Consider the following 72,089-nt stretch of genomic DNA (forward strand, 5'->3'; position numbering starts at 1 on the left):
AAGCGATTCAGGTTTATAGCACCATCTTTTGAGCAGGTGTAGAAGGACAAGCCGACCTGGTCACTACCAGTGGCAGTACAGACAACTCACACAGACCATAGCAAACAAAGGAGCAGTTGTTAATGGTGCACGATTATCCCCCTAAGGCTCAGCACAAAGGGAGCAGGCAAATTCACCAGTCTCCCAGTCTCTCACAGAAAAGGGTCCATCTGTACACTTGGAAAGCTGCTGCCTGAGGCTCAGGCTTGTTCTCTAGCATAACATCTAGAGGCTGCCTGCAACCCTCCCTGGAGACCTGGGAAATGTGGAGGAACCAGGAGGGCATTATGCTAAGTGAAGTGAATCAGATAGAGAAGGACAAATACTGAATGGTAGCATTTCTATGCAGTATCTAAAAAAATGGAACTGAAAGAAATAGCGACTAAAAAAGTGGTTGCCAAGAGCTGGGGGTAGGGTTGGAGGAAATAATGAGAGATTGGTAAAAGGTACAAACTCAGTTATAAGGTGAATAAGGACTGAGGATCTAACGTATAATATGGTAATGATAGTTGATACTACTGTTATTGTACAACTTAAATTTACTGAGAGTAGAATTTAAATGTTCTCACCCAAAAGAGGGGTAAATATATGATGTAGTGGGTGTGGTGATTAACTTGATGCAGGCAGTACTTTCCCAAAGTATACATATATATAATTATCACATTACCTCAATCAAGCTGAAAAAGAAAATAAATAGATTTTATCTGGATCCAGAACCAGCGATCTAAATAAACTCAGTAAATAGCCTTCTACAGAGAAAACTTCTACCGTAGTTAACATGATTAAATCACAAGGAAACCTACTGACCCTTTTCTCTTAAAACTGACCTTTTCTAAGGTGAACTGCTCAATTTAGGAAGGGGAGAAATTGCTTTGAAACTGCATATTTTTTCCTTCTTCCAGTTTTATTGAGATATAATTGACACACTGCACTGTAAAAGTTTAAGGTATATTGTATAATGATATGATTTATATACATCACAAAGTATTATAGTAAGTTTCAGTTCAGTTCAGTTCAGTTGCTCAGTCGTGTCCAACTCTTTGTGACCCCTTGAATCGCAGCACACCAGGCCTCCCTGTCCATCACTAACTCCCGCAGTTTACTCAAACTCATGTCCATCAAGTTGGTGATGCCATCCAACCATCTCATCCTCTGTCATCCCCTTCTCCTCTAGTGAACACCCATCATCTCATATAAATACCAAATTAAAGAAATAGAGAAAAACTTTCCTTGTGATGAGAACTCTGGATTTACTCTCTTAATAGCTTTCATATATAATATACAGCAGTGTCACATTTATCATGTTGTATGTTACATCCCTTCCATCATTCTTTTTTAAAAGTTAATTTATTGTGCTGGGCTAGGTCGTAGTTGTGGCATTCAGGATCTTCGAGCATTAGTTGTGGCAAGCAGACCCTCAGTTGTGGCCTTCCATCCTTCTTAAATGCCACTCTGTATAACTTAATTAAAGGTGGGGAGAGTGGACTCACAGGCTGAAGATATGAGTGAATGTCACATTTGGAAACTTTCAAATGGTTTGGAATGGTGGTGATGAGAAAGTAAGGGACAAGGGATGAGGCCAAACTGGAAAGGGGCTGCCATAAAGAGCTTGCTGGCCTCACTGAGGAAAATGCATTTCTGAGGGTTAGGAAGATAAATTTGTGTGGTTCAGCAGCTGTGTCTGAAATCAGATATACAATTTAGAAAGACCACTTTCACTATGGTACGGAGAATGGGGCACTGCTGGGCAAGCCAGCATCTTGTAAGGAGACTAGGAGAGAATAGAAAGTTATTCCAATAATTCAGAAAGAATTTGGTGGATGTTGACCAAGTTCGTGGTAGGAATGACACAAAGAAGTGAAGAGAATCAAGGAGATCTTTGAGAGGCAGAACTCATAGGAGCTGGAGTCTAGTGTGATTTTGGGATGAGAGAGATAGGGTTAAGGATGACTCCCTGTCTTGGGCAGTGATGTAGATGGAGGAGTCTTCTTGGAGAGGAGACTGCAGAAGAGAGATCAAGTCTTGGGAGGGAAAGACAAAGATATTAGGTTTCATTTTGGAGATGCTGGGTTGAAGTGCCTGTGGGACATGTAAGTGGAGATGTGTGATAGCACTTTAATGCATGTACCTGGAGGTCTGAAGGGAGAATGTGCTGGAGCTCCAGACATGGGAGTTATTGGTATATATGAATGTTAGTTGGAGTCAATGGAGCAGATGAAGTAATATTGGATGCATCTGTAGAATGAAGTGAGAAGCAAGTTGATCCCTGAAGAACATCAGCTTCAAAAATGTTGTCAGAAAAAAGGAACCCATGAAGGAATATGAGCAGGTGCAGCTTGAGATAGGAGAACTAGCTGAGTACAGGATCACAGAAACCAAGGACATTTCAGAAAGGAAGATGTGGTAACTGTTGATAATCACATCTGAGAGGTCAGGTAAGATAAGGGCTAAAAGAAGCGCACTGTATTTAGCAATGATTAAAATAGCAATGAGCTGGCCCTCAAGTTTCTTACAACTTACATGGGATTGGCAGGGAATTGGCATAGCAGATGCATGGGAAGGCACAATAGAAGCATGAGAACATGTAAATTATGCTATAAGCATATATAAACATAAGAACTTAAAAGGTCTGAATCACGTTCCATATAATTAATATAGAAAGGCTTAAAAATAGAATTTAAATGAAGTTTTACAAGAGAGAGAAATTTGGCTTGATAAGGAACTTCCCATAGGAGAAACAGAAAATTGATTGCATTTCTATGAACTTTTGTTGGAGTGCTCGGAATTCTCTTCTTGTGTTTCCTGTGTTCCAGGTAACTTTCCAAACTGTGGCTATTTTACAGTAGCAATATATCATATTTGTGACACTTGGATTCATTGACACATAGTATGTAAAAGTTTTCTCCCTGTGGTCACTGTTGGTTTCATTTCATATATTGTTTCCAAGCTTAAGTTTTTTCCTTTTTTTCCCCACAGGAAAGAGTAAAGAAAAAAGATTTACTGAGCTAGAGGGCTAAGTCTCAGCATGGCAAGTGAAGAAGTTGAGCCTTAGAGGCTCAGGAACTTGCTACAATGAAGCTGAATTCCTTCTAACAGATGTTATTCTGCTGCCTCTTCCCTTTGTCTTTCTTCATATTTTGCAAAGCTGTCACTAAAATAATGGTAAGATTCCCTTTCTTTCCTCCTAATAGGTTTCTGATAATATTTCTTCATTCAAATGCTGTCTTATATGCCTAGATTAAAAATCTTTGCAGGTACATACTGCTCTGAAAGAAAATGAAATGCAGACCTCTTTGCATGATGACACTCCAAGCAATTAGGATAATTATAATTGTTACCTCCACCATCATCACTGTTACCATCTCACTGGCAGTTTACTCAGACACCAATAAAAAATTTAAAAAGACCTTACAAAGTGGTTCAAAAATCAAAAGTGATTTAAGGTGCATTCAGTTAATGTGCTATAATCTCAGTGGTCCAAGAAGGCATGTTTATTTCTCAGATATCATCCCCTCGCCCACATGTATATTTACTGATGTTTACATTTCTATGAACTTTCATGTTTAAGATTTTATTAACAGGAAATAAAGACTTTCATTTCACAAGACAGATGAGACTTAAGGACATGTCTTTTGGAAAAGGGAAACTGGATGAATAGAATGGATTTTGAGATGTAAATTACTATTTTAATTAGATCTGAATCATAGAGAATAGAGAACAGAAGTCACTTCATGGCTGAAGTGTCAGAAGTTAGAGGATGCCCTGAAGGGGAAGCGGGGAACAGGCTGAGATGGCCAAAATTTGCAGCATCATGTTTTAGCTTACAAGCATCCTTTAGAAGGTTAACATGCCTTTAGCTCATTCACTTTATTTTGTAAAAAAAAAAAAAAAAAATTGCAAAATGTTTCTTTTAAATTTTAAATAGATACTGCTTTCTTTAGAAGCGTGTCTCTGCCTTCTACCTCTAGATTTATTATGCAGCTCCGTGCTTGTTGACATGTGCTTTGGAATGTTTATCTTTATCGATGATTTTAAATTATAAATGCCTTGAGGCCAGGATCTAACTACCTTGCTTACCATAGCAGAATACTATTGGTACATATCTGCTAAACACATAGCAAATATCACTTGGTTTAGCATGTGAAAATTAGGAGCATTTGTCTTCTGATTACCTCCCATAGATGCTTCAAAGTTTGGGAGTGTATTGCTACTGTTCTAGGCTCTTGCAAAAAAGGACATCATCTAAACTTAAGAAAAGAGATACAAGAGAGTGAAGAGGTCAAGGAAGAGCCCAGATAGTTGAAACAAGTGTTGCTGTGATCCAAATTGATTTTAAGTAGGTGGTATAAATTAAAAAAAAAAAATTTTTTTAATCTCTTGAATTGACAAAGGTATGGACTTTGTCTATTTAAAAAATTTTAATTTCTTGAATCCTTGATGTTTGCACTTTTGTATATTGCCTTCTGAGTAGCGAACAGTGAACACTTTTATTTATCCTTTTGACATTCCCTTTCTCAGCAATTAATTCAAAATTTTCATTTGAAATGCCTCTGAATGGAAGTTACCCGAATGTTGCAAGGAATGCTTTTTGATCAGAACACATCAGAAAGTGTTTTTATATTTTTTAAAACCTAGAAATACCTTAATAGAACATTTTTAGGTTTCTGAAAAAGTACTTGGATTATCTCCATGTGTCTTTGTCAGATGAACTCAACTACCAGGGTTGATCAGCCATAGAAAGTGAGAGATTTATTTGAAAGAGCAAGAAAGCAAGATGCTGCCTTGTTAGGGACTTTTTTATGCTCTTAACTGGTCCAAGCACATTTTTTGGTAAAGATCCCAAAAAGGACTGCCAAAGAAATTTCACATAGAATACATAGAATATAATGAAGACCACACGGTGGCCCTGTTTCAAAACATACTGGCAGTCTCCCTTTTCTGCTTTTTGTTCCTCACCATCTTCTCATGCCTCCCATTTTCTTTTCCTGTGTCTTCACTCAAGTTGGTACAAGAGATTGGTATTGAATGTGGTCAGAAGGAACCACATTCTCATTCTCTTGATGGAGAATGAGATGAGTGAGCAGTTTAAGGCTGTGTGAGAGGTGAGGGAAGGTCTTCAAACCCTCAAGGATTTCAACGCAATCCAATGTTGTTTGGTACATCCTAGAAGAGAAAGGAGTCTCTACCAATATTCTAGTGGTCAATTCATTGTCAATAAGACCAGCTTAAGTCAGTAGAATATTGAATTATGGTTTGAAAATTTCTCCTTATGGATTTAGATTAAATATAATGCCTGATTATTTTCTTTCTGTTTTTAGCCTTATTTTTAAATCAGAAATCACCTTATTGAACATTTCATGAACTCAGATTATAACTTAACCTATAAAACATCTAAGTTAAGAATCAGAGATCATATTTTAATAAAATCCCAATTAATCTCACAGAATTTAAAGTATCCTGCAGCAAGTACAAGCTTTGGGACAGAGGAGGGTAAAATAAAATGGTGATTTGAACATGGGCACAGAGCTCACAGGAATACAAACTGACCTGATACCAGAAGTATAATGAGCTGAGGCTAATAAGGTGTTTTCAATCAAGAATAAGGCCAAAACTAAGAGAGATGAGAGAGAAGATAAAACACAGAAGGTCATTTGGGTCATCTAAAGAATAAAATTCTTTTTGATGAAAACATTCTATTAAGACACTGCAAAATAAATTCATGAATTGAACAGCTGTGCTTTACTTCTAAAAGATTCCATGGAGAATTTATTAGTGTGCATCACATCTAAAAGACTGAAGTTTAATTATACAAAATTATTAAAAAGAGAAAACTTGTGTTTCTCGTTCTTTCAATGATAGAGCAAAATAAGTGCTTAACTGGATACCTTCAGGGTTTTTCACAAATTGAATTGGAAACATCTTTTCTTTTATAGTCTTGGGCTCTGCTCATATCAATCTCTACATTTGAGGAGAGAAAATGCATGCTGGCAAGATACAATAGTGTATAAGGATAGTGTACAATCCATCACCACTGCATTCCATAGTTAATACAGTATGATTCCATGTTGGTAAACCCTTAGGCCAGAAAGCCACAGTGGATATGAAAGGTCGATGAAATTTATTTCCTGTTCTCCCATCTCAAAAAAAAGAAAGAGTCTAAAATATTAAGACCATGACATTAGAGTTCCACAGTTCAGTCCAAGTCAAAGTCAATGAATGAGATGGCTCCATGTTTCTGAAAGCTGACAAGAAGAGAAGTCCCCCAGTAAATCAAGATTAGTGGATCTGTCCAGGGTCCTGACCCCATTCAGCAACATGTCTGACCCTCTGTCTCCTCTGTCTCTATGTTTTCAACACTAATCATCCTGACCTTCAGCATTCTTTTCAGAAATGCTGACAACTCTTGCCTATTACTCCAGGTCACATCAGTACCTTCTTGTGCAACCCAACTGTAGAAAATCTTAGTTGATGTGGCTTTCTCACCCCTTCAACCTGTGGACATCGAGGACAGGGAGCCTGGCTGTTGTTCAGTCACTCAGCCGTGTCCGACTCTTTGCGACCCCATGGACTGCAGCACATAAGGCTTCCCTGACCTTTGTCATCTCTCGGAGCTTTCTCAAACTCATGTCCATTGAGTTAGTGATACCATCCAACCATCTCATCCTCTTTTGTCCCCTTCTCTTCCTGTCTGTCTAGTCAAGGCTATGGTTTTCCCAGTAGTCATGTATGGATGTGAGAGTTGGACAGTGAAGAAAGCTGAGTGCCGAAGAAATGATGCTTTTGAACTGTGGTGTTGGAGAAGACTCTTGAGAGTCCCTTGGACTGCGATAAGATCCAACCAGTCCATCCTAAAGGAGATCAGTCCTGGGTGTTCATTGGAAGGACTGATGTTGAAGCTGAAACTCCAATACTTTGGCCACCTCATGCAAAGTGTTGACTCATTGGAAAAGACCCTAATGCTGGGAAGGATTGGTGGCAGGAGGAGAAGGGGATGACAGAATGAGACGGCTGGATGGCATCACCAACTCGATGGACATGGGTTTGGGTAGACTCTGGGAGTTGGTGATGGACAGGGAGGAAGGCGTGCTGCGATTCATGGGGTTGCAAAGAGTTGGACATGACTGAGCAACTGAACTGAACTGAACTGAACTTCCTGCCTTTGATCTTTCCAGCATCAGGGTCTTTTCTAATAAGTTGGCTCTTTGCATCAGGTGGCCAAAGTACTGGAGCTTCAGCTTTAACATCATTCCTTCTAATGAATATTCATGATTTATTTCCTTTAGGATTGACTTGTTTGATCTCCTTGCAGTCCAAGGACTCTCAAGAATCTTCTCCAAACCACAAAACATGGTCCGCTGGAGAAGGGAATGGCAAACCACTTCAGCATTCTTGCCTTGAGAACTCCATGAACAGTTTGAAAAGGGAGCCTAGAACTCTCTGGATTAAGTACATGCTTTGATGACCCTGGAAAGACTAAGCCCACTGATTTTTTCCTAAGGACAAAGTAATTTATTTACATTTCAAATTTATTTCCTAAGTTGAACTTCTGGATTTTAAAAACATCCATGATTTGATATTCTTTTGCCTCAGTGCCTACCAGCATAATTAGTTTTTAAAAGATAAAGTATGACAACATACACATGGTCATGGAATCAAGGTTTAGATTAAATAGCCAATAGAGCCATGGTCACCATTCATCACACACATGTTCCTGCACTAGAACAAACACTGCTAACAGGGAAAAACAGCCAGATATTATTACATAACACAGTCTAGTTACCAGGAGGTATTACTGCCACATTTTCTGTCTAAAGAGAGAATAGGAGAGACCAAAGAAAGTGTTCTGAAAATTTATTAGGTAAGAATATTCAACTGTCTACAGTGATCTAATATCTATCATTTATAAATCTATCTTAAGTCTTTCTCTTGAAGCCATAAATGTTTGAAACCCCTCATGTTCATGTAATTGATATGATGGTCTGTGGTTGGATGCTATTTTCCTCCACTCTGGAGATCTAGATCATTATTGAAAATAATATAAATCCACATGGCTAATTTTCCAAAAGCTTCTTTTAAAATCCAGTAAATTTATTCTTAAATAATGCAACTTCTGACCTGTTTAGTATTCAAAACCAAAAACTGAAATTCTGCCACACTCTTTGCAGTCTATTGATTTGAGAACTACAGCTGCTGAAATTAAACTTTATTGTTAGCACAGAGCTTTCAGCTGAGGAAGCAATTTCAAATTGGTTTCTTTTCTAGCCCAGCCTAATATTAAGTAAATATGTGCCTATAAGTATCTCTAGCAGATTATTACCTAAAGTGGTACATGCAACTTTGCAGGTGCAGTTCTGAGAAACTAAAATCTACTTTGATGGTGAGTCTTACTACCCAATGGATAAACATTAATATTGAAACTGAATACACAGTTACCCTCAGAGCTCTAAGAGTGATTGCATGTTAGACATTTCTTCATTTAACATACTTTTAAATTTAGTACCTTAAGATATGTGAACACAGCAAGGAAATGGCCACTGTCCTTGAGGAGTGCCCCATCTAGAAAGAAGACAGAAACAGAAATATATATAATGTAGCATGTCAATAAAGAGAGATTTGTACTTTATATGATAGGAAAGTCTTCTCACTTATTTAGGGGGTAGTTTTAGGGAATGGGGAAGACTCCTGAGAGGAAATCAAGTAAAGATTGATAAGAAAGATGTCTTTGCTTTATTTCTCTAAAATAGCAAGATCAATTTCCTGTTTCAAGAAATAGCTCTTATTCTCTAAAAATAATAAAATAATGTTTCCCCTGCTGGCATAAACACTAACTGAAGTAGCAGAAATAATAACCCATCATTTTATAGACATTCTGAAAGACAACAGGGAAAATGATGAATAGAAGAATAAGATGAAGAGCTGTGAATTTTAAATAAGGTCAGTAAAGATACCACCTATTTTGATCTCAAATCTATAGGCAGCAAAATTTTGGGAACTAGAGGAAAGAAACACAATGCTTTTTGCCAATGCCCTATTTTTTAAAAGAATACCCTGCTTTTTCAAAGTTATGCTTTGAAATATGATGAACAAAAATCTCTCAAAAACTTGTCTTGGAAATCAATAAAACTTGACTTAGTTTGATATTGTACCAATTTAAAATTACATCTGAATTCTATCAGACTTCCCTTCTTAGTAGAGAAAGCCATGGTTACTAGTCTAAGCAAAGATAAATCTTTACCTCAAAAATTCTCATGCCAATTTACCTGCTGTGATGCATTTTTTATGTCTTAAAAAGATGAGGCTGAGAGTATTGAGTGAAACTATTTGCAAAACCCACTTTTATCAATTGACTGTAAAAAACAAGGAAAGATGGTACAAGCTATACCCTGTGTCTTTATAACACAAAGATGAGTGACAATTTGTCACCTTTCTACATGATGTGAACAAAAGAAAAAATTAATCTGGATAATTCAATCCAAGTGTATTTGGGTACAACACTCGGGAATGAAGAATAAGAATGGAAAACCAGTATATGTGGCCCACAAATCAAAGAGACAAAGCTATAAATGGCAATGAAGCCCAGGGACAACTTTATCTCCCAGTAAGAGTACATGCCATACACACATTCTCATTTATATGCAGTGTAACCATCACTACCACCACCATACCAACTAACGTTTACTCAGCATTTATGTATTTTGTGCCAGGCACTATTCTGAATGACACATCTTTATTAGTGTATTACATCTCTGCAATAACAACATGAAAGTTGTATTTCCACATCCACAGAATCTAAGATATCACTGACAGTGAGATGCCACTGTTTTATATGCGTACTGTTAAGAGAATGAAAACAAACTATGATTTGCTTTCCATTTAAGCCACATTTAGATTTTTAAATACAAAATAATGTGCACTTGGGAATCAATGAAATTCAATACTCTACTCTTTATTTTACAAAAAAAAGCAAACGAAAGCCAGGAAGGTTAAGATGAGTTTCCCAAGGTCATATTCAAGCAAAGAAAGAAAGTGGAGGAGCCAGAGTATTAGCCTGGAAATTAGGGGCCTCGACCATGAGCACTGTCTATTTCTGTGATCCTGAATGATCAACACCTCTTTGTGCCTCAGCCTCTTTTGAAGCAGGATTTTTAGTCTTGAACTAGATTATTTCTAATATCCCATTCAACTCTCACATCTTGGATCTTTATCTTTACAAAACAATCAGTGGTTTGGAATTTAATGAGAGACAGAAAAAAAAAAGGATCATGCACAGCATAATTTCACGACCATGGAAATGAGAATGGATCCTTGGAAAGAAATCAGACTTTGGGGCAATGAAGCATAGTAGAAGCTGCAGTGGCTTTTGATCCAGAAAAGAACTGACTTCCAGCCCAAAGACCAGTTCTCCTTTAGCTATGTGACACAGAGATGCTTAATCTTTTTGAGCTGAAGTTTCTTCATCTAAAATATAAGAATATACCTACTTCAAAGGGCTATTGTAAAGATGAACTATTACAGCAAAAGTGAATTGCTTGACAAGGGACATTTGCTCCAAAAAGGTCAGCTCCCCATACTCTCAGAGAAGCAGTCTAAAATAACAGTATAGTCTAGGCACAGGATATTTTGTGGCTATGTGTATTCTCTTCTTATAAATGTCATATGACAATGGTACCGGAAAGCTGAAAAGTATGGGGGAAATCGTGTAGTATATTAATGGGAGATAGACATTTTGGAAAGTAACAGTTGTAGACATTTGTTATTCCCTGCTCCACCCACAGTGTCCACTTCTCCTTCTGGTGATAGTACATGGTCACCACGCTTTTCCATTCTCAATCCATGTGTTTGAATGTAGTTGGCTGAAACTTCAGGGAGGGGCCGAAAATGACTCAGGCTTGGAAAATGAAATATCTCATCAGATCTGAAGAGACACGACATGGAAAGTTTTGCCACAACTCTTGAGAGGAAGTACGTGCTCTTTTCCCTGGACTTGGAACTTGAATTTGATGATGGCCATCTTACCAGCATGGGAGTGTAAGAAATAACACAGTGCAGTTGAGAACAAAGTTGAGAGGTAGAGACACACAGTGTCTTGATGGCATCACTAGTGGCCACACTGAGCCCGTGTATGACTCCTGCCTTAGTTCAGGCTGTTATATAAAAAGTACAATAGAATGAGTAACTTTTAAACAACAGAAATTTGTTTCTTACAGTACAGGAGGCTGGAAGTTTGAGATCAGAATGACAGCATGGGTAAGGTTCTGTTATCCTCTCTGTATAACAGACTTCTCATTGTACCCTTAAATAGCAGGAAGAGGGTGAGGGAACTCTCTGGGGTCTCTTTTTTGAGGCACTAATTCCATCATGGGGGCTCCACTTTCATGACATAATTACCTTCCAAAGGCCCTACCTCCTAATGCCATCACACTGGCGGTTAGATTTCAACATATGAATTTTGGGAGGGACTCATTCAGTCCATTGTAACCCCTGTGAACTAATAAGTTCATTTCTAGCTTAAGCCTTTTGGGGTTAGGTTGTCTGTCACTTATTGCTAGAAGGAATTTGTCTACTGGAAAGAAGAACTGCTACTACTAATTTCCTTACCTAATTCTCTCACTAGGACTGGATAGAATCAGGACTACCGGTATCATTTTGCAAGATTCACTTGCAAGCATTGATAACAGGAAGTCGGGTGGGATTCTAAAGAAGAACCATGGCATCTCCCTGGTTCCAGTGTGTGGACAACCTGTACTAGATGGCTTCTAGCATCATCACTCCTTTATCTTCTTTGATACAATCATGTCATAATCAAAGGCCATATTCTAGAGATTACTTTCAGGTTTTTTTTTTTCTCCTAAACCTTTTAGTTAAACAGGCAAAACTCAACTTCTGTAAAATGGATTGGAGTGAGTTCCATTTTCTCTTACTCGATACGAGCACTGAGAAGAGGGCTGGTACAGATGACAAGCAGCCTGCAAGCGAAAGAGGAGAGGCCGTGGGGCCTGCACCAGCTCAGAACAGGTGAGAAAGGGAACACTCAGTGTGGGGGAAGTGGGTCATATGAAACACTGTTCCCAGACTTGGACTTACTCCTTTTATTTTTTAAAATTGAAGTATAGTTGATTTACAGTGTTGTGTTAGTTGTAGGCATACAGTAAAGTAATTCAGTTCTAAATATAAATATATATATATATGTATATTCAGGTTCTTTTCCATTATAGTTTATTACAAGATACTGAATACGGCCCCCTGTGTTATATGGTAAATCCTGTTGCTTATCTGTTTTATGTAGAGTAGTGTGTATCTATTGATCCCATACTCCTAATTTGTCCCTCCCTCCCCCTTTCCCCTTTGGTAAATTGGTTTTCTCTGCCTGCCACTGTTTCTGTTTTGTATATAGATTCGTTTGTATTATTTTTTAGATTCCACATATAAATGATCATATAATATTTTTCTTTCTCTCACTTACTTCACCGACTATGATAGCCTCTAAGTCTGTCCATGTTGCTGCAAATGGCAATATTTGACTCTTTTTTTTTTTTATGGCAAAGTAATATTACACTGTCTATATTTGCTACGTCTTCTTAACCTAATTGTCTGTCAATGGGCACTTGGGTTGCTTCCATATCTTGGCTGTTGTAAACAGTGGTGCTATGAACATTGCAATGCAAGTATCTTTTCGAATTAGAGTTTTCATTTTTTCTGGACATATGCCCACCCAGGAGTGGGATTGCTGGATCATACGGTAACTCTATTTTCAGTTGTTTAAAGGAACCACCATACTGTTTTCCGTAGTAGCTGCACCAATGTACATTCCCTTCCCAGAGTTACTCCTTTTAAGTCAGAACTTTCATTAAGTGCTGCTCTAAATCCTATATGTGATTTAGATAAAATCCAAAGGTATATCTAATCCACATTCCTTGGCCAGCTTTTAAGACACTATGCTCTGACCCCAGACTAGTTGTTCAGTCTCGCTTCTTCCTCCATTTCCATACTAACCAACTGGTCTTAGCCAGACCCATCCACTCCCATCTCTTGAATCCATTCAGTGGTCTCCCATTGCTATGACTTTTATCTTTCCACCCAAAGAAACTTCTTGTTTCTTTTTAGCTCTCCTAACTTTCACAAGGATCAAATCGATTTTCTCTTGTCTCATGGAGCTTTCCCTGACTTCCTCAGCCAAAAGAGATTTTTCTTTCCTCTCAACACTTAGAAGATTCATCTTCTCTCATTTGACCTGCACTTATATGCTGTGAGGCACCATGGGTTGTCATGGAATATGTATCTATTTCATTTCCATTGCTTACTTTCTGAGTTCAATCAAGTCAATTGTGATTGTATTTTGTTTCATATTAAGCTCAGTAGTGCCTGGCACAGTGATTTGTATACAGGAAATGTTCAAAAAATAAGTTACAGGGGTGTAATGTACAGGAACTACTTCATAATATTTTATAATAACTTTGTATGGAGTATTGTCTGGTAAAAAATCAAATTACCATATTGTACTCCTGAAACTAGTGCAATATTGTAAGTCAACCATATTTCAATTTTTAAAAAATATTAAAAATAAGCATTTTAGAAAATAAAAAACAAGTGTAATAATAGGGTGTGATCTGAGTTGCTGCGTCAAAGGAAGCCAAAAGAGTGACTCAAACTAGGTAGAAACTTACTTCTCTCTCATATAACGGACGAGAAACCATCCAAGGTATGTGAATAGTTATGATCCAGGAGGGTGTTCAAGGATTTGTCTCCTTTTGTTTGATTGTTCCACTATTTATCAGGGTGCTCCCCTTGTCCTTATGGACAATGCTATCTTATTAGCACCATATCTGTACTTAAGTCTATAGGAGTGGGAAAGAGAGAAGTGGGAATTCCCAATAAGAATGTGATTTGGAAGTTGCAATTACAGCTGCTATCCATTTTCCGATGGCCTAAACATAGTCATATAACAATACTTTGCTGCAAGTGAGGTTAGGAATACAGTCCTTTGCTAATTTAGGCCATTACTCCATCTGAAATTCATGATGTTCTCTTTATTAAAAAAAAAAGAGAGAGGGAGAGAATGATGCATACTAGGGAGCATCTAATAGTCTCTTCCAAAATACTCAGGTAAATTAATAACACATGGACTAGAAATTTTGAAGAAGTAAGAAGATATAAAATCATCAGGAGGAAAGTAAGGAATCTTATGGATGGCGTGAAGCTTCAACTCAGCATTAGGACTGTAATACAAATTAGAACTATTGCTAGGCTACTTGTAAATCAGAGAAATGCCAAGTGGTGATCTGAACAGGTAGTGTCTTGTTTTTCCAGCTTGTGGGAAAAACAAAACCAACCAATACTGTTATTTAAATAACTGTGTAATCCCTGCCTGTATATTTAGAGAAGATGCCTTAATGTTTAACATTAAAAATAATAATAATTAATGATAATAATAAATTGTAGAGGGCTGAGGTTGAGTAAGATGCTTCCCTGTACATGTTTTTGCTCACAATCTCTTTCAATAAGGGAGTTGGTGATTGAGCGTTGGATTTGAAAGAGGCAGAAATGTGGCTGTTTGGGAGGGAATGATGAAAGGATAAATGTTAAACGGGAGGGAATGAAGGGAAAGACAGGGTCAGCTGAAATGAAATACATATGACAGCAGACATGGTGTCTGTGTAGGCACTTCATACTCAAGACCCACAAACTGCACTTAACACAACCTCAAGTGCAGCAGAATTAACCGATATATACACAGGAAATTGTTCAGTCCAAGTTCCCCATCCTCTTAAGGATGCTGAAGCATCTCTTTTGCAGATAGAAAGTGATCAATCCTGAGAGAGAATAACAGTTCACTATGTACACGGGAAAGCTCAGCATTAGGGAAACCAAGCCTAGAATTTTAGGCACATGCACTACAGAGGGTGGGAAGAGCTCAGGACCTCGTTATGTGACTGAGGTCACAAACTTAGCACTTTGGAGATCCTCGGCTGTAAGATGTAAGATTACTCTGAAAGAGACCACTACCAGCTTAGCTAATATACATTCTCCTCCCTCTTCTTATTAGTAGGAACTCTGTATTATTGGGGAGCAGAATATGATCAGCTAAAAGTATATTTCCCATCCTTCCTTGCAGACAGGGGTGAGATCATGGTTTAAAAATCACTGCATTGGACTTTTTGGAAATCTCTTTAAAGAGAACAGGGAACTTGAAATCTTTAAAGAGAGTTAGGGGGTGTTCCTTCCTAGCTTTCCAGCTTCCTTTCTTCTTCCTCCCACAGGGAACATAAGAAGTGATGGTCGGAGCTATAGTGGCCATCCTTGCAACCATGAAGCAATCATGAGACTAGAAGCCATTCACTAAGTCTGATGAACAGGGAGATGAAAGAAGCCAAGCCTGGGCCTCTGGAGTTGGACTGGGACTGACTATCTTTAGAGGTTTTTAATGTGAGAGAAAAATAACTCCCTCTCTTATTTCAGTCACTGTTTCCTGTCTCTTTTACCAGTGGTAGTGGGTTTGTTGCTAAGTTGTGTCCAACTCTTGTGACCCCATGGACTGTAGCCCGCCAGGCTCCTCTGTCCATGGGATTCTCCAGGCAAGAGTATTGGAATGCTTTTTCCTTCTCCAGGGGATCTTCCCAACCCAGGAATTGAACCGAGGTCTCCTGCATTGCAGGCAGATTCTTTACCGACTAAGCTAGGAGGGAAGCCCCCTTTTACTGGTAACCAAATGCAATTCCTACTTCACAAAACTGATATATAAATTAAATGATACCATATATGTAAAGAATCCATATATGTGCTATTGTTTTTTTCTTTATATCATACATAGAAGACTTAGTTTTGGAATAAATAATGTTTGGTACATGAACTTCAATTAAAACAGTCATTTAAGGGTGGTTTTTTTGGTCTACATGTCAGGTTGATGAATATTTTAAAATATTATTGCTTCACATATGCATAATAATTGCAAACTCTCCACTTCTACGTATCAACTGGTCAACTGCCCTTCTGGTTTTTTTTTTTTTTTTTTGCATTTGTGGATAGGTTTGTAGGGTCACAGTGCTTAATTATATTTATTGGCCTCTCTGTACTAATCAGGCTGTGGACTCACTCTTTCTCTACCCTGTCCATTTTCCTCTGTTGCTTCTCACACACAGAAAGTCCCTGCCCAACTGTCTACTCAATGCCCATTCATTCTTCAAGCTCATCTGGTTTCCAGCTTATGGTCGCCATGCTCCATCAATGCTGCTCACAGATCCTTCCACACCCGAACTCCTCTATCAGTTAACTATAGCAGACTATTCACACTGAATAAGGTCCTTCTTACCTTGCCTTTTAGTTGTTTAAAATGTGGAATCCTTATCTTCTGCAGTAAACTGTTACTCCCTTGAGAGAAGAGACCACATTCCTTAAGGAATGTCCAAAGGAGATTAATGCACAGGAGACACACAAGTATATCATTTTCGTTGCTTCAGACTCCACACAACTTGGATTGATCCTCCCATCCCCCAGTCTCACATAGCCTCCAGCACAGAACTTGGCACAGAGATGATGCTTGATAAATACATGCTTAATGAAAGTGAAAACTTTTTGCTGTGTTTAGGTCATGATGCCAGAGTGAAAAACATTAAAATTATGTTTAATCAAGAACTTTCATCTAAAAATTCAAAGTGCCTGCCCAATGAACTGGATGTACTAGGGCAAGTAAGTGCAATTGAAAAGAACGCTTAGTTAGCCAGAGACGGACGGAAAAATACCAGGCTGGTCAAGAACCATTTCCAAGTTCTCTGGAACTTGGAAAAAAAATTATTTAATCCAATCAAAAAAGTACTTCAATTGAATGCCAGTGAGTTTCTTCCTACCTGGGAGAGGCGAAGGCTGTTTCTCATTTTAGAGTAACCTACATGGGCATATTTAAAATTTTCTCTTAGAATGTCTAGCACAGAACAATTATCATTTCCACCTATCTCTTGTTTGGAGGAGGTATTTTTATGCTAAGTTAGAGATTAAGCATAACATTTAATTTTCACTTTTTCATTTCATCTACAGCTTTGAAACAAAAATTACTTTTATTAAAAGTATGAATTGAAAAGTCAAAACAAAATGTGGTGGTAGAGTTTGAAATTCAAGTGTATGAAAAAAAGAGTCAAAAGGTGAGGATTTCATTTCCATGTCTGAGAATTAAAGCAAGTTGCCTGTAAACAAAAATGTGACTAGTAAAAATTCAACGAATATTTTTAAGAGGCTTTAGCAACCGTTGGGCTTCCCTGGTAGCTCAGCTGGTAAAGAATCCACCTGCAATACAGAGACCCCGGTTCGATTCCTGGGTCAGGAAGATCCCGTGGAAAGGGATAGGCTATCCACTCCAGTATTCTTGGGCTTCCCTGGTAGCTCAGACGGTAAAGAATCCACCTACAGTATGGAAGATGTGGGCTCAACCCCTGGGTTGGGAAGATCCCCGGGAGGAGGGCATGGCAACCTACTCTTGCCTGGAGAATCCCCATGGACAGAGGAGCATGGTGGGCTACAGTCTATAGGGTCGCAAAGAGTCAGACATGACTGAACGACTAAGCATGGCACAGCAACTCTTAGCTAATACAGTAGAACATGCAGACAAATTTATTTATATTATACAGTGAGTATGTAGTAATTAGGGGATTAGAAAATGTGGATGGAGAAAAAGACCAAAAAAAAAGACAAAATATTTAAAAATCATCCAAGAGCCTACCAGCATAGAAGGGAAGAACAACGGTAGAAATCTAGGGGCAGACCCATTAAGAATATGTGTCCCGTTAACAAGGTGATGAGATAGATTCTTCCTGTTCTCACACAATTGAGAATGAAGTCATTTGAGGATGAGCAGCAATCGGTACTTTACACTCCAGCCTCTGGGGGCAGCCTTCCTCCTGCATCCTTGCTGGGAAGTACCACTAGCCCACCTAATACCACCCACACATTTTACAGATGATGAAGAGGAAAGTCAGCAGGATCCTTCATCCTCTGCCTCCTGGAGATGAGGAGGCTGTTTTCTCCTCCTGAAGGCCAGTGAGGGGAACTCCGAAAGAATCACCCCTAAATACTAGAGGTACTTGTAAGGTGGGCACCAGCACCTCACTCTTTGGCTGGATGCTAGCTCAGCGTCAGGCCCTTGTGTGCGCATCCTTGTGTGTGGGAGCAGAAGATGGTGAGGGGGTTCTTGGGAAGGCATCTGGGGCTCAGAACCTAAGAATATGGTAGTGTGATTTTAGCAGATTTTTCCATCCATGAGGAAAGAGGTTTGCTTGCCATATGTCCCTTGAGGTTTGGAGATGCACTTGGTTTGGAGAACTCTGGAAGTAGGATACTCTCTTTGGAAGGCCCTATTAGTAGTGCTTGAGTGTAAAGTACTTAGAAAGAAGAGTGGTCCAACACCTTATTTTCCTAGGTGACTTAGAGGGCAGAGAGACCCTGGTAATGATCCTCTGTGTGTGTGTGTGTGTGTGTGTGTGTGTGTGCGTTAGTCACTCAGTCGTGTCCAAGTCTTTGCAACCCCATCAACTGTACCCTGCCAGGTTCCTCTGTCCATGGAATTCTCCAGGCAAGAATACTGGGGTGGTTTGCCATTTCCTTCTCCAGGTAATGATCCTAACTGCACATAAAGAAGTATGGGAATTATAAGACAATAACCTTGAGGCTGCCCAGATGTATATTTGGAAGGTCAAGTAGTGAGGTATTCAATGTTGAGAAGGTATTAGGAATACATATAGCAGGTGGGCAAAGAGGAGACACTCCTGGTCTCTGGAGGAAGCTGTTGAGCAGTGGAAAGTGTCCAGGTGGAGCCAATCTTCACCCCAAGAAAATCATACTCCCAGCCTGTGAGAACCTCACCACAATGGCTGAGATGGCCAATATCAGATCAAACCAGACTGAGCCAGAGCAAAAATAGGGGCCGGTTAACACATATGTGTGGAGAAGGCAATGGAACCCCACTCCAGTACTCTTGTCTGGAAACTCCCATGGACGGAGGAGCCTGGTAGGCTGCAGTCCATGGGGTCGCTAATAGTCGGACACGACTGAGTGACTTCACTTTCACTTTTCGCTCTCACGCATTGGAGAAGGAAATGGCAGCCCACTCCAGTGTTCTTGCCTGGAGAATCCCAGGGACGGGGGAGCCTGGTGGGCTGCCGTCTATGGGGTCACACAGAGTCGGACATGACTGAAGTGATTTAGCAGCAACAGTAACACATATGTGAGGAGGGTTCTTTCGTCCGGATCACCAACACTGGAAGAATTAGTGTCTGGAAAAGGAAGGAGAGGGAGATGTCTTAGACTCTAACCATGTTCCCAACGCTTCCACTCCCTACCCAAAGCAAGCAGGGAGAAGGGGAGAGGCCACGCTTTGACTCAAGAATTAAGCACTACTTCTTAAACTCAGAAATAAGATTTTTCTAGAAACTAAAGGTGACTGGCAAGGTATAGAATCTAGCCTAGACTTCACAAGCAACCACACACTCATTTATGTCCTATTGAATTGCAAATTCTCAATAAGCCTGGTGTGTGTGTGTATGCACAAGTGCTGTGATAATATGTAGCACTCGGCTGAACTCTCCTGTTGAAAACAACTGAAAAATGATAGATAAGGTTTTAAAAAATAAACCTTTTAAAAATAAACCTCTTTAATAAACCTGAAGAGCATGAAAAAACATGAATTATTACTAAATTAAAACTTAAGTATAAGAAACAACTCAGAATGGTAAGTCAAGGACAAAGTCCCTTTCTGTCTTGAGGATGTTTGCCAAAGCAGAAGAAAATGAGCTGTAGCTTGCACGGCCTGGATGGCACAGGGAAGCAGGTGAGGGCCAAGAACTTATCCATAGCTTGTAAAACTTGAATCCCAGATAGCGACACACTCAGTGTTGAGATAAATCATAAGAGACTACCAAACAACTGTGTCTACCCCATTTAAAGAAATGAAAAATAAATTTGAAAATATCTGTAAGAAATAGATAATTGTGAAAAGTGATCTAGCTTTTTTTTTTTTACTGTTTTTAAAAATTTATTTAATTAATGTACTTATTTTTGGCTGTGCACAGATCTTTGTGCTGTGCACAGACTTTCTCCAGTTGGGGTGCACGGATGTCTCAATTGTGGTGGCTTCTCTTGTTTAGAGCACAGTTAAGAATCTGCTTACCAGTGCCGGGGACATGGGTTTTTATCCCTGATCCGGGAAGATTCCACATGCTGCGAGACAGCTAAGCCTGTGTGCCACAACCACTGAAGCCCGTGTACCCTAGAATCCTGTGTTCTGCAAAAAAAGTGGGTATTTTTAACAGCAAATCAGACACAGAGGAGAGAATTGGTGAACCGAAAGATAGGTCAGAAGGAGTTATCCAAAAGAGACTACTTTTGCTCTGAACAGACAGAGCAAAAGATGAAAAATATTGAAGAGAGATTAAGAGTCATGAAAAATAAATGGAGAAGTTTTAATGTATATTTAGTTGGAGTTCGAGAGGAGAGAGTGAGACAGGGACGTATCTGGATAGATTATGGGCAGAAATCTTTCTAGAGGTGGAAGTCACCATCAATCCCTTCCAGAAGTCCAGTGATTCCTGAGTAGGATAAATAAGAAGAAATTCACAACTGAATACACTAGAGTAAAATTGCAGAAAACCAAACAAAGTAAATCTTAAAACAGATCAAAAGAATTCTAAGTGGAATTACCCTCATACCAGCAAAACAGCATCAGTTATACTGACAGACTTCTCAAGAAATACTGGAACCTGGAAAAGAGGAAAATTATCTACGGAATGTGTTGGGGGAAAGAATGTCAACAGATTTTACACACAGCAAAATGCTCTTTTAAGAATAAAGGGGAAAAAAAAGAAATTTTCAGTATCAAATTTCAACAAACACTAAAAGAGTGTGTGACCATTTGACCCTCTCTGAAGAAAATTCTCAAGGAATACTTCAGGCAGGCAGGAAATAATTCCAGAGAAAAGTTTTGAGGGGCAAGAATTGAAGAACAAAGAACGTGGTAAATAGGATGTAAAACTAAGTGTCCCTTAAATGTTATAAGCAATAGTAATAATGTGCTTAATGATGGCATTAAAGTACATTAAAAAAAATCAGATGGGGTTAAATAGAGTTTAAGTATTTAAGTCAATAACAAGAGTAATTTATTGGCTTTACATATTTATAAGTTAAAGTATGCATGTTGCAAATCTAAAGTATCAACTAAATGAATAGAAATAAGGTAAACAATATCACAACTTATGGGGGGGAAAAGCAAGTCCAAATAAGGCAATACAGAAAGAAAAATAAATACACAGAACAAATTTTTTAAATAACAAAATATATAAAAAAAACTAAACTAGATAAAATTGTTAGTAAATGCTCAAAATAAAGGACAAAGATGGTCCTGAAAAAATACCTTGTATTTTGGTCATATATATAGGGATATGTTTGAAATACAATGACAAAGAAAGGTTAAAAATAAAATAATTTAAAATATATACCATATATAAACTACATATATACATACAAACTATAGTATATGCCATATAAAACTATAATTCCTTCCCTCCCACAAAATCTGGTATTACAACATTACAAAGAATGGATCTCAAAACAAGAAAGCATTACCAGAGAATCAGACAACAATATACCAGAAATACTGTTTTTTCAAATTTGTATGAAATATATAATATTGTGGTAAAATTCATGAATCAAAAATGCATATACCTATAAGAGAAAATTAATGAGATTCATGATTATATAGTAGGAGCTTTAAGACACACTTCTTTTAGTTAACTGTTCAACACAGAGGCAAGAGTTTATTATAAAAACAGAAAAAAGATCAGTGTAATTAATGCATTTGACTTAGTGGGCATGTATCGAAAGCAGCAGCAACATCTGCTGAATATTATTCTTTTGAAGGGCACAGGGAAGTTTATGAAATTAATTACTGACCCATCAGAATTTAAATAATTGAAATCTTTTGACCACACTGCAATTTAGCTAGAAATGAAAGTGAAAAAGAGAACAAGAAAATCCCCATATGTTTGGACATTTTTAAAATATGTTTCTAAAACAACCATATTATGTAAAGAAAATCATAATGGCAATTAGAAAATAGTTAACTAAATCATAATAAAAACACCATATATCAAAAATTGTGGGACACAGCTAAGCAAGAAGAAAATTTATATTCTTATATGCAAATATTGGGCTTCCCTGGTGGCTCAGATGGTAAAGAATCTGTCTGCAATGCAGGAGACCAGGGCTGGATCCCTGGGTCAGGAAGATCCCCTGGAGAAGGAAATGGCTACCCACTCCAGTATTCTTGCCTGGAGAATTTCATGGACAGAGGAGTCTGGCGGCCTACAGTCCTTGGGGTTACAAAGAGTCAGACACAACTGAGTGACTAACACTTTCAAATCACTTTTCAACTATGCAGATATTAGAAAACAGGCTGATAGTGAGCTAAGCACACATCTATAGAGATTTTGCCGCTGCTGCTGCTAAGCCGCTTCAGTCATGTCCGACTCTGTGTGACCCCGTAGACGGCAGCCCACCAGGCTCCCCCGTCCCTGGGATTCTCCAGGCAAGAACACTGGAGTGGGTTGCCATTTCCTTCTCCAATGCATGAAAGTGAAAAGTGAAAGTGAAGTCACTCAGTCATGTCCGACTCTTGACAACCTCATGGACTGCAGCCTACCAGGCTCCTCCGTCCGTGGGATTTTCCAGGCAAGAGTACTGGAGCGGGTTGCCATTGCCTTCTCCAAAAGAGGTTTTAAAAAAGACCAAAATAAACCCAAAGGAAAGAGAAAACAGAAGTAGAATAAAGAGCAGAAATTTATGATAATGAAAGTAAACATACAGGAGAAAGAATCAACAGAGCCAAAGTTGATTTTCTGAAAAAATATTATTACATTACAAATTGTGGTGAAAATGATCAAGAATTTAAGATAGTAGATCTTAAGTGAGTCACAGAGATGCTCACTATCACTGCTTTTATCTCATGTGGTAATGAAGCTCTTCACCATCAAGGCCCCAAACTTGAAGTATAAAACCTAAGGCCATATCATCTTACCAGAGAATCAACTTAGAACTGGAATGGTACTGGCAATCATCTCATCTATTATTTAGGGAACTAATAAAGTGACTTGTTTATGGTCAGTTTACATTGGATATTAAGTAACTTTAGTAAAGAACTCATATATCTGTTAATTTATCCATTTGTTTATATGTCCACCCCATTCATTTATCCTCCCATCTCTTCTATTCATTATTTACCTGTTTCCAAATGCAATTTGAATCCATTTCCTGAAAGGACTCAATATTATTAGGATTTCAACCCTCCCTTAATTGATTTATAGATTCAATGTAATTCTAGTAAAACCTCAATAGATGTCTGTTGGGGGGCTTTAGTAATATAAGCTATTATTATATTTATATGAAAATACAAAGAGCTAAAAGTATCATGACCTCTTGAAAAAGAAAAATTAAGTAGGAGGACCTACTCTAGCAGATAGCAATACTTCATGTAAAAGGGTGGGAAAGATACTTAGACCAATAGGACAAATAGAGTCCAAAAAAAGCTGTAAGTATAAAAATAGTTGCAAATATATAAAAGATGATAATGATTATATATAGGATGGATAAACAACAAGGTCCTGTTGTACAGCACCAGGAACTATAATATCCTATGATAAAATATATCATATGAAAAATAATATATTATGTATAACTAAGTCACTTTGCTGTACAGCGGAAATTATCACATTGTAAATAAACTATAATGAGAATATTTAAAATAGCTGCAAGTATATATGTATGCTTGATATACAGTAAGAAGCACTGCCAATCACTGGGAATATTGCAATACTCAATCATGATGCTAAACCATTGCTAAGAAAATTAATCCTTTACTTCACATCATATGCAAAAGTAAAGACCGACAGTTGAAGGAGAAACCCAATAATGCTCTAAAATGTCAACATGTTGCGGCTGCTCAGTTGCCTCATTTGTGTCCAACTCTGTGACCCCGTGGACTGTAGCCCATCAGGCTCCTCTGCCCGTGGGGTTCTTGAGGCAAGAATATTGGAGTGGGTTGCCATGCCCTCCTCCAGGGGATCTTCCCGACCCAGGGACTGAACCCATGTCTCCTGTGTCTCCTGCATTGCAGGAGGATTCTTTACCCACTGAGCCACCAGGAAAACCCCAAAACGTTAACATAGAATATCTTCATAGATTTGAAAGAGGGAAGGAATCATCTAACTAGACACAATTATTAGTAATCCTAAAGGAAAATAATTAAATGCAACTACTGTTGACCCCTGAACAGCTAAGGGTTTAGGGATACCAACTCCCCATGCAGTAAAAAATCCACATATAATTTTACAGTCAGCTCTCTATGCCTAGATTTCCTCCATCTAAGGAGGACGCATTCAAGCAAATAGAGATCATGTCGTACTGTGGTACATTTTTTTCCTTTTTTGGCCATGCCACATGGCATGTGGGATCTTACATGCAGGGATAGAACCTGCATCCCCTGCAGTGGAAGTACAGAGGCTTAACCACTGGACTGCCAGGGAAGTCCCATAGTACATATTTATTGAAAAACATCTCTGTGTAAGTGGACCCATGCAGTTCAAACCCATGTTGTCCAAGAGTTAACTGCACATTAAAATTAAGAACTGCTATTAACCAAAACCACCATAGAAACAGTGAAAAGATGAGCACACAGTAGGAAAAAAATTACAACACATATAACTGATAAAAGTATATATAAAAATGCAGCATTCATATAAATAATTTATTCAAAAGTTTATTTTTTTTTATTAATCACTTGGTATTATCTTTAATTAAGTACAAAGATTTTTCCAATCACATCACATAGAGATCATTTTATCCACTGCTCTGTTTGGCTGCCAATCTCTTATCTCTCTCCTCAGCAATGGTAAGGCGAATACCCTTTCCACGGGGAAGAGAGATCCATGGTTTGTTGCCTTTGCCAATAACGAAAATGTTTGAGAGCCGTGTGGCAAAGCTGTTGCCGTTCGCATCTTTCACATGAACTACATCAAAAGAACCTGGATGTCTCTCCCGGTTTGTAATCACACCAATTCTTCCCAGGTTAGCACCTCCAGTCACCATGCACATGTTACCAGTGTCAAATTTGAGGAAATCAGTAATCTTGCCAGTCTCCAAGTCAATCTGAATGGTGTCATTCACCTTGATGAGGGGATCAGGGTAACGGATGGTACGAGCATCATGGGTTACCAGATAAGGGATTCCTTTTGTCCCCACAAATATCTTTCTTACTTTGCACAATTTATACTTGGCCTCCTCAGGTGTAATACGATGAACAGCAAAGCGACCCTTGGTGTCATAGATCAAACGAAAATTCTCTCCAGTCTTATCAATGCTGATGACATCCATAAAACCAGCAGGGTAGGTTATATCTGTGTAGACTTTGCCATCGATCTTAATGAAACGCTGCATGCAGATCTTCTTTACTTCATCTCCAGTTAGGGCATACTTAAGTCTATTCCTTAGGAAAATGGCTAGGGGGAGACATTCCCTTAGCTTGTGGGGGCCGGTAGATGGACGAGGGGCAAACACACCAGTCAGTTTATCCAGCATCCAATGTTTTGGAGCTGCTACGCGTTTCAGGTGCTTCTTGGGACCCCGAGCCATGGCTGCGCTAGGCACGAAAAGAGCTCAAAAGTTTAAATTAAGTATCTACCATATATGAGGCACTGGTCTAGGCAATGGTAATATATTCTAGTAGGGACAGAGAAAATAAAGTAGATGAATAGATAAAATATATGTAGTATGTTAAACAGTGATTACTGCCAATGAGAAAAACAGCAAAAGGCATCATTTTTCTGTTGTCAATAAATATACAAGTACATTGTCACTCATTCACAGGTGCCTGTTCTGAGTCTTGGGTAAGTTGGGCCAACCCCAAGACTTACATAGGCTTAGGGAAGTCGTCCACCTGCACCCTATTTCCCCTCCATACATTTCCCTGTGCATAGACACACCTACTTCACTCTTCTGCTTGTGTGTATATGCAACTCCATAAAAAGAAGCAAAGCTTTTACTTTTAAAATGCGAAGATGTGTTGTAAATATTTAAGTTCATTTGTATTATTTCTTTTTAGATTCCACCTATAAAGGATGTCATATGATATTTCTTTCTCTGTCTGACTTACTTCACTCAGTATGACAATCTCTAGGTCCATCATGTTGCTGCTATTGGCACTGATTCTTCTTAATGGCTAGATGATATTCCATCGTAGAAAGAAGCAGACTCATAGGCTTAGAGAATGAACCTATGGTTACCAGCCAGGAGGGAAGGGTAGAGAAAAGGACTAGTTAGGAAGTTTGTGCTTGACATATATACACTGCTATATTTTAAATATATAACCAACAAGGGCCTACTGTGTAACACAGGGAACTCTGCTTGATGTCATATGGCAGCCTGGATGGGAGGGGAGTTTTGGAAAGAATGAATACCTGCATGTGAATGGCTGGACCATGAAACTATCACAACATTGTTATTTGGCTATTCTCCAATATAAAATCATTTTTAAAAAATGCGAAGATGTGTTAGAGAGATAACTCTGTATTGAATTTACGTTTAATTTCAAATTGCCCATTATAGACTATTTTCCATGAGAATACAGGGAGAGAGACAAGGAAGAACTGATTTCTGGTGTTGCCATCAACAGTGGAGGGGGATGAATAGGTGGGCTGTAGAAAACAATGATCATGCAATGTATCTTACAGTTCCTGGAGACTCAGCAAATAAGTGTTTATCCCATTGTTGGGAATGTGTGATGTACATGAAGGGACTGGGGTTGAACTGGATGCTGAAACAGGGCATCCAAGTATAATTTAAGATAATTTGAAATGAGGGTGTCAAAAGGAGCTGCAGGGAAAAAATGTCAGGGTGGAAGGCGTTATCTGCAGTAACTGAGCCCTTGTGCCCACTCATGCATAGTAAGTAGGACACTTGACTATCACCTTCTACCATGCACTCCCGTGTCCTAGGTGTGATTATCTGGGGAAAGATCCCCTGGAGAAGGGAACAGCTACCCACTCCAGTATTCTGGTCTGGAGAATTCCATAGACTGTATAGTCTATGGGTCACAAAGAGTCAGACATGACTTAGTGACTTTCACTTCACTTCAAGGTGATCATAATCTCAATAATAAAGTAGCTGTAATCTGGAGCAGACACAGCTGTGTTGGGACTGCTGAATCTCTGACATAAGTTGGGAATAACTCAATTTTCATCCCTTTTATTTAATGTTTTGAGTAAAATAAAACATCCATAAAACAAACATTTTTCATCCATAAAACAGGCATTTGCATATGCATGCCTTTCCAAGTTCCTAGCAGACCAGAACATAGAGTTTGACAAGAAAATGGAGGGAAGGTCCAAAGAATGAGCACAAATACTCATGAAGCTTGAAAGGAGTGATCAAATATTATCAAGGCAAGAAAATGTCCAGTAGAGAAATTATAGGGGCTTGAAATAAACCTTCGCTTATTACATCGTTTTCCTAGGTCCTGGCAATGTTCTCCATTTTTCTAGCCTAGTCACTCTTTCCCTTCCACAGTGTTCTCTAAACAGCTTCAACTGATGACTTCAAAATGAAGGCAAATGTGTGGGGTGAGCCACATGGAAAGCTGAAATAATTGGGAGCATCCTGTGTCTCCTCCTACTGCTGCCAAATGCCTGTGTCGTTTGACTCCATTCAAGCACAGAATCGAGATCTTTGAAATACATGCTGGCATCATTTGGGCTGAATATCTTGGATTTGGATAATTTCTCATAATAACTCCATTATTCCCCTAAAGCAAGAAAAAGTGAGATTTTTTTCAGTCATGGCTATGATAACTTTGATTGCTGTTTAGTTCTGAAAAATCAAAAAGCTTTGAAAATCTGGTATCCCTCTTCCATTAATGTGAATACACCAAGGTCATTGAAAGCCAACCACAGCATGCCTACATCCATTCTTCGGTACCACTGAGCTGATTTTGATTTGTTTTCATCCGTCTGTGAGACCATTACTATCCTGCTGTATAATTGAATCATTCTATATTAGCATCAAGTTTTCTCAAAATGCATTTACCAACAGGGAGTGGGACATTCAGTAGCAACAATTATCTGGGTATATTTCTCCCTAGCAACTTTTCTTATGGAATGTTCGACTTATGTTGGAGAGTACATACAGTCTTTTATTGATAGCTTTTTACTAAATCCTCCTTTTCAATTCCCTCCGATCTCTCTATCATAGATACCAAAAATAAAAACCCAATTTTTGGAATGGATGAGGCATATGGCAATTTTTCTGTGTACGATTGTCTCAAATCTTTGATCTCTGTAGTCCTTTCATTTGGGGTTTTTATAGAAAATTGTCATTGACCTTGCAAGTACCAGCTGTCCTCTTGAAATATGAGGCTGGTAATGATGATACACAGTATTGATAATAACAAATGGTAGTTCATATTTCAGATGAGTTGGACTTTTATGCTCTGCTATTAAACCCAAAGTATTCAGTATGAATAGAAAATATTAAAATGTAATTCAACTGGCTGATATCTTCTTTTTGCTACTGAGCAGGACATCTGGAATTGAAACCTACATTGAGTCTGCTCACGAATCAGGTCAGATCTGGCATTGGGGTTAGGTGATTCTCTTAAATAGAAGATTTGAAGTTCTTATTTGGGGAGATTGGATTTTTATCTAAGATGGAGACCATTTTAGCATGACTCTCAGCTCTGTCATAGACTGCAGGACGACTTTACAAAACCCTGGACTCTTTCATAGTTTAGAATGAAAATTAAGCCAAAGCAGGGCATAGGAATAGCAAACTAGCAAATAAACAAAATAAAAGAAATTTCGATTCAAATTAAATTATTTTGACTAGAAAAGAGAATGTTTCTCTACCCTGTCTTGAAATACTGATCTCTGGTAAAGTTTTGCCTTTTTAAGCACATCCTTATATGGATCTTTCTTCTGGTCATGAAGAGATGTTCATACTGCCTTGATAAAAAAAAATTTTTTTATGGCATGATATAAAGAGAAAGGATTTACAAATGTTTAGTTTTTCTTTTTTTAACTAAAAAAAGACTTTTGATATGTGAAATTTAATTTAAATAAATGATACAATGAACTTATTTACAAAACAGAAACAGATTTACAGATATCGAAAACAAACTTATGCTTACCAAAAGGGAACTGTGGGAAGGAGGGATATGAGCTTGGAATTAACATACACACACTACTACATAGAAGATAGATAACCAATGCGAAAGATTTAGAATAGGAAGAGAAAGGGACAACAGAGGATGAGATGGTTGGATGGCATCACCGACTCGATGGACATGAGATTGAACAGCTCCGGAAGTTGGTGATGGACAGGGAAGCCTGGTGTGCTGCAGTCCATGGGATCGCAAAGAGTCAGACACAGCTGAGAGACTGAACTGAACTGAACCAACAAGGACTTACTGCATAGCACAGAGAACTCTACTCAATATTCTGTAATAACCTATATGAGAAAAGAACCTGAAAAGGAATGAATATATGTATAACTCAATCACTTTGCTATATACCTGAAATGAACACAATGCTAGAAATCAACTCTACTCCAAAAAAAAAAAAAAGACCTTTGAGAAAGAGAAGTTCCTAAGGACATAGCATTCAACTGTTAACCCTTGTGATGGAACCGGGATATGCCTTGGATCCTCCTCCAAGGCCGGACCTGTGGCTCCTGCAGCTGGAAGTGCTATGAGTTTCGAGCCTTCAGCTGTCAGCTCCTTCAGGAATTACCCAGCAACGGAGAACTACTTCACTCAAGGTCACAACCTTTGTGAGACAAGTCTACCTCGAAGGGTGGATAAAGGCAGGAGTACAATGATCTGGTCCTTTTGTCTCAATGCAGGACCCCTTCGACCAGCCGTTTTAGATCCAGAGTTTCCCCTGTGGCACAAGGCAAGGCTGTCAGTTTACAAAGAAGCTCGTCTTCACTTTTGAGTCAAATCCCACCTCTCTCCTTCCTTGTCACAAGTATGGAGCCCAAAAGGACACACCAACATTCTGCACACAGTGTCAATTTCAGTAACCTGCAACAACGATAAAACAGAAAATAGAGAGGCGTGAGAGGTAGATGATACTGTCTCTGAACATTTCTGATGAGAGTTTCTTGGACAGGGAAAGAGAGGAAAGCATGATGTGTGCTTGGGTGTGTTGGGGGTGGGAGGAATAATGGTCTTAAAGAACCTTAGAGGAGGTAAAATTACAAAGACTCTGAACTAGATGACCAGATGGGAAAGAGAGATTAAGTTCTGATATCAATGGAGCATGTGTAGGGTGGAAGTGGGGGTCTCCCACGTGACAACAAGCAATTTTCCACACACCGACTGAGTGTCTCAGAACTCATTTCAGTTCTAACGCCATCTACTGGGAGAGAACATCAGATTCCACAGGTCAAGTGTTCAGTCCTTACAAGACTGGCCCTCACCCCCACATCACATGCCAGTTGTCACCTGTGCTTCTGACCTGTCCTTCACAGCATTTGCTACTGAATAAATATTTAATAATTCCTCAGAGACATCTAGTCACTTTATGAAATATACCTTCAGTCTTTTTCTTTTAGCAGCCTGCTGGTTGTTTCCATTCAACTCAACAAGCAATTATTTGTACCTGTGATGTAAAGGTGCCATGAACAGAAAAAATACATGGGAGATTTGATCCTCTGCCAAGAGACCTGCAGTCAGCTGTAAAAAGAAAAGGCATAAATACATGGAATGGGCAGTGAATGATCCAAGAAGGGTATCATTAAATGGTACAGGCTCTAGGACTTCTGATAAAGGAGAGACCAATAAAAATTGGATCCAGGAGGGAAGACTGAGGTGAAGAGACTCGATCAGTGCCAGGGATAGATAAGGGAGAAGAGGTACCTGAATACTCCAGAAGATAAAACATTGATGAGACCTGTGTGGTGTGAGCACAGAATTTGCCCTTTCTGCCAAGATGAAAAATCTTTGTTGGGAATTCTAACTCTTCACTACACAGGACATCAGATAATTTAAAACAACAATTGATGTATTGATTATTGATCTTTCAAAACTATATAGTACACAGTGCCCCCCCCCGAATTTAAGAAAAAATATATAAATCCAGATTAACCTTTTGTATTAGAATAATTCACTGATATTTGAATTAGTGACGATATTGAAATAAAATTGTTAAAAGTAATTTTTTTATTTCTGGGATTTTATAAGGGGTTGAAAAGATCTAGAATCATAGGTACTTAGTAGCTCCCTTCTTTGGGCCTCCACAGCATTTTGTACTTAAATATTTTTCACACTATATATTCTAAAATAGAAGCTTAAAAAAAAAAAAAAACTGACTTCCATTTAACCAGGTTAAATGGTACATCATGCTCTTTATTCTGTCTGTGAAACATGCTGACTGATGCTTATAACACCTACTGCTTAAAAGATTCTACTCTTCAATTTGCCTTCACAATATTCACATCAGTTGAGCTATTTGCTTACCGAAAGTCAGTTGGGTTAATTCGCAAAGCCCCTTAATCTGTGAAAATTAATAAAAGGAAACTTCACTAAAATGGAGTTGGAGGCCAGAACGGGGATCACTCAACATTAATATACAGATTCCAACAGGAGGAGACATACTTTGCATGTTCTGGAGGCCAAAGCTGGAGGAAGAAAAAAAATTTCTCCACCCCTGGCAACAGCTCAGCCAATGAGACACTATCGCAACTCAGCCAATGAAAAGTCATTATACTTCAAACTTCCCGTTTCCTGCAATGGACGTTTTATTTATCATAGCCCCTCCCAACTTATTCTTCTCCTTTATAAAAGATTTTCCTCTCTTTAGTAGTTTTACCTAGACTTGCTTGTGGTTCACCATAGTTGTGTGTCTCTAGTTGCAAATATGAAACTACTATTTTTTAATAAACCTGTTTGGCTCTTAAAAATAACTTGCTGGGTTTTTTGCTTGTTTGTTTGTTTTAGGCTAGCAAGTCCAACTGTACTTGTTATCTCAATAATATATTTTAACTATCAGGTATGTTAATAAAATATAGGCACAAAAGGGTCATTTCTAAGGGGGAGGAAATGGATGATTTAGAAACTATTAGTAAAGCCAAGCCACTAAAAAGACCCTGTTGAAATAGATGTGACATCATTATTTTTAAAAACTGGGTAAGGGAATCAGACATTATTTTGCACTCAGCTTGATGGAAAATGCGTTTAAATTCCTGCTCCAATTTAAAGAATTTGAAACTGGATGTATTTATACACTAAGTGATGGGACCATACTTTTGGGGACTCCACATCAAAATATTGGTGATAATTGGATGGACCTAGAGATTATCATACTAAATGAAGTCAGCAGAGAAAGACAAATATCATATCGCTTATATGTGGAGTCCAAAATATAATACACTATATATAAAATAGATAACCAACAATGAGCTACTATACAATGTGCTACTATATAGCACAGAGAACCAGAGAACTATGCTCAATGTTTTGTAATAACTACAGGAGAAAAGAACATGGAAAAGAATATATATATATATATATATATATATATATACACACACATACATATATATACACACATACACATATATGTTAAGATATATGTTATGTATATATATGTTAAGATATATGTTATATATGTATGTATGTTAACATATATATACATATATATGTTATATATACTAAGATGCCATGATCCTGTTTTCTGAATGTTGAGCTTTAAGCCAACTTTTTCACTCTCCTCTTTCACTTTCATCAAGAGACTCTTTAGTTCTTCTTTACTTTCTGCCAGAAGGGTGGTGTCATCTGCATATCTGAGATTATTGATATTTCTTCCGGCAATCTTGATTCCAGCTGTGCTTCTTCCAGCCCAGCGTTTCTCATGATGTACTCTGCATATAAGTTAAATAAGCAGGGTGAGAATATACAGCTTTGATGTACTCCTTTTCCTATTTGGAACCAGTCTGTTGTTCCATGTCCAGTTCTAACTGTTGGTTCCTGACCTGCATATAGGTTTCTCAAGAGGCAGGTCAGGTGGTCTGGTATGCCCATCTCTTTCAGAATTTTCCACGGTTTGTGGTGATCCACACAGTCAAAGGCTTTGGCATAGTCAATAAAGCAGAAATAGATGTTTTTCTGAAACTCTGTTGCTTTGTCAATGATCCATCGGATGTTGGCAATTTGATCTCTGGTTCCTCTGCCTTTTCTAAAACCAGCTTGAACATCTGGAAGTTCACGGTTCACATATTGCTGAAGTGTGGCCTGGAGAATTTTGAGCATTACTTTACTAGCATGTAAAGATTCAGTTATATATAACTATACACCAGAAACTAGCACAACATTGCAAAGCAGCTATGCTTCAATTAAAAACAAGAAAAAAATCTCAAATACTGGTGAATTAACGTACATTATTTGTATTAAGTGAGAAAAAAATCATTATGTGTATATCATACTTTAAGTAACCTGTTTTAATTTATTTGTTTCTATTAACTGACTAACTACCTGTCTCAGTTACAAGTGAATTCACTATCTTGTAATCACTGGTTTACAAACTCCTGTGTGGTTGAGGCAGCCACCTAAGGTCAAAAGTTCTGAACTGAATGAGTGGTCCCAGTGTCAGAACACTGGAGACAGAGGATCAGAGATTAGAGTGGGCTGCAGAGGATCAAGACAAGCAGGGGTTCATTACTTTGAAACATCCTGAACTGGTACAATTTTATAGTAACATTTTGTTAAGTAAAGCATTAAATAAGCCTACCATGTGTTACCACCAATATTTTATAAGAACAGTGTAATCTTACAAAAAAAGTAATAACATCAGTTAATAGACATTCGTTTAAGTGGACTATTATTCTGTTGTCATTCAATCACTCATTCATGTCTGACTCTTTGCAACTCCATGGACTGCAGCATGCCAGGCTTCCCTGTCCTTCACTATCTCCTGGAGTTTGCTCAAACTCAGGTCCATTGAGTTGGTGATGCCATCCAACCATCTCATCCCCTGCCATCCCCTTCTTTGCCTGTCCTCATTCTTTCTCAGCATCAGCGTCTTTTCCAATAAGTCAGCTTTAGCATCAGTCCTTCCAAAGAATATTCTCAATACTGTCCTTATTCTGCCCATTTCGCCTCAACTACATCAAAACCTTCATTCACAGTCTGTGCTGATTCAAAGATTGGAATTCCTGAGGTCCGAAGAGTGTTGGTTGTTTAATGCAGTGTTACTAAACCTGAATAATGTGTATTTTCAATTTAAATGGAAAGGCATGCCTGCAGGTACACCCCTCCCCATGCCGCCTTACACTACTTTATTATAATGTAAAAAATATGCACATATTTTATGTGAATATAAAAGAAATACCTGCTCATACCTTTTATCCAACTGAAAACAAAAGCAAGTTTGCAAATTACATACTAACAAAACTGTAAAATCATTAAAATTCAAATTAACAGCGCCAATTTAATATGATATATGAGGTTGTGTTTCTGCAACTACATTGCTAATGTAGGCTTTAATATACAAGGTTGCAGCCTCAGGTCAGGTTCTATATATAATTGACTTTCATATTTTGAATTCAACCATACTAATGCAAGATAAAATACTCTTTCCCCTAAGTATGATTTTGTTTCCTAATTCAAAATAAACAATCTTCCTGTAGAATCAAAACTCTTCCAATGAACAATGAACCTAGAACAATTGTCATGGAGTGTCAGTTCTGTAAATTGTTCAAGATAATTTTAACATTGTAGCATTAATTGTGGATCTCTGCATGGGTACTTAATCCAGCTATTGAAATAATGAATACTTCATGACATATTTATTGTTAATGAATTTTTCCGGGTTAGTAATCAAATAATACATCTACTTATAAAATAAACATGATACCAGATGCTACAGTACAGGTTATTTTCTTCTTCTGGTTTTCTATATCCACACTTTCATATTTCACATGACCCAGTGCTCTCACCACTTTCCTCTACTGTCATAACATTGAAACCTTCAGTCAGGCAGCACTCCATGATGCCATTTGATGCAAACACAATCATAAATACAAACACAAGCTCAGGCACTTGGTTTACAAGGAATTGGTCAGTTAGAATGTCATCATTTTGATGCCAGAATATGCTTTCATTAATTTTTAAATTTATCAGTGGAATAAACACATAAACAACTTTTGCCAAAAACTGAGATTCCACAGACCATATCCATGGCTCTCTCAGGGTTCCAAAGACTAGTTTTTAAAATTCTGGTCCAAGGCATATAAAGGGAAGAAGGCCAATGAAATAAAAAGGATTGGGGGTTTTCACAAACTTTCTAGAATAAAGCGTCAATTGTCAATCACTTTTAAATTTAAAAACAAAGGAATAAGGTGGGATGATACAAGAATGGAAAATTAACTTAGAGTGAAAGATTCCTGGGACAAAGACTATAAACAAAGAGGAAGTCAAGAACTAAAGACAAAGGGTATATTCCAAAGGAAAGACCCAACTGATGGGAGAATTTGACAGGTAAGCCCAGCAGGACCTAAGCACAGCAGAGCCAGCAGGGCCTGGGTGCTTAGGAGTTCACCCTGAAAGCTGTCAGATGGGCAGGAATCACCGTGGCTCTTAACTCTCTGTGGTTCTTTCCAGTTCAGTGTTCCTACCCCCAGGTATTAGGAAAAGGCACTGACACCATGTCAGTTTTCCTCTTAGGTTGTAAATGTCTGAAGAGCTGGAGCAGTGTCATTAATCTCTGTTCCTCCACCACCACATGGTCTCAGGTACACAGTACAGCTCCACTAAAATATGTGCAATGAAAGCATTCCTAAATTGGAAAGAAACTTAAAGACCTCTAGACCAGGACTTCACAAATTCCAAGCTACTGATTAGGAGGTAAATTTTAACCTCTAGCAAGAGCTACTGTTTCATGAAGGCAAGAATATTTTGATAACATTTATGGAGCATTTACTCTTCAAAACCAGGTCCTTCTGATTCTAGAGACTGAATTGTTAACCATTTTGTTATAAAACCTCCAAACACATTTGAAGTCATTAGTCAAGTTACTAATGTTTCTAAAAATTTATTTTTAATTGAAAGATAATTGCTTTACAATATTGTGTTGGCTTCTGCCATACATCCACATGAATCAGCCATAGGTATACATATGTCTTCTTTCTCTTGAACTCCTTCCCAAGTTACTAAAAGTTTAACTTTAGAATAATCCACAGGATGGGCATAATAGTGGGGCTGACCAGCTCTCCACCAACATTCTTACTCCCCTTTGTATAACATAGAGTTATTGGAAAGTGGCAAAGTGGCTGCCTAGCCACAGACTACATTTCTCTATTCCACGCATATCTAGGTGAGGCCATGTGAGGATGGAATGTGAATACAATTTCTGCATGGTGTTTCTAGAGCAGAGCTCTAGGAAGTACTGTACCTTCTCCACACTCACTTTCATCTTCTTCCAGCTGGATTCAGGTGACAATTGTTAGATCCTAGGGCAGTGGTCAGCAAACATTTTCTGTACAAGTTCAGAGAGCAAATAATTTAGGCTTTGCAGGGCATATCTCTGTTACAACTATTCAGCTCTACCATTATAATATAGCCACAGACAATACGTAAATGACTGGGCATGGCTATGTTTCCATAATATCTTATTTACAGAAGCAGGCAGTAGTTCAGATTTGGCCCACTGGCTATAGTTTGCTTATTCCTGCTCTAGAGAATGGTGGAACAGCAATACTAAAAGCTGTGTATTTTCCATTCTTTTTTTATCCAAATGAGAGCTTCGATGGCATATATCCTGTCCCTGCTCTGCCACTGCACATTTTCTTTTTCAGTTTATAGACTGCTTGACTTAAAGAAGACCATGAGACCTGGTGAAGAGAAATATGCATCACCAAGAGATCGTGGAGTTGAGGTGACTGCAGAAAGTGGATGGTACTGAGGCTTAACTTTTCTGGGGAGCAGTAAGCATGTCCTACGGGTTCAAAGAAGGGTGAGCACAGATATTTGGCATTAGAGGAGCAGATTGTGCAGAGAGCTAGATGAACGTAAGTTTGAGTACCCTGTTCAGAGCATGGAGTTTTCCCCAGGAAGGGAAAAATTTCTCTGCTGCTCTTACATCATAGTGTGGGTAGGTGACTAATTCTCACCAAAGGAATGTTTGTGAAAATGACATGCAGCATTTCTGGGCCAAGGCTTATAAGAAGTGGATTATTTCTTTATTTCCCCCACCTTCCCCCTTCTGTTGGCTAGATGCAGATAATAACAATGAGGACTGACAGAATGATGGAACGACAAGATAGAAGAGCTGCCTGCTGATCAGGAATCCTGTGCTGTATTGACACATGAGCAAGAAATTAACTTCTATGGTATTTAAATCACTTTTAAGTTTTAAGTCTATTTCTTATGGTACCTAGTGTTACTCCAACTAATACAGAAATTAGAATAATTACTGGATTTTTTTCTTTTGGCCTCACCACAAGACTTGTAGGATTTTATTTCATCAAGCAGGGGTTGAACCTAAGCCTCAGGAGTGAAAGCGCTGAGTCCTAACCATTGGACTACCAGGGGATTCCTGGATTCTTTATTGTTGGGAGCATTAAATGAGGTAAAGCACTTAATACAATCCTGGAATATTTTGATGATTAATTTTATGTGTCAACTTGTCTGGGTCACTGGGTCCCTAGATATTTGGTCAAATGTTTTTCTGGGTGTGTCTCTGAGGTTGTTTTTGGTGTGGTTAACATTTGAATCAGTAGGCTGAGTAAAACAGATTGTCTTCCCTACGTTGGGTGGGCCTCATCAAATCAGTTGAAGACTTGAGTAGGAAAACAAAGACTGACCTTCCCAGGAGCATGAGGGAACTCCTACTGCCTGACTGCATAAGCTGGGGCATTGATCTCTTCCTGCCTTTGGACTTCAACATTAGCTCTTCTCAGATCTCGATCCTGTCAGCCTTTGGACTGGAATTTACACCATCAACTCTCCGGGTCCAGGCCCTCAGGCTTGGGCTGCGATTGTGCCAGTGACTGTCCCGGATGTCTAACTTGCTGACTGCAGATATTGGGACTTCCCAGCCTGCATAGTCATATAAGCCAATTTCTTGTAGTAAATTTCTTTCTATACACATACATCCTGTTGGTTCTGTTTCTCTGGAGAACCTTGAGCGATACACATATATTAATTGTGCAATAAATATATTGATGCATCCATTCTGTTTCTTAGGACAGCAATTAAATCCTATTTTCTCATCTCCTACTTCATATCTGCTTGCTTTTATTCCTCGTCTATGTGGCAGAGGATATTTGCTTCATTCTGGCCTCTTTAAAGGGATCTTTCTCGCCCAAGTAAGAGTGCACTAAAAGCTTATAAAAGCTAGCCTTGGATATTAGCTTTGGTCTCTGGAAATCATCCAGAACATATCTCGGTGTATTTTATTCCCATGCATAAATCTTTGTCATCTTCCATCATTTAACAACCTTCACTGGGCAGTCTACTGCCTTGATCCAGATTTTTACTTCAGAATCTGATCTTGCACACTGAAGAATATGCATCACACCTCTTGTGCTTCTACACCACACACCCACTCCTGGGCCCTGTCCACCATCCCAGTCCCACTTCCCATATCCATGTCCAGAATCTCTTGGAAAAAAAGATTTTTGTGCTCAGTGGATTTAAAAGTGGCTCCCTACTGCATTTAGTAGAAGACTGATATGTCCAATAGAATCAAGGATATCGTGTAGCTTTCATAGATCATGCTCTTATCCAGGAAACTTTGAAACTTGACCAAATGACTTTACTATGTAAACAAATAATTGTTACCTACCCCATGTTGGAAGCTGCATCTTGGAAAACCTATCAAGATGTCAAAAAACAAGTGGAGTCCTTTGTGTGCTGTGCGCTCAGTCCCTTCACCTGTTTCCAACTCCGTGTGGCCCCATGGACTGTAGGCCCCAGGCTCCTCTGTCCATGGGGTTATCCAGGCAAGAATACTGAAGTGGGTTGCCATGCCCTCCTCCAGGGGATCTTCCCCACCGGGGGATCAAACCTGTATCTCCTGTGTCTCCTACATTGCAGGTGGAGTCTTTCCCTACTGAGACACCTAGGAAGCCCCTTGGAGTCCTTTATCCATTACCAAAATTCCCCTTTATCTCCACCCTCTCCAGTTTAAAGATGTTAGCAACTTGAAGGCAGGAATCTCGGCTTGTTTGCTGATGTTTTCTCAGTCCCAGAAAAGTTTTTAGCACATAACATTTGTTAAATTAGTAACTACAGATCCTTGCACCTCATACCCTTTTCTTCACCTGGAAATTTGGCCACCAGCACTACTTATACAGTATCTTCATTAAGTCTCCATTTCACTTCTGCCCCATTCACTAAAAGTTATCTAAGTTGGCAACAAATGAAGAAGCAGGGGAACTACCCTTGTGTGAAACTGTTAGTCACTCGGTCATGTCTGACTCTTTATGACCCTGTGGACCATAGACCACGAGGCTCTTTATCCATGGGATTCTCCAGGCAAGAATACTGGAGTGGGTAGCCATTCCCTTCTCCAGGGGATCTTCCCAACCCAGGGATTGAACCCAGGTCTCTTGCGTTGCTGGCAGATCCTTTACTGTCTGAGCCAGTGGGTCATATATACCTTTGTGTAGTTAGTTCCAATGTGTGACTAAACAATGGATCTAGAACCTGGTTCCAGCAAAGCAGACATATTTACTTTCATTGCTCAAAGCCAAGGATTTCTGCAAGTTCAAAGACACTAATTGTGGTGGTGGTCCCTCAGATCAACTCCCACTAGTGCAGTGGGGTCCTGTTAGGATTACTAATGCTTAGAATTACAATATCATCTGAGACAATTACTCTCATTAGTACTAATCTAGACAGCTGGCTATAGACCAACTCTGTAACATTTTAATGAGCATGAAGAAGTAAGACTTTCATGCAATCTGCAGCTTTGGGCAAAGCAGAAGGAATAAGTGGTGACAGCTTTGCAGAAACATTTCAACTAACTCACGTATTTGGTGACAATTATTCAGCTGGTCCAGCATCCCTGTCTTCCAATGAGTCATAAAGGGGATACTCCATGACTTTCTGGAATGGAAGGTTTCTTTATGCACATGAATTTTAATGAATACTCGGTTCAGAGTTACAGCTGGGTCATCCTATTCTGTCTAAAATAGATGAGTCAATGATATCTGAAAAAGCAACTGCTATTTTAACATGTTCTACAGAATCAAGAATACCAGTTTATTCCAAGATTTTTGTGGCTGTGAGACTTCTAGGGTTTTCTGGTGATCTACCTCTCATGTCTCAAAGCCAATGGTTCTCCAAGTGTATTTTCCACACTAGCACCATCATTTCGGAACCTGTTACAAATTTGCAATTTCAGGCTCCATCTCAGACCCTTCTTAATCAGAAACTGGTTGGCAAGCCCAGCAATGTGTGTTTAAGAAGCCCTTCAGATAAATCTGATACTTGCTTAAATTTGAGAACCACTAACTTGACTATGTTTGGAATTCATTACATTGAGCAAAGGGTTTTCTTGGCACCTAGACATGACTCACAGTCATTGAATATCTCATCCTTTCAGCTCTAAACCTTACCTACTCTGGTTATTCATTAGCTTTGCTGATACATTATTGGAGGAAAGAACATTCTTTCAGAAGCAGATCTAAGCTCTGGTGGCCTCTGCCCTGTGATTCTTCTAGAAGTTGATCTCAGCCTAGGCCAATTACTCTATGTGGGAAAAAGTAGTATTAGGGGTTACAGCTACCTTTAAAATGTGTGGGCACTCCCCTAAGGCCCCTTAATGATGTCTGAGACAACCGGGAATAATGGAGGCAAATGTACATTGTTTATGCTGATTGAAACAGACCCATTCAAGCTGATACCTGCATCACATGCTCAGCAAACAGATCTGCCTGACTTTAGTATGAAAAACAATGTCAGGGGACAGAAGACTCAACCCCAGGAAATCCTCTGACCCCTGAAGATAATGTGCCTAGGCAGCAGTGCTGGGCAGAAATCCAGTTCTACATTCTGATGGCCCTTCGGCCGTGAAGTATGGTAAACCTTTACATCCAGACCAAGTATGTCTAATGCCTAGAAACCCTTTCAAATTTATAATGCAATCCATCAGGATTTTTGATGGTATCTAACTTGAACTGAAACCTTCTTCTAATTCTTCCCTGTCATATCTATCACGAGTCAAGGGACCACTGGACATGCTCACAAACTCAAATGTCCCTGCAATATCATGACCTTAATTTCTCCAACCTCCTTCTTTTTCCCCTAGCCACAACTTCATCCCATAGATGGGGCACTTTCTCCATGAGAATGACACATTTCCTTTTCTATATACATCCCCCACCCCAATAGGCCTGCCTCTGCACAATACTATTGCTATTTTGTTCATTTTCTATCTTTTGTGGCTTAGTTGTCTGGTTCATATTTGTTGTCCTTTGTCTTCTCAGCACTAATTTATTGCAAATATTGGTTGAACACCTAGTTTACTTCCGGGGCTTCCCCAATGGCTCAGCGGGTAAAGAATCCGCCTACAATGCAACAGACACAAGAGACACAGGTTCAATCCCTGGGTTGAGACGATCCCCTGGAGAAGGAAATGGCAACTCACTCCAGTATTCTTGCCTGGAAAATCCCATGGACCGAGGAGTCTGGCGGGCTACAGTCCATGGGGTTGCAAAGAGTCAGACATGACAGAGTATGGTGCACAACAAGTATACATCCAGCATTAAGAACATGGAAATAAATAAGGTTATTTCTTCCTGCCCCACTCTAGATTTGAACCTATTTACTGAGTACTTGCTATGCGCCAGGCCCTAGGATGATAGATTTATATACATGTACAACATTGAACATGTTGGCCTTTGAACATAAGTCTACTTACACCAGAATTTGTCTCAATTGTAAATACTACAGTACTCCACAATCCATGGTTGGTTGAATCTGTGGATGCCAAATGATGGCTGCTGCTGCTGCTGCTAAGTCGCTTCAGTCGTGTCCGACTCTGTGCGACCCCAAGACCGCAGCCTACCAGGTTCCCCCGTCCCTGGGATTCTCCAGGCAGGAACACTAGAGTGGGTTGCCATTTCCTGCTCCAGTGCATGAAAGTGAAAAGTGAAAGTGAAGTCGCTCAGTCGTGTCCGACTCTTTGAGACCCCATGGACTGCAGCCTACCAGGCTCCTCCGTCCATGGGATTTTCCAGGCAAGAGTACTGGAGTGGGGTGCCATTGCCTTCCCCAAATGATGGCTAGGAGGAACCAAACAGGGTATGAAGATCTGATTCTAAGTTATACATGGATTTTCAAGGGTGCAGAGGATCAGTGCCCCAGCACCTGCATTATTCAAGGGTCAACTGCATATGATTTTTTCCTTTAATATATGAGGCATGTAAAATTAATGTTTTATTTTAGAGATAAGTCAATTAAGGCTCAGATAAGTAGTTTTGCCAAGGTTATATAGCTGGTAATTGGAAGGCTTTGGATGACATCAAGGCTCATAAGTGTCATAAAATACATATTAGCTGCTCTGACATAGCCATTCCACTTCTTAGTGAAAATTTGTTCAGTGTCTCTCCAAAATAGTGACTCCCTCCTATCACGAGCCCTTTAGATAAGTCCAAGTTAGCTGGGTAAACAAGTTTGAGAAGAGCAAGAAGAGCCCATTAGCTTACATGGATGGAACTAATGGGCTTGGTCTTATGTAATCTATTGGGATCAACAACTCAACTAATTTTGTGCTCCAGCTTCTGTTTCACTTCATATCATCTAAGAACACTTTTGAATAATCTAACTTGGATAGACTGGCATTTTCCCTCAGATCTTGGCATTTGTCCTCAGCCACTGTGCATCTTGCCAGTGGTTAAGTGACATTTCCAGGCTGTTAGTACTACAGGAATGACTAGTTTTTGATCAACCTTCCCACCAGGAAAAGAACCGGTTAGATAGAAAATTATATAGCTTTTAAAATATTCAAATTTTTAAAATATTTTTTTAAAAAACCTAATTGTTCTGGAAAACTGTGGAGAAGTTAGACTTTGCTTGAATTTAACAAGATTACAATCCTGTTAAGTCCTTCCTTCAAGACAAACTTTTACACAGACAGTGTGGAATTGTGGACCATTCCATCTCTGGACAACTCTTAATTACACTGATTCTGCTAAATCCGAACTTTGTTTTGCTTTGTGTTGTTTAATCCTTTGTGGTCATGTAGATCAAAACTATTCCTTTTTGCATAGTACTGTCAAATATTTTAACCATCTGTCATGTTCCTTGCTGTGCCAGGAAACCCTCTCACCCCCAAGTCTTCTCTACTTGGCTAAACTTCCCCCAGTTCATTCAACCTTTTTTATACCAGTCTCACCCTTATAAATGTTCTCATCAGTCTAAATCTCTACTAAGTATAGCATCCAGATTACTACATGATCTTTTGGAACCATTTTTCTTTTAAATGTGATTGTGAAATATTCCAAACAACACACATAAAGTATGGTATAAATAACACCTATTTACTTATTAGCCAAATTTAAATAGAGTATTATCAAACGGTGAAGCCTCCTAAATATTCTCCCCTTCAGCCTCCCCTTCTTATCCTCTAGAGGTAATCATTGGAGGTTATCATAACAAACAGAATAATCCCTGTTTTCCATTCCAGTGTATTGACTTATGCCACCAAAAACTATTTTATGTTGTCTATGCCATCTCAAGCTGATAACTATCAATCTTGTTTTTTAAAATTAATTAGTTTTAATTGGAGACTAATTACTTTACAATATTGTGGTGATTTTTGCCATACATTTCAATCTTGTTTTTATAAACCTTCCAGAAGACAGTTAGTGAAATAGCTCTTAATCTCTGTTTATAGTTTTTCATTATCATTCCTCTCAATGATTTTTTTTTAATGTTTAACTTAAATTCTTACTATATTGATTAAGACGATTAAATCTAAAATGGGCAACAATGAAAATGAGGACACTTCTTCCCCATCTTCTAATGTAATCCGTTCATATAAGTTGAAGGCATGTTTTAAATGTTTTATGTAAATATCTCTTCACCAGTCTAGGTAGGTACTAAATATGATCACTTTGTGTTTTCTTTTCAGGAAGTTTGAGCCTTGAAAACTGTAATCTTTTCCCATTATCAGAAGTGATATTAGTTTGGTAGTCTAAGCCTCTCTTGGGAAGATTAAATTTTCCCCCATATCTCTGTGGTCCTGGAAGTCTCTTAATAGGTTAATCTTCAAGTTGGATCTAGCAGATATCCATGTATGCTTTCCTGAAGAGCCTTAAACTTATTGGACACATAACATATTGTCTGTTTCAAAGCAAGTGGGAATTGACTAAATTTTCCCATATTTAGGGACTGTTGATTCTGCTGAAATCTCGAATTCTTCAAAGGACTTGATTAATAAAATAGAATATGTAGGGAGATGATAGGCAGCTTAAGATCTATTTTTTAACACTGTAGCTTCAATAATATTATGAATATAAATTTTAGAATATTTTCAATTTTCTGTTATTTTAAATAGACCCTTCAAGGAATTGATGTTTGATTTAGGTGCTGTGGCAATTGAAGTAAAACTAATTTTGAAAATGTTGTTTTTCCATATTAAAGAAAAATGGTTTTAATGTCTATTACTATATGGATTCTGTCTTCATTAGTCAGAAGGCAACAGACAAATCTCTTCTGGCAGATTATACAAAGAGAAAGGAGTTAAATATAGTTTATACCCTCTAGAAAGATTATATTTGAACCTTTAATATTAAATAATCTGGAAAATGTACAGATCTCTGTAGTCATCAGAGCAGAATGCTAATCAAATGAATTATATAGCTTCAGTATTTGTAACAAAATTGTACCCTTAATTTGTCCAAAAGAGAAGCCTATGAAACAAAATAAACAATTACTGAAAAAATTGTTTTAAATTAGTCACAAATGCAGATAATATAATTAAATAACCATTATCTCTCCCCTTTTCAAAAATTATTAAAATATAGAAATTAATTAACCAATTCCTATATATTATTAACCACCAAAAATTAACAAGTGCTGTTAGAAAAATAAATGACCCAATCAAAAACTGGGCCAAAGAACTAAACAGACATTTCTCCAAAGAAGACATACAGATGACTAACAAACACATGAAAAGATGCTCAACATCACTCATTATCAGAGAAATGCAAATCAAAACCACAATGAGGTACCATTACACGCCAGTCAGAATGGCTGCTATCCAAAAGTCTACAAGCAATAAATGCTGGAGAGGGTGTGGAGAAAAGGGAACCCTCTTACACTGTTGGTGGGAATGCAAACTAGTACAGCCACTATGGAGAACAGTGTGGAGATTCCTTAAAAAACTGGAAATAGAACTGCCATATGACCCAGCAATCCCACTTCTGGGCATACACACTGAGGAAACCAGATCTGAAAGAGGCATGTGCACCCCAATGTTCATCGCAGCACTGTTTATAATAGCCAGGACATGGAAGCAACCTAGATGCCCATCAGCAGACGAATGGATAAGAAAGCTGTGGTACATATACACCATGGAATATTACTCAGCCATTAAAAAGAACTCATCTGAATCAGTTCTAATGAGATGGATGAAACTGGAGCCCATTATACAGAGTGAAGTAAGCCAGGAAGATAAAGCCAATACAGCATACTAACGCATATATATGGAATTTAAAAAGATGGTAACGATAACCCTATATGCCAAACACAAAAAGAGACACAGATGTACAGAACAGACTTTTAGACTCTGTGGGAGAAGGCGAGGGTGGGATGATCTGAGAGAATAGCATCGAAACATGTATGTTATCAAGTGTGAAACAGATCACCAGCCCAGGTTGGATGCATGAGACAAGTGCTCAGGGCTGGTGCACTGGGAAGACCCAGAGGGATGGAATGGGGAGGGAGGCGGGAGGGGGGTTCAGGATGGGGACACATGTAAATCCATGGCTGATTCACGTCAATGTATGGCAAAAACCACTACAATATTGTTAAGTAATTAGCCTCCAACTAATAAAAATTTTAAAAAAGTGCTGTTAAACATTTTAGCTTCAGTTTTTAAATTTAATAAAGGAAATAAAATATTTCAAATGAGGCTGAAATTACCTTTGTCTCCCCAACCTCAGTTCCAGTCTCCTCTTTTCCTTCTCAGAGGCAATTTCTACTTCACTGATCATGCATGTGATGTGTATCCTTTAGTTCATGTTTTATGCTGTTCACTGACAAAACCACACAAATTACAGTTGAGAATTATTTAGTGGACATTTTAAGGACTTAAGCTTGGGAGGCAGTCTCTCAGAATAGCCCTGAAGGACTGCTCTGGAGAGGTAAGGGGGGACCTGGGATATAAAGGAGTTTTGAAACAAAAACTGGTCAAAAGATTACTGTTAATTAAAGAAAACCAGATATCTCAACTTAATAAATTTAACACTTTTCTATATATAGGAAGATGCCAGAGTCTGGGCTCACTGAAATCATTCCTTTGGTGTGTACCTCAGCTATCTAAGGCCAGTACCCTGCTTGAGTTTTTTTGTTTGTTTGCTGTTTTTGATATTGTTGTTGTTGTTTATCCTAAGCCCCTCAGGATCCAGTGGAGGAGAATATGCCTCAGTGGCTGATGACTCAAGAGCCACAACATACTTTGTTTACTGATATGGCAGGTGACATTCTTTGTCAACAATACTCACTACATTCATATGCTCCTTTCATTTATTTTTAATTTACATAAATGTTTTCATATAGTATCTATCATCTCTGAAACTTTTTTTCACCATCCTGTTGTGTAGAACCATCAACGTTGATTAGTATAGATGTAGGATATTCACTGGAATTGCTGTGTATATTTCATATCATAACACAATTTATTTTTTCATTAGTGGAAAGTTTGGTCGATTCTAATAGTTTGCTGTTTTAAACAAGCTGCTGTTGACATCTTTTACATTTTGTCTTGTGTCTTGTGCTGGAGTTTCTCCAGAAACACACGCTGTTGCATGGGTGCAAGTACCAAAACACTCCCCACATCAGTTGTACCGTCTACAGCTCCACCCAGCGTTCTAGTTTCTCTGCATCTTCTCCAGGATATGGAGTGTGAGTGTAGTGAACATCTGTCATTCGTTTTGGCTACCCAGCACCCGGAAGATCCTCTTACGTTTGGAGAATCTCCAATTGTGAGTCTCTACCTCCCACTATAGACATCAAGAAGAAGACTCTCCTTCCCACCCTCCCTAGATTGTTGGTCAGACTCATTCACACCAGATCATGAATGGAAAACCAGTGATTTCACAGGAAACACGTGCTCCTTGGAATTCACTCCCATGGGCAACAGTGACATTGGTATCCTGTGTCCTGGTATTTGCGACATGAGCAGTTGTTAATATTTAGGATTTCTGAATGGCTGTGGAGTTTTCAGTGTTTTCTAACAGATACATGAACGCACCTCTAACCAGGGTTGACCTGAGAAACATGCTGTTTTACGTTGAAATCATTGTTTCTTGATAGACTAGCTATGCTCTGTTCAGTTCAGTTGCTCAGTTGTGTCTGACTCTTTGAGACCCCATGGACTGCAGCACGCCAGGCCTCCCCATCCATCTCCAACTCCTGGAGTTTACCCAAACTCATGTCCATTGAGTTGGTGATGCCATCCAACCACCTCATCCTCTGTCATTCCCCTCCTCCTCCTGCCATCAATCTTTCCCAGCATTAGGGTCTTTTCAAATGAGTCAGCTCTTCGTATCAGGTGACCAAAGTACTGGAGTTTCAGCTTCAACATCAGTCCTTCCAATGAACACTCAGGACTGATCTCCTTTAGGATGGACTGGTTGGATCTCCTTGCAGTCCAAGTTACTCTCAAAAGTCTTCTCCAACACCACAGTTCAAAAGCATCAGTTCTTCGGTGCTCAGCTTTCTTCACAGTCCGACTCTTACATCCATACATGACTACTGGAAAAACTATAGCCTTGACTAGACGGACCTTTGTTGACAAAGTAATATCTCTGCTTTTTAATATGCTGTCTAGGTTGGCCATAACTTTTCTTCCAAGGAGCAAGCGTCTTTTAATTTCATGGCTGCAGTCACCATCTGCAATGATTTTGGAGCTCCCCAAATAAAGTCTGTCACTGTTTCCACTGTCTCCCCATCTATTTGCCATGAAGTGATGAGACCAGATGCCATGATCATAGTTTTCTGAATGTTGAGTTTTAAGCCAACTTTTTCACTCTCCTCTTTCACTTTCATCGAGAAGCTCTTTAGTTCTTCTTCTCTTTCTGTGTAACCTCAGCAAACTAAGACATAAGTCTCCGCTTCCCATTCTACAATGTGTGGGAAATAATGACACCTATTTTATAGGGTCATTGCGAGGATTAAATGAGCAAATACATATAAAGCCCTTAGAATTGTGTGCACACAAAGGGAACAGTGGGTAAATGTTAGCTATTATGATTTAATACATTCTTTTTCTGTTTAAACTGTGGTTGGTTTCTATAGTTTGCAACTACAGCACCATGTCTGATCTATTCAGATGCTTTTATTTTTTCTAACTTGATGGATGTGAAATCATATCTTATGAATTTTATTGCATATTCCTTAATGCTAGTGAGTCTCTTTTTTTTTCATGTTTATTGGTCATTTGAATTTCATCTTCTGTGAATCTCTTGTTCGTGGCCTTTGTGCATTTTCTGCGGGGTTATCTTTCTTCTTCTTATTGAATTGCTGCTGTCTATATATTCTGGGTACTAAACCTTTGCTTTATGTGTTGCAAATAGCTACTCCCAGTTTGTCCCTTGCCTTTAACTTTGTTTATAGTGTCTTTTATCATGCTGAAGTTTTAAATTTTGATGTGATCCAATTTATTACACGTTTTGTTTTATCAGTTAGGTTTTTGTGCCTCATTGAAATTCTTTCCTATCCTGAGGTCATAAATATATTATCCCATCTTTTCTTCTAAGAGATTGAAAGCGTTCTTTTTTTTTTTTTTTTAAACTTTTCAGTGTTTACACTATATGGACCATGATTATTTTAAATAAATAATAGGTTATAGCAATAATAACTTTCCATTATTTCTCAGCTGCTAGCTTACTGTCAAGGAGTGCAGCAGAATTGTCTGTTCAGAAATTTTAGAGCCATTTTACTAAGACACAGGAAGCAAAGAGGCTGACTCTCAGGAAAGACTGATAATACAAGCTGACAGGAGTCTAGTTTTTTAGGACCTTACTTAGTATCGAGTAAGTATACTATCTTGCGTTTTTAAAGCTCTTCCAATCGCAGACACTCCTCACACATGTTTTAAATATATCTCAGAAAACAGATCAGCACTTAGGAGGTAGCGCTTATGTCAGACTAAGACGAGTTTTCATTTTCCCTAAGGCAGGTGTCCCCACCATCCAGAATCTAATGCCTGCCGATCTGAACTGGAGATGATATAATAATAACAGAAATGGGATTTCCCAGGTGGTCCAGTGGTTAAGAATTCACCTGCCAATGCAGGGACCTGGATTTGATCCGTGGTCTGGGAGGATTCCACATGCTGTGGAGCAACTAAAGCTAACACACCACAGCTACTGAGCTTGCGCTCTAGACCCCGTGAGTTGCAGCCTCTGAGCCTGCTCTGCTAGAGCCCGTGCCCCAGAGCAAAGAGTAACCCCCGCTCACCACAACTAGAGGAAGTCTTCACAAAGCAACGAAGCCCCAGCGCAGCCAAAAATAATTTTTTTAAAAAATTGAAATACAGTGCACAATAAATATCATGCACTTGAATCTTCCTGAAACCATCCCCCTCCTCCAGTCCGTGGAAGAATTATCTTTCACAAAACCAGTCCCTGGGACCACTGCCCTAAGGGAATTCTAGGCTGAAAGGGTTAAGAGCTGAATGAAACAGCAGCACTGGAAAAGCTTCTGGAGCTAAAGCTGCCAACAGTCTTGCTCTAGCCCTGCTCATGATCGGCAGTGTCCTCGAGCCTCTGCATCAGTGCTCCCGGCTGAGGCTTGAAATGGATTGTGTCATTTTAAGTTAATCATTTCCAGACTTCTTTCCGTATCTATTTTGGCCCAGAATAGACGTCTGGTGTTTCAAAATTCTATCCACCACTCGAATAAAAATGACTGTCTTCATTTGCTGCCATATCTCTTACCCAGGAGTCCATATGAAGCTGAATTTTGGGCACATAAAATATAAATATTCATTTGCTTAAAACTAGGTTAGTTTTGCTTGAAGTTGAAATCAGCTGGGGCACCATAGTGTAGTGGGAGGGGCCAAGCCAAGACCTCTGCAGTTACATAGCGCCAGCCTGCCCTGGGCTTAAAGTCCTACAAGTAGATATTGAGTTGGCCAAAAAGTTTGTTTGGGTTTTTCTATAAAAAACCCAAGAGATTGAGAATTGAGTATTGTTACCCAATACTTGAGACTCATACTACTGGTTTAGGCATTTATTTTCAAAGGCTAGGATCCATTAGAAACAGCTGGAGAGTTTCTGAAAGTAAAGACTGTGGTTTGGTAGGTCCAGAATGAGGGCCAGGCATCTGCATTTTTACATGCATACCTAATAAAGATAGTCCATAAATCTCTTTGTGGAAATAGAGGTTTTGCTAGATCATCTCTCGGAATCTTCTGTTGAGTTCTAAACACCCCAGAGCATATACATATACATGTGTATATGTATATATACATATAATTTATATAATACATTATATGTTAATGTGAACCAATGATCAGTTTTGCTAGTCATTTAAGATCATTGACAGAGGGGGATCTGGAAAGGAGGTTTTGGTCGGTCAGAAAGATGAAGGTACCAGGAAGGGCACAAGAAATTTGTGGACTCTGCACATGGAAGCAGAGACAGGTTAGTGGTCATGTCTCACTGGCTGATCCAGCGTTTTCAGCTCCGCCTATCAATGAGGCTTAGTTCTGCACCCTCTTCTCAAGTTACATTCTCTTCCAAGCTGATCTCACATTAATGGGCCAATTTTATCATGTGTAAATTATTTCTCAGTAAACTTGCTTGGTTTTGTTAAAAGCATATTATATTCTGCAAAAGACAAAGTTGGGGAACTCAAAAAGATGGGTCAACAGAACATAACCAAAATGAAGCCCCCACACCCAAAAACATCCCCCCCAAAAAACACACACACAACCCCCACCCCAAAAAATGAAAATGCACAAAGAACTTTAAAAAAGAAAAAAAGGGGGGGATAACAAAGACTATAAAACAGGTGGACTAGGCCAGAAGATCTAACCACATGTGACTGAAGTCCCACAAGAAGAAAAGAGAACATGGCAGTAGCAATATTTGAAGAAATAATTGTGCAGTTTCTGAAACTGGTGAAAAAAAAATAATCCACAGACTTAGGAATCTCAGTGAATCCAAAGCAATATAAATAACAAAGCAAACTGCATCTTGGTATATCATAATCAAACTACTGAACACCAAAGATGTTTTTAAAAAACTTAAAAACACTGCAATCTCTCTTACCTGCATTTTGAACACTGGTTCTAGAAGGAATGGATAGGAGAGGAGAAAGTGTTGAGAGAACCTGGACCAAGTGATGACCTTCTCATGACTGGTGACAGACCTAGTATAAAAGAAAAACCTTCAGTTTTCCACCTCCTATGTGGGAAAAAAGGCAGTTCTTCCTACTGTTTCTTCATCCTTCCTCCTACTGTTTCTTCATCTTGTGCATCTTTTACCGCCCACATGGGACACTTCACTTCTGACACTCTAGTCACCAAAAGTGAGAGGGTTTTCCCCATAGCAACAAGTCTCTGACACCAGTTGGGTGTCCTACAATCTAACTCCATTCTGACACTCTCTACCTAGAGCTGCCATCATCCCCTGGGAAGGACTCAGTCCCACAAGACTCATCCCTGCCCCCACTTCAGATGCCAGTCAAAAACTTAGCTTATCACCTGTGCTTCTGAGTGGCTACAGATCAAAGGTGTCAATGACCCCTCCTCAGGTTCAATTAATTTGCTAGAGCGGCGTGCAGAACTCAGGGAAACATGTTTGCCAGGTTATTAAAGGATGTGATAAAGGATGAAGTGATATATAGGGTGAAGTCTAGGAAGGTCCTGAGCACAGAAACTTCTTTCTATCCCCAGGGAGTTGGGGTGTGTGATCATCCCGGCGTGCATATGTTCAATGGGAAGCAGTCTGAACTCTGCACTTCTGGGGGTTTTATGGAGGCTTCCCTGTGTAGGCATGATAGATCATTAACTGCATTTTCAGCCCTTCTCACGTCTCAAGAGAATGGGGGAGGGGTGAGGCTGTAATAACCAGTGTTCATCAAGAACCCACCCAGAGTCATCTTATTAGGCAACAAAAGACACTCCTATCACTCCTATCACAGTGTCAGGAGCTGGGATCAAGACCAAATATTAGAGCAAAAGATGCTCCTAGGGCTCTGATCACTTAAGGAATTAGAAGGTTTCAGGAGTTCTGTGCTAAGCAGTGGGGGGCAGAGAACAATCCATCTGTTTTCTATTATGTCACACCTGGTTGGTATCCACCATGGTTAAATAGGGGTCATAGAAATGGAGCTGAAAGGAAGAGAACTCTCAAGGCCAGGTTGGCACATGTCTTCTGGCTAGCCATGTCCAGCCTCAAGGATCTGGTGAATGTAAGCTTGCTTTGAGTGCACTTTGGTAACAATGTTGGAATTTATACTCATTGATTTAAGCCAATCACAGAGGCTACTAGTAATTAAATGATGGACCACACAGTAAGATGGAGGGTGGGGGAGGATTAACTCCACAGGGACCTCACCTGATGCACATTAATAAAATAGCTTCCTGGACAGAGGAAAGCAAGATGCTTTAGAACAACATACAGCTGGGTTTGAATTCTAGCTCTAGCACTGACTGATCATGTGACTCTGAGACTTTGCAAGGTTTGATGTCTTCATCTAGCAAATGGAGATAGTATTTATCTTGGAAAGATCCTTGAGAAGGTTAGATGAGAATATCAATTTTGACATAAATGTAGGGGGCTTCCCAGGGCACAGGAGTAAAGGCTCTGCCTGCCTATGCAGGAGATGCAGGATCTATCCCTGAGTCGGGAAGATCCCTTGCAGAAGGAATGGGGATCCACTTTAGTATGCTTTCCTGGAGAATCCCGTGGACAGAGGAGCCTGGCAGGCTACAGTCCTGGGGGTCGCAAAGAGATGAACACGACTGAGCACACACGCACATAAATGTATAAAATAGATGAGAATTTACATAATCCTGGCATATTGGGTTGTCTACAACATTCATTCATCTTCAACTAGAAAATAAGAGGGTTCAAATTCCCAGAACCCATTTTCTGATACCACATCATGGTGGCATAGCTCTTGGTACACTCTGGCAGAGCTAATAAAAATGACCTTTGTCTTAAAAGAGAGATTTCTACCTGGTTACTTTATATTTCTTTTATTTCCCAGAGATATGACTTTTTTTCAGTTAATTCAAAATTGTTTGCTCTATCACTATAGTGGCAAGGAAGCTTTTGGCATACCCAACAGAACAGAATGAATACATTTTTGAAAAATTATCTCCAAGGACCTTTTTGCATAAAAGAAAGTAAAATGCTAAAAAGATATCTAGAGTGGATTGGCTACTTGAGTTTTAAAATAAATATAATAGAACTCAATCATCACTCATGCCACCCCTACAATTTGTTACATGGATAAACAGCTAACCTGTGACTTCTGCTTATAAAATTTAATTTAAGAAATAAAAAGTTCCCTATTCAGCTTACATTCAAACTCAGTTCTGCAGAGTTGAAATTTACTCATTATAAATAATTTCAGGTGTTTCTTTCAGAGTTCTGAATATTTTGTCATACATTTCCTACTTCCTTGCAAGAGAATTCAAATCTGAATGCATTTTTCTTTAGCCTTATTATAAAGATGACTCAAAGACAGCCTCAGGTGGAATTATCCCTGTAACATTTTCTGTGTTAGACGCAGTCACTGTCTTATGAATATATTGCTATACTGGGGGAATTTACTTCCAATGACATCATTTACTTCCAATGACGTCCATTTCACTGTATGCGTTTCTGTTAATAAGGTTCCCAAAGATTAAAAGTGCATTGGGAGTAAAAAAAAAAATCTCCAAGTTAGAGGAGTTTTGTGCTTTTCTCTCTTTAGGAAGGTATTGAGTCCTTCAGTTCACTCATAATTTATCTTCTTAAATGTCCTTGGTATAATTTCATTTAAAAATTCTCACTCTATTGTGTATTATTATAGTTGATTGTATTATTTAATCTATGACAGTGTTCTCTACAGTGAATAAAACATTTTAAAATGCAGTTCTTACCTAGTTGGGTGATTTTATATGTTCTGTCTTTTGAAGGAATAATGATTACTTTTTTCTTTGTGGTCAAGGGTGACAGTTTCATTATTATCTGTGATTCAGCAAACACATTAACTATAATGTTGTTTAAGAGTTACTCCATACACTCCTCCTAGGAAAGTTTTCAACATGCTACAGAGTTAAGAGAAGTGATAAACAAATCCCAAAGATCGCAGTGTTCACTCCTGAAATGCTGTCTCCCCTAGGAAGAAACTGCCACTGCTTAATAGTGTAGAGTGATTTTCATGCTGTTTAGAGGAAGTAAGCAAGGAAGAAGAGGACAAGTCACATTTCTAGGCAATAGGAATTCCTCATATTTTAGAAATGTGTACAAAAGTCTCTGGAGTACCATGAACTATGACTCAGGCCTTGCTCCTCTGTGTCCAATTGAAATGGCATGGATGCCTGAGTTGACAGAATGTCAGATCTACATATTAGCTAGTCTTTACCTAGGACGTGAAAGCTGAAGTCTGTACATTGAGCCCATACCCACACTGGCAAAGCAAGATGGAGAATTTAATTCACAAGAAGGAGAGAAAAAAATAGTTAAGATAATTCAGGGAAAAATTTCCAAGTAAATAGAATGTTCTTATTAGTTCTGGGAGAACATAGTCTTCCAGTGTAAACTGAAATTACAGTGAAATACTATGATCCCTACCTCCTGGTGTTACCACCTTTGTGAAGCCCCTTGACTGCAAGCAATATGTGTGATATGCTCCTAATTGATAAAATATGGCAAAGATGGTGGGGTGTCACTCGTGTTGTTATATCGTGCTATGTAAGACTATTAACATACTGGAGATAATGTTGTGACTGTGGTTCAGTAAGTAGTCAAATAAAAGAAACCTGTGTAGCAAGAACTGAATGTGGCATCTAAGAACTATGGACAACTTTTAGGACCAGAAAACTTCCAGCCAACAGCCAGCAAAAACCCAACGCTGTCAGTCACACAGTGGGATGAAAACATATTTTGCCAACAATCTGTAGGAGTTTGGAAGCAGATTCTGGCCCAATCAAGTCTACAGATGAGAATGCAACCCAGCTGACACCTTAACTGCAATCTTATAAAACTCTGAACAGGTGACTCAGTTAAATTGTGCTCCTAATGCACAGAAACAGTAGTATCATAAATTTAAGCTACTAAAATTTGTGATAATTTGTTACATAGCTAGAAAACTAATACACTCATCACAATGGCAAAAATGTAACACAGAGAATACCAAGTGTTGTCAATAAGTGGAATTGTCATATACTATTGGGGAGAGTGTGAATTAGTTTAGGTACTTCAGAAAACTGTTTGGCAGCATCTCTTAAAACTGAATATATGTGCATCCTATGATTCAGCAATTTCATTTCTAGATACATGACTGAATTAAACGTACATGTGTACCAAAAGACATGTCTGATAATATTCTTAATCACATTATTTATAATAGTCCCAAAGTGAAAACAACCCAAATACCCATCATTAGAGTACTTGAAAGAATAAATTATGGTCTATTTATAAATGGAATGCTGTATAGCAGTTAAATGAGCTACAAATATATACAACATGGAACTTACAAACATAATGTGATAAAGAAGTTGGTAGTTCAAGAGCAGGCAACACCAAACTGTGCTGTTAGAAGTCAGAATGGTAATTACGCTGGTGGGTATCTTGAGAGGGGCTGCTAGGGGCTGGTAATGTTCCATTTCTTGACATGGATGCTGTGATATATGGATGTTTTCACTTTGTGATAATTCATTGAGTTATACACTTAGTATGTGTGTGCTTTTCTGTAAGAATGTTATACTTTAACTAAAAGGCTGATCTAAAGATAATCATATTTCCTCTATATAGCCTCTCTAAACCTTTTATGCCTCCAATTTACCTGTCCCTTTGTACTTTGAGTGCAAAAGGAAAAAGAGAAAGAGGAAAAATTAAAACAGTTAATAAGTGGTAAAACCAGGAAGCAAAAACATGTCCATATTTGCCTAATAAAAGACTTCAGGCTCTTCTATATAGCATGTGTGCATGCATCCCAAGCCGTGTCTGCCTCTGCAGGCCTTTGGACTGTAGCCCACCAGGCTCCTCGGTCCATGGGATTCTCCAGTGGGTTACCATGCAATGCTCCAGGGAATCTTCCCAACCCAGGGATAGAACCCACATCTCTTATGTCTCCTCTATTGGCGGGCAGATTCTTTACCACTAGTGCCAGCGGGAAGCCCTTTACATAGTATACATTTCTGAATTATCAGAGTGTAGGTTGTATATACCATGCTCTTTTATCCTTCAATATTCCAGTGTGTTTCCTTCTAAGAAAATATATTCTTAGCCACAGCTTAGTTACCAACTTTTGGAAATTTAGCATGAATATGATAATTTTCAATTATCCAATACTGAAGCTCCAATACTTTGGCCACCTGGTTTGAAGAGCAAACTCATTAGAAAAGGCCCTGATGCTGGGAAAGATTGAAGGCAGGAGGAGAAGGGGACGACAGAGGATGAGATGGTTGGATGGCATCACAGACTCAACAGACATGAGTTTGAGCAAGCTCCTGGAGTTGGTGAAGGACAGGGAAGCCTGGCGCACTGCAGCACATGTGGTCACAAAGAGTCGGACATGACTGAGTGGCTGAACAAGAGCAACAACGAAAATTTTATTTAGTCACAGTCTGTATTCTAATTTTATCAATTTTCTCAGTAATGAGATTTCTAGCATTTTTCCTTCCTTCTCCTCTATTTGTCTATTATCAGTATGAATTCATGGGTTTTCAATGGTTAATATAACTCATTATTACTCTTAATTATTCTGATGCTTAACTTCCCCAGAAACTGAGTTCCCTATGGAGTTCCCTTCAAACTGTCTCTGTACCCTTTTGCTGCATTCCATAATTTTTGAGCATTTCCTTACCTTCTCATAGAAGATGTACTGGGTTCACATTTTATTTTTCCTACCCCAGCCCTGAAGTCAGCCTTTCTCCAAGGTACTTGGTTTGCTTTTAGTGGAAAATAATGTTATTGTATCAGTTTATATTTAATCTTATAATAAAATGACCCAATATTTGGGCCAAGGTGGTCATTGTTACTGGGGTTACTTACTTCTAGCTCTCTTGAAAGACAGAGATGAAGATAGGTTGATACCTATAAACTCACAAACACCTGGAGGTGAGATAGCATCGTTATTATGTTGTGATTTCTTTGGGGTTATGATTCCTACTTATCTTGTATGAAATGTATAGGATTTAAGCTATGTTAAGTAGTTCAAAATGGATTCACAGAAACCCATGTGAATTTCTATGTTAGTTGTTTTGATATGTCTGTGGTAAGACTGTGACCGTCTTATACTGAGAATCTGAGTTATTTTAGAAATTTGTTTGACAACTAGAACAGACGGAACAACTGATAAAGACAAGGCTTCCAGGGCATAACTATTACACTCCACTGACAGACTCCTTAAAGTGATACCCAGCAACTTGAATGAAGACTCTCTGCTGGGGGACCTGACTCTACGCTGATGAGAGCTGATCCAGAGGATGTGGCCAGAGGCCCTGTCAGAGCAGAGGGTGACTCCCCACTCACCTTTGTTGTGAAGCCCTCTGCAGGACTGGAGACTCAGCTTATGCTGAAATGCCCCCTTCCCAGACTTCTCCTTGGAGAAGTTCCTCACCACCTTTTTCCCCTACTTAAATTAACCCATGCTGTGTGCCAATTGTGTTCAAGAAACCAAGAGATTCATGAATTGAATGTTGCTACATTTCATACAATATCATGAAACATATCTAATCCTCTGATTCTTACCTTGCCTTACCACTGGGCCCTGCCACCACCAATATGAAACTGATAGGGCTTCCTGTCGGTTCTATTGCCTCTTTACTTCTGAATTCCTAACCTTTCCTCTAGTATCACCCAGCCCTGTCTCCCCACCTCCATAAATGCAATAGCATAGTAATTTGTAGTTTGTGAGACAGTTTTGTGGACATTCTTTCCTTTGATCCTCAAAACAATCTTTTGATAGAGCCTGGGCAACATATTCTTATTGATTTCCAGATGAGGAAACTAAAACTCCTAAAACCCAAGTGACAAGTTCAGAGTCACATTATAAGTAAGGGCCTTATTCCCAAGTCTGGTGTTGCTATAGCTCACCTTCCACATGGGAAAGCCCATTGGCCTTCGAACATGGCTGGACACTCTCTGTCCAGGTAACGTAAAGGGAAGTCAGAAGTTCTCTCCCCATCTATGGGACCACTCTATCCTCAACTTAGTCCACACCTACACACGTGATGGGTAAGAGAACTGAGCTGCTTCATATCCAGCCTTATGTTGAACAATATAGTTTCTCCTCCTTAGTTTCTGTCCAAAATATTGTGGCAAACAAATAACACACTGAAGTTCATCATTTTGAAAACAGAGCCCTCGATGGCTAATGAACATATGACATAAATGGAAATACAAACAGTCGGCATCTTTACAAAATCGTATCAAAAAGATTCCATGTTTTACCATTTATTAGCTTAAAGAGTCTCTGCCAATAATACAAGTCATGAGAACATTACTTTTGAGAAGAGCTCCAGTTGCTTGGACATAATTTTATAGCATTGTGTTATTATACATAGTATGTGTATCTATCTTATCTAATACCATTCTCTCCACAGAAGTCATGTTGAATGAATTGAGCTCTATATCCATGTTTATCTCTAGCTTTATAACCCTGACATTTATTCAAAAGATAGAATTTTATGTGACAGTTGTGAAAGATCATGACTTCTTACATTTGCATTACATTTCTCCTAAGAGGAGCTCTTTCTTGAGCACAGAAAATTGATTTGATTTATCTAAGTAATGGGGCAACCACAAAACCCCTCAGAGCTTCTTTTCTTTGCTTTGAGTCGCTTTGCTTATAAGAGGATTAATGCTCTCCTTTGGGGGGCAAAATATCCCATACCCTTTATAGGTGAAATAGCTGTGCTGTTAGGGTTTCCTGCTTTATGGGCTTTATCCTTTTTTTTATCCTGCTTTAAGCAGGGTTTCCTGATTTTATGGGCTGTTGCTCTTCTCCTCATTTTAGACTACAGGTCGTGTATATCCCTGCTTCCTGATTCTGTGGGAGACACTGTTTTTCCGACTTTCTCCAACCATCCACCATCCTTTCCAAACACCTTCTCTCCTCCACTGTTCATTCATATTTACTCTTACAGTTTATAGAGGGATCATAGTTCAGTAGGAAAAGCATGGTAATGGTAATGGAAGTCAGTAAGCCTGGACTGTGTCTCTGCTTTACTCAGAAATATCTGTGTTGCTTCGAGCTATCACTTTACTTCTCTTGGTTTCAGTTATCCACCACCATGAACATCATCCTTGAAGTTCTTCAAGCTCTGAAATTCTGGATTCTATTTCAAGTACAATGGTACGTGCTAGTTTACTGGTAACTAGTTTAATAAGCAGAGAAGGCAATGGCACCCCACTCCAGTACTCTTGCCTAGAAAATCTCATGGACAGAGGAGCCTGGTAGGCTGCAGTCCATGGGGTCGCGAAGAGTCGGACATGGCTAAGCAACTTCACTTTCACTTTTCACTTTTATGCATTGAAGAAGGAAATGGCAGCCCACTCCAGTGTTCTTGCCTGGAGAATTCCAGGGCTGGGGGTCGCACAGAGTCGGACATGACTGAAGTGACTTAGCAGTAACAGTAGCAGTTTAATAAGAGGAATTCCTCCACTCTGCTTGATTCTGATATGTGCCTGTATGCACATAAATATGAGATGCAAATAAAACTGAGTATTGTGATTCTCACTTAGGAATTGGACAGAGAGCCTAAGTGAGAGCTTTATTCATTCATCTCTCAAGTATTTTTTGATTTCCATGAGCCAGCTACTCTTTTAGATATCACATATTTAGCAGTAAATGATTGCTCAAGGACCCTGTTGTGATGAAGTTTCCATGTTAGGATGTGTGGAGGACAAAGAACAAATATATGAAGATATTTTTTAAAAACACAATTTCAAATAGTGATAAATATTATAAAAAATAAAACAGGAAAATGAGATTAAAAAGAGCCAGAAAGGTGAGCAGATAATTAAGAATGAATCATCAGGGAAGGCTTCTCTGGGATGGTCACAGGGAAACTGAGTGCTCTGGCAAGTTATACAAAAATTTGGTCATAGAGCTTTGAGGCAAAGGGGGCAGCACAGCCAAAGAAAGCTTTTCCAAGATGGCTTTGTGTGTTGGAGGAAGAGAATGAAAGCCAGTCACTGCAGTGTAATGAAAGATGGCGGAGTGATGGGACCTGAGGCCAGGGTGGTGAGCAGAGCAGATGAGGAGTCCATTCAGACAGGAGACCCCCTTCTCTGCACGCGCCAGGAATGATGCTTCCAGGGCAGGGTTCTTTCTCCTTGGGAAGAACCAAGTGTCTCATAGGTATGAGATCAGGTGACATCAACTGTCAGACCAACTGGGCTCATCATTGATTTAGAGCTCATCTACAGAAAACTTAAATGCAATTGGAAATCTAAAGATGGAAATCCAAGTTTCAGTCTAAGACATTTACCATACTTTTCCTCTGGAAAGGCACAGTGTGTTAACAGAGGAAACTTCAGCCTTTTTCTGAATGGTGGATTATGAGAGATGGTAATTGAGAGAGAGAGAGAAAGACAGAGGGAGAGAGAAAGACAGAGAGAGAAACCAGTAACAGATGATGCAGCATTAAATCATGCAGCTAATTTGTTGGGAGCCTGGGAAAGACGCTTTGCTTCTCTTGATGTCTGTTTTGACAACTATAAAATGAAGGCTTAGACAAGGTAATCTTGAAGCTCTTTTCCCATTCTATAGTGAAATTGCTTATTTGTAACTCTAAAATAGCTTTTTAAAAAAGGTTTTCTTGCTATTTAAACAGCCTCTGCCACATTAGACTTAAAATTGAATGAGAAACATACATTTTTCTAAGATAGATTGTAGTTTATACTTCTAGCCTCAATCCCATACATAAGTAATTTATATTATTCAGATTATTTTCATTAGCATATGTGTTCTCATTAAATTTCATTATGTTAGCTTGTTATCCATATTTTTAGCAGGATAAAATTGTTGTTGTGTTACACTCCACCAGAGACCATGATTTAAGGTCACTCATCTAATCATATGGAAATCTCTATATTTCCTTTATCCCCATTATATCATGAAAACTTGGGGTTGCTCATTTAATCAGGTGAGAATCTACATTATTTCCTTCATCACTAGTATATCATACAAATTCTACCTTTAAAAAAAAAAAAAAACCTTTTGTAACACTCAAGGCAACATTTCCCAGTTTCCAGATATCTAGAAACTCTCCTATTCTGCAAGCTTCCTTAAAGAGCAGTCTACTAATCCATAGAACTAGTACTTGACATTTATTCAATTCATTTAACCTCCTGGAAGGTTAAACTCACTAGAAAGTAAATTCTCTCTGATAACTCTAAACATAGGTAGGATTTCAATTCTTTTCCCCCCAATGTCTGATCTACATTTCTGGTATGGCCATAAATTTCCATCACAGAGAATATAGAGTGAAATCAATGTATTCTTATTCTTCTCTTCAAGCTAGACCCAATAAGAATGCCCTTAGTTATTTTTTTTTTATAAGCTTTCATTCTTTCTGGCCATTTATCTTTCTGATAATATTATAGTTTGGTCCATGTCATTCTTTAAAGTTTTAAATTGTGTGTTCTTTTCATATTTTTTGTTCATTTGCATTAAAATACCATTTTATGAGGCAAATATATTAAATAGGTAGTTCACAAAGGAGGAAACAAAAATGTGGACAAAACATGGGGATACATGGTTTACCTCACTAGTAATCAAAGTAGTACAAATTAAAGCAATGAAAAGACACATTTACCTGTGATGCTAGAGAAGTTTAATAGATTATAGTAAGGGAGGGGGTAGATAGAACCTGTCCTAGTCTGATGGTTGGAAAATAAACTTGTATCATCTTGCCATAAGGCACCATTTGATATGCACTTTTGAGCTGGCTCTTCCCTTGCAAATAATTTTTCTTTAGGAAATAATCAGTTATGGGCAAAAAGTTATGTCTAGAAAGATACTTACCTTAGGCCTATTAGTAATTCAAAGTAATATAAACATCTAACTGCAGGGATTATGACTTAGAGTAAGTGGATATATGGTACATCCTTTCTATGGAATTCTAGAAATCTATTAAATTTATATATTTTTTTATTTTAAAAAATATTTGGCCACATCATGTGACATGAGGGATCTTACTTCCCTGACCAGGAATCAAACCCACAGTCTGCATTGAAAGTGTAGAGTGTTAGCCATTGGACTACCAAGGATGTCCCAAATCTACTAAATTTAAATTGTTGCTATAGAAAAGAACTTAATGACATTTCTCCATAAATGTTCAAGCGGACAATGCAGTTTGCCTACCCAACAACCATTTTCCTCTTTTTATTATGATAGACTTCCAGTTTAGTTCAACTGTCCATTGCTCCATTCTTCTCCACTTGATTCTGGAGTCAATCCTAAATTTAAGTCAGTCCTAAATTTAATCTTCTTGCACTTCTGGTCAGTGTGAATTTAAAGTCTGTGGGTATGTATGGAGGTTGCTTCTGGGAAAGGCACTCTGCCTTTAAAGAATCACATTGAAAAAGATGAAAAAAAGTTGAGAACAGTTACTTTGGCTTGATTTTATCTTTTCCAAATATGATGCAAGGAACTGTTCCAGCCTTTCGTGTCCATGAGAATAATTAACTATTTCCAGCACTCTTCATTCTTTTGAGTAAATCCATGTTTCTGTCCACTTTATTTTCTGCCTAAAGTGTTTCTTTAAAATTTTTTGTACTGTGAGTCTACTGGAGATGAAATCTTCCAGCTTTTGCATGATGGAAAAAGTCTTTATCTCATCTTCATTATTGAAACATATTAGTTGGAGGTAGAATTCAGTGTTGAAAGTTTTCTGTCTACTTGAAGATTTTTCTCCACTGTGTTTTCATATACATTGTCTCCAACAAGCCATCTGCTGCCATCTTTATCTTTGTGTTCTTATATATGTGACACATATATAAATCTGTCTTTACCTCAGGTGGTTTTTAAGATTTTCTCTTTGCCAGAGATATGGAACACATTAATTATAATGCATCCGGGTGTGTGGTTATCTTCATGTTTCTTGTGCTTAGGGTTGATTTGGTTCCTTGTATTTGTGAGTTAATAGTTTTCATCAATGTGGAAAATTTTTGACCATTATTTTTTTCAAATTTTTTCCATTTCTGCATCTCTCTTCTCTCCTACGTAGACACTAATGACATGTATATTAGGCTGTTTGAAGTTATCTCACAGCTCATTGATGCTATGTTCATTTAAATATCTTCTTTGTCTCTGTGTTTCATTTTAGATACTTTCTATTGCTTTATGTCTTAAAAGTCACTAAAATTTTCTTCTACAGTGTTTGATATACCCAAATATCCATCCAGTGTATTTTTCATCTCAGCCATTGCAGTTTTCACATCTAGAAATTTTATGTGGATATTTTTTATACCTATCTTGTCTCCATTTAATTCTCTGAACTCAAGGAAGATAATTATAATAGCTTTTTGTTGGCTCAGAGGTTAGAGCGTCTGCCTGTAATGCGGGAGACCTGGGTCTGATCCCTGGGTCGGGAAGATCCCCTGGAGAAGGAAATGACAACCCATTCCAGTATTCTTGCCTGGAGAATCCCATAGATGGAGGAGCCTGGTGGGCTACATTACTCCATGGGGTCGCAGAGTGTCGGACACGACTGAGTGACTTCACTTTCTTTCTTTTTTTAAATGTTTTGTCTGTTAATTATAGTATCTGCATCAGTACTGAGTTAGTTTCAATTTATTGATTTTTCTCCCCATCATTGTTCATAGATTTTTGCTTTTTCATTCCTGGTAATTATTTATTGGATGCCAGATATTGTGAATTTCACTTTGTGGGTGGTGGATATTTTTGCATCCTTGTAAATATTCCTCAGTCTTGTTTTAGGATACAATTAAGTTACCGGAAAGAGTTCAGTCCTTTGGGTCTTGTTTTTAAGATTTGTTAGGCAGCATCAGAACAGCATTTAGACTAGGACGAATTATTTCTCACTATGGAAGCAAGCTCTTCTGAGCAGTCTATCAGTACTCTATGAAGGATGAAGCATTCTGGTATGGCTAATGAGAATAGGCACCACTCCCAGCCCTGTGTCAGTACTGGGCACAATTACCTCTCAGCCTTTTGAGTGGTTCTTTCCTTAGCCTCAGCTAGTTCCTTATTTATGTGCTCTGACCAGGACTCTGCTGAATGCTGCGGGGCAACTGTCTGCTTACCTCCAGAGTTCAATCTCTGTGAGATTTCTCTGCTCTGTTCCTCTGTCATATGAATTATAGCCTCCTGAAATCTCTAAGACTCTCACCTCTGTCTCCTCATTTCAGACTTGACCTGGGTCCCACTTTCCAGAATGACAGTCTGGAAATGATCTCAAGGCAGCAGTGTGGGGCAATTGTAGGAGTTTGGCTTATATCTTACTCATCTTTCAGGGATCACTGTCCTTAGTCACCTGATGTCCTATTCTTTGAAAACTACTTTCATGTGTTTTGTCCATTTGCTTTGCTATTTCAGGTGAGATAATAATCCTATTACTTGTTACTCCAATATTTTTTCATATTTTTAAAATCTCTGTAGTCACATTGGTCTTTCTAGATGCTTCCCATTTGTCTTCCTCATTTACAGTAAAATATTTCTTCAAATACTCATTCTAACAATCTAACATCATTATAGTCTCAGTATACTATCCTGAGACTATCTTACATTTAGATTCATGGATATTTTGGTGCAGTAACTGTCCTCTGAATTTCCATTTGCTTTATCACAACCCCTTGGGGTTAGGCTGGGCCATGAGACTAATTCTAATGAATGGCCTGTGAGTAGAAGTGACATGTGCTGTTTAAGGTCAAAGATTTAAAAAGAAAGAGTGAGTTCTCCATCACTCTTCACTGTTACAGGGAAGGCTGAAACCCCAATTTGAGACGGCAGCACCAGGAGATGGTGGACATTCCATCAGTTTGAGTCTTGGCTCCCTACTAACCTGCCATTCAACATGTAGTGTGACCAGAATAAACAACTGTGGTTTAAAACCACTAGGATCTGAAGTTAATTTCTTAATGTGGTAAACATGGTCTAATCTGATTGACATTCTAAAATATTATATATCTTTTCTATAAACAAACTTGTCTTCTTAATATCAAAATTGTAGTAATAGAATTTCAAACAAATCTCAACTTCTTGGAGATAGCAATAATAAATAAAATAATTTTGGGACACAAATGTTATTATAAGCAATCTAAGAAATAATGACAGTGAGGACACTTTATAAAAATAAATAGAATGCTGCAAAAGCTATTTGCAAAGAATTATTAGTAACTGATTGAATTTAATACTGGAAAATGCATATGACCAAATAAGCTTTTTCCAAGCATGATTTAATGTGAGGAAACTGACTAATATAAAGCATCCACACCAAAAAGTTAAAGAAGAAAAATAATCTCCAAAGATGGTGCACAGAAATCTTTCACTTTAATTAAAAAAAAGAAAAGAAAAACCCTTAGCCAGTGAGGATAAGGAAAGTGATTCTTTAAAATTATGATGAAAAATCAATCTCAAAACATCTATTAATACCAGTATCATGCTTAATGACTAAACATTGAGATTCCTTACTTAGAAGTAATAAAGAGACAGAGACTTCCTTTATCAGTACTCTTATCATTTCCCCACAGATTTTGGCCAGTGTAAGACAATAAACTCACTACAGATGGTGATTGCAGCCATGAAATTAAAAGACACTTACTCCTTGGAAGGGAAGTTATGACCAACCTAGATAGCATATTAAAAAGCAGAGACATTACTTGGCCAACAAAGGTCCATCTGGTCAAGGCTATGGTTTTTCCACTGGTCATGTATGGATGTGAGAGTTGGACTCTAAAGAAAGCAGAGCACCGAAAAATTGATGCTTTTGAACAGTGGTGTTGGAGAAGACTCTTGAGAGTCCCTTGGACTGCAAGGAGATCCAACCAGTCCATCCTAAAGGAGATCAGTCCTGGGTGTTCATTGGAAGGACTGATGCTGAAGCTGAAACTCCAATACTTTGGCCACCTCATGCAAAGAGTTGACTCGTTGGAAAAGACCCTGATGCTGGGAGGGATTGGGGGCAGGAGGAGAAGGGGACGACAGAGGATGAGATGGCTGGATGGCATCACCGACTCGATGGGCATGAATTTGAGTAAACTCCAGGAGTTTGTGATGGACAGGAAGGCCTGGCGTGCTGCGATTCATGGGGTCACAGAGAGTTGGACATGACTGAGTGACTGAACTGAACTGAACTGAATTGAAGACAATAAAAAGCAAGAAAATTTAACTGTCATTATTGGAAGAATCAGTTACCTAGAAAATGCAAGAGAATCAACTGAAAAGAGTTTAGAAGCAGTAAAAAGTTTAGCAATGCAACTATAAATAAATAAAAATTAGATTTTTATATACCAGCAAAGAGGAAAGTGAAAAAGTTGGCTTAAAACTCAACATTCAGAAAACTAAGATTATGGCATCCGGTCCCATCACTTCATGGCAAATAGATGAGGAAGAAAATGGAAACAGTGACAGACTTTATTTTCTTGTGTTCCAAAATCACTATAGATGGTGACCTCAGACATGAAATTAAAAGATGCTTGCTCCTTGGAAGAAAAGCTATGACCAACCTAGACAGCATATTAAAAACCAGACATTACTTTGCCAACAAAGGTCCATCTAGTCAAAGCTACGTTTTTGCCAGTAGTCAGGTATGGATGTGAGAGTTAGACTATAAAGAAAGCTGAGTGCTAAAGAATTGATGTTTTTGAACTGTGGTGTTGGAGAAGACTCTTGAGAGTCCCTTGGAGTGCAAGGAGATCCAACCAGTCCATTCTAAAGGAGATCAGTCCCAAATATTCATTGGAAGGACTGATGCTGCAGCTGAAGCTCCAATACTTTGGCCACCTGCTGCGAAGAACTGACTCATTGGAAAAGACCCTGATGCTGGGGAAGATTGAAGGTGGGAGGAGAAGAGGACGACAGAGGATGAGATGGTTGGATAGCATCACCGACTTGATGGGCATGAGTTTGAGTAAGCTCCCAGAGTTGGTGATGGACAGGGAAGCCTGGCATGCTGCAGTCCATGGGGTCTCAAAGAGTCAGACATGACTGAGCGACTGAACTGAGCTGATACCAGCAAAATTCAATCTAGGGCAAAGGAAGGCAAATTGCCAGAGGGCACACGAGCAGGCCTCTGTAACATTTATTGAGGAAACATTATGGAGACTGAAGCAGTATCATGGTCTGTGAATTTAAAATTGCCCTTCATGTTCCAAAAAGCACATAGAGGTCTAACAGGACCAGGTGTCAGATGCCAGGAGAGGGCTCCTGGCTCAAGGATACAGGACTTATAAATGCCTAACTGGAGAAACACCAGTCTCTCACCAAGCATGATCAAGAGAACAACAGCTTATTCCTCATCATTGCATGGCCACCTCAGCATTCACAGTTTGGGAAGTACCAATCCTTTAGATATTATTTGGGGACAGTAGAAGATTCTATTACCCAAAAATGGCCACAGCAATATTTCTGATCCCACATACTCTAGTAGAACCTTGCCACACTCCACCAAGAGTAGGGTCTATCTATTCTCTCCCTGGGGCTCAGACGGTAAAGCATTTGCCTGCAATGCGGGAGACCCAGATTCAATCCCTGGCTTGGGAAGATCTCCTGGAGAAGGAAATGGCAACCCACTCCAGTATTCTTGCCTGGAAAATCCCATGGATGGAGAAGCCTGATAGGCTACAGTCCATGGGGTCGCAAAGAGTCGGACACGACTGAGCGAGGAGACACACATCCTCTCCTTGAACCAGAATGTGCATTTGACTGCTCTGACCAATAGGATACAGAGGAAGGAATATTATATGACTTTCAAGGCTAGTGAGACAAAAGGACACAACTTCAACTGGTGCGTTCTGTTTGGGAGGCTGGCATTGGGGAAATTAGCCACAGTGCCATGAGGAAGCCCAAACTAGCCTACCTGGAGAGACTACATGGAGAAGCCTACATGGAGAAGAACTGAGGCTCCCCCAACCAACAGCAAACATCAATGGGGCATGTAAGTTAACAAGGCTTCAGATGACTTCAGTCTCCAATCTAAAATATTCCAGTGAGCCCCAGACATTCAGGGGACAGAGACGAGCTATATACACTCTGTCCTGCCCGGATTCTTAATCTGTAAGTGTAAGAAACGGTTGTCTTATGCCACTAAATGTTGGATAAATTGTTACACAACCACAGTAACTAGAACAATGACAAGTGTTTAAGTTTTACATTTGGAACTTATATGATTTGTGATGGATCCACCACCTCATATTATGCCAAAATTGATTACTTTAACATTTGGCTTTATCTAAGTTCCACAAAGTTCTGCAGAAGGCCAGTTCTCTGAGAGCCCAATTTCAGGGGATCAATCAGGTTAATCATTACCTCTGAACCAAGTAGAAAATATAAGGGGAAATGATCACATTCATAATAACAGTCAACAAAACATCTAGAAGTTAAGAAATCTGGAGGGCCTAAATAAAGAAAATAATTTCTCAAGAACAGAGGAGGACTGGTTTCTCTAGAAGAAAATCAATATTCACTATTAAAAATATGGTAACTTTTGGGAATTCCCTGGTGGTCCAGTGGTTAAAATTCCATGCTTTCATTGCCAAGAGCATAGGTTTGATCCCTGGTAGGGGAACTAAGATCCCATAAGCTGGGCAGTGTAGCCAATACATATTATGTACATACATATATACACATACATACATATATATATACGCACACATATATAAACTTTCACAAATTAATGTATAAGATTAATGTAATTATAATGGAAAATCTAAGAGGATTTTTCTTGAATTTTACATATCCTAAAATTCATCTGGAAAAATAAAAAGAGGATTTATGAAGTTTTGGAAAAAGAATGATATTGTTCAGGGTCCAATCAGGAGACAGAAACAAAACAACAATTCAAACAGGGAAGATTTAATAATAAGAATTATTAACTTTAAGAAGGGGCTTAGTTGAAGTATTGAGGGCTTAGCCAGTGAGAAGTAAAGAGAGTTAAGAATATAAAATTAGCATCTATACTAAGCCGTCGTGGATTTTAGGGCTATTAGAAGAAAGAACCTCTTAAGAGCTGAGATCTAGACCTTGCTGAAGGCACAGCTGGGGCTCACGGAATGGCAAAGAAGTCATTGTGGTACTTCACCAGTGGGACTTGCTTGAAATTTGCATTCTAGATGTTGGGGAAAACTGTTCACTGTAAGATAGCTCATTCAAATCTTTTTATCACAAAACTGCCCCAAAGGAATGCTGGCAGAGTGGAGGCGGGTGGGGTGGGGTGGATCTACTGGCTGCTAGATGCCTCACACTGCTGTGCCCTGCAAAAGCTGGGCATTTGAGAAGCCCTGCCTGCTGCCTGCCAAGGAAGCAAGCCCTCCAGGACTGAGAGGGCAGACACCCTCCTTGGCCATGTCTCATGTGCCCTCTACTTACAAAGACTGCTATCATGCCAGCGGACCAAGAGAAATATTTAAAAGAGCCAGCTCCATTTTCCCAGAGCATTCGATGAAGGGTAAATCTGGAGCTGAGTGTCGATGCATTGATTACCGGCACAAAAGATGGTTTGGAGTGCCGCTCTCTGATGTTAAAATATGCTTTAACACTGTAATGATGAAAACAATATGAGAGTTACACAGGACTAAAGAAACTGACTAATGGAAAAGAAAAAGGGAAGGAAAACCTCAGAAGCAGATACATGTGTGTATATGTATGCGTACATATATCTGCATATACATAAATATATAAATTTAATGTACAAAAGAGGTAGCATTTTGAATCATTGGGAAAATAAATCATTACTTGTTAAAAACTAGCCTAAGAGTAGATTTCCATTTCACACTATACCCCAGAGTAAATTTCAGATGTATTTAAAAATTAAATTCCAGAAAGTTTGATCCTTTCATTATTACTACATCAGTTCAGCCTGGTCCCACCAAGGCAGCACAGCTTCTAACACCACCCCCACTTGCTGGCATCCATGACAAGCAGGACTCTGATAGGGCCAATAGTCCTCTTTCAATTCACTTGAAGGAACTTAATCTGGAAATCAAGGGCTCTACTGGAAGAGTTTCCATAAGACATATCCAGAGTGATGGGAAGAAAATAAAGGTACAAATAGAGGATGCCGTGGGATAATAGCAATGCTGAGCTATCATATACCACCACAGAGAAATAGGTAACTTATCACTTACAATAATGCTAAGTATATTACATACGCAAATGTAGAATGATAGTTGAAAGGTTGAGAAGATTACACCAACAGAAACATCATAATGTGAGGAGCAGAAATTATTTACTTTCTCTTGAGGCAGTCCCAATAGATAAAGCACAAGATTTTACTAGAGAGAATGGTCTGTCATCTATTGAGACACCTACTCTGAACTGCACAAATTTAGAGTTGCTTTGTAGGCAATCCTTGTTTCTCAAAGACAAAGGAATGATGTGAATATGATCTGTCTCTAAACAACAGTATAACCTAATTATGTTTCACCAGCCACTAACAAAAACAGTAAAAGGTACAAGGATGTCATAGCACGTAAATCAATTCTCTTCTACCCTAGAGTGCTGTGTATAATTTAATTATAGATCACATACTTTAAAATATGTAAGACTGACATAGCTAAAAACTGGATTCAATTTTTAAAAGAAAGTCTTTATATTTGCTCAAAAATAGGATTAAATATTTGTCTGAAATCAGAGAATGCAAAACCTTTCTGATCACAACACAAATAGAAAACAACTGTGGAAAATACTGATGTATTACTAAAGGTTAAAATCTCAAACTTAAAAAGATACCATAAATAAAATTTTAAGACTAATTTTTAGAAGAAAAGCTTGAAAAATTTATGAAAAAATTGACTATTATTAATATGTAAAGAGTTCTTGTAAATCAATAATAAAAATGTAAAAGTCAGTAGAAATTATGCCAAAAACATTATCATGTGTTTTTAAAGGAATCTAAAGCCAATCTAAAGCCTCACTAGTAACCTAAGAAATACAAATTTAAAGAAAAGTACCTTTTTTATCAAATTGGCAAATACATTTTCAACTATATCAAGCATCTTTAGATCATTCATATTCTTTCATCCAGCAATTTTATTTTTTAATAGCTTTATTTTAAGGAAGTAACAATGGAGGATATTTACAAAAGTATATGACCAAAGTTGTTAAAGACAGTTTTATTTGTAATTGCCTAAAAATGGAAATCCTTTAGAAGTTAAACAATAGGAGATTGGATTAAGTCAATTTTGATAAATTTCTATAATAGGAGAAATACCATAATGCAGTTGTTAAAAGCATAGTGCTGTCATGTCTGACTCTGTGACCCTATGGACAGTAGCCCACCAGGATCTTCTGTCCATGGAATTTTCCAGGTAAGAATACTGGAGTGGGTTGCCTTTCCCTTCTGCAGGGCATCTTCCCAACCCAGGGGTCAAACTGAGGTCTCCTGCATTGCAGGCAGATTCTTTGCCATTTGAGCCACCAGGGGAAGCCCAGTTTTAAAGTA

At 38.6% G+C, this 72,089-nt stretch overlaps 1 protein-coding gene and 1 non-coding gene across 2 annotated transcripts; one reads left to right on the forward strand and one right to left on the reverse strand.

Annotated features, from left to right (window-relative positions):
* Positions 1–24,843: 24,843 nt before the first annotated feature.
* LOC133042541 (small ribosomal subunit protein eS4, X isoform-like) lies at positions 24,844–25,717 on the reverse strand. Its single transcript, XM_061123226.1, has one exon. The coding sequence runs from the start codon at positions 25,696–25,698 to the stop codon at positions 24,907–24,909; it is 792 nt and encodes a 263-aa protein (XP_060979209.1). The 5' UTR covers positions 25,699–25,717; the 3' UTR covers positions 24,844–24,906.
* Positions 25,718–37,707: 11,990 nt separating this feature from the next.
* Positions 37,708–37,765, forward strand: LOC133049411 (small nucleolar RNA SNORD66). The gene has a single exon (XR_009691312.1). It is a non-coding gene; the product is annotated as a small nucleolar RNA SNORD66 (small nucleolar RNA).
* The last annotated feature ends 34,324 nt before the right edge of the window (positions 37,766–72,089 follow it).

This window comes from Dama dama, chromosome 3, assembly GCF_033118175.1.
Source record: "Dama dama isolate Ldn47 chromosome 3, ASM3311817v1, whole genome shotgun sequence".
Taxonomy (NCBI): domain Eukaryota; kingdom Metazoa; phylum Chordata; class Mammalia; order Artiodactyla; family Cervidae; genus Dama; species Dama dama.

Coding starts and splice junctions, on each gene's coding strand:
- LOC133042541 (XM_061123226.1), bottom strand. CDS start 25,698: ATGGCTCGGGGTCCCAAGAAGCACCTGAAACGCGTAGCAGCTCCAAAA.